The sequence below is a fragment of the Coregonus lavaretus genome, assembly GCF_964263955.1.
Source record: "Coregonus lavaretus genome assembly, chromosome: 18".
Classification (NCBI taxonomy): domain Eukaryota; kingdom Metazoa; phylum Chordata; class Actinopteri; order Salmoniformes; family Salmonidae; genus Coregonus; species Coregonus lavaretus.
In genome coordinates, this window is record NC_140005.1 from 11,418,256 (window position 1) to 11,490,344 (window position 72,089).

Sequence of the window (72,089 nt, forward strand, 5' to 3'; positions counted from 1 at the left end):
GTTTTGCAACGAAGACAAGATTCTCTATTGGACAAATTCAGGTAGGTCCCTTCCCGTTTCGTTCCATTTGCTCTGCTTGCTTCCGTTTGGTTCCTAGAGTAAATGGTTTCCGTTGCAAAATGTTTTGAATCCGACTAATGAATACACCCCAGACGTGGATGCTGTCAGTGACCCCCTCGCTTTCCCATCCAATTATCTCTGAGACCCCAGCTGCCCCTGGCTTTATCTGTGAAACTGTTTATGGAAGACCTATCACACACATTCTACGGTCCTGAGGAGGAAAAATGAAATCCTTTGAAAAGACCACCAGTGTGCAAACCCCTGTTAACTCAAGAGGATAATTTGGGAAAATCCTCAAGCTGAAGCTACTTGCTGCTTTGGGGATCTGGAAAACTCCACAAAAGGTAGGTTACATTTAGAACTGTTGATGTGACTCCAGACCCATATGATATGCTCTGTGTATGCCATGATGAAGCAAGCTTGGTTGGTTTGTCTTTGGATGTTTGTCTGTATGCGATCCGTCACAGCACATTGTCTTGTTTCATCTGGAATGTCCCAAGGCACTTTAAGGGAATTTAAGCCAGAGAAGAACATTTGGTCTTATGTCAGGAAACTTCTGGCCTAGGCTACTAAGTTTTAGTCAATCACATTGTTTTGTATTGAGTGATGTGATAGTTGATTTGAGGTCTAAAATCAGTTGTTCTGATGTACTGTATAAAAGCAAACTATCACATAGGACTGAAGAATCATTGCTCATATCTGCGTTAATTGTACAACGGTGCCAACCATGACATTGTATTTTCTCAATTGTCTGCCAATCAGTCTTACCTCAGCTCTCTTAGTGTATCTATTTGTGTGTGTGTGTATTTGCCATTCAGTGAATATCTAATTAAATGTCTTCCAGTCCATCAACCCGTCCATGTTGCAGGATGAGAGCAGAGGAGCTGATGCCTTGTGTACTTATCACTCTACTGGGGCTGACCCTGATGGAGTCAGCTCACGGACAGCACATCTCAGACGAACCCTGCTCTGTCCAGATCCTCGTCCCAGGACTCAAAGGCATATACACTGAGTGTACAAAACATTAGGAACACCTTCCTAATATTGAGTCGCACCCCCTTTTCCCCTCAGAACAGCCTCAATTCATCGGGGCATGGAATGTACAAGGTGTCAAAAGCATTCCATAGGGATGCTGGCCCATGTTGACTACAATGCTTTACACAGTTGTGTCAAGTTGGCTGGATGTCCTTTGGTTGGTGGACCATTCTTGATACACATGGGAAACTGTTGAGCATGAAAAACCCTGCAGTGTTGCAGTTCTTGACACACTCAAACCGGTGTGCCTGTCACCTACTACCATACCCTATTTAAAGGCACTTATCTAAATATTTTCTCTTGCCCATTCACCCTCTGAATGGCACACATACACAATCCATGTCTTAATTGTCTCAAGGCTTAGAAATCCTTATTTAACCTGTCTCCTCCCCTTCATCTACACTGATTGAAGTGGATTTAACAGGTGACATCAAAAAGGGATCCAGTTCCTAATGTTTTGTACACTCAGTGTAATTCACACACAATAGAGCCCCACAGTGGAGGTGTCATAATACCCATAAAACCTAGCGGTCAAACATTCCAATCGTTTATCCACCATTTTTCCCATAGGGAGTTTAGAAACACTTTAAATAAGGGCTGTGTTTTGTGTAGGCTTACCCTGGCGAGACGTTTTGATAACCATGTAAATCTCTCTCGGACAAGGTGACTTATCAATATATTGGGCTCTATTTACTCTGATTCGAAAATGCTATTTAGCGACAAAGTCTACATCATGCAAAACTACAAATCCCTGCAAGCTCCTGCACGTCATCTCTATCTGACACCTTTGCTAACAGGTATTGTGTCAATTTTAAAACTTGCACAAGACAATTCACAGAATTTGAGCCAATTTATGAATTACTACATTTAGCTAACATTAGATAGTTAATCCAGAGATTCTTACCTTTGTCTCGATTCGGCAGTCTCCTCCAGATCATCATGGCATTTGTAGTTCTTTATGATAGCCACATTAGCAGCTAATTAGCATTTCATTTTTGGGGGGTAAATATAGGCGAATATATCGTATATTGTCCTAGAGAGATTTGCACGGTTATGAAAATGTCACGCCAGGGTAAGACTACACAAAACACAGCCCTTATTTTAAGTCTTTCTAAAATCCCCTGTGGGAAAAATGAATGGTGCAAAAACGATTAGAAACATTTCCCTGTTTGACCGCTAGGTTTTATGGGTATTATGACTCATACTGTGGTACTCTATACACTCACGCCTTCATAAAAAATGAAGGAATATGAAAACATGCTCAGAAAACACATAGGGCTCATTTCATAGGGTTGCACTGTGCACTATTTATCAACAATAGTAACATAACATTCCAGAGTTGTGAGGTTGTTGATCCATTAAGCTTTTTTTGATTCGTGAAGCTTTCTCTCCATTTGACAGGAGAGCCAGGAGAAAAGGGAGAGAAAGGGACACCTGGGAGACCAGGAAGAGTGGGTCCACTAGGGGAGATAGGTAAGCCTCCATCTTTGAAAACAGAAACAAATACAATGTGCAGTATTCTCTCTGTACAGGTGCTATGCTTCATCCCTCACAATATCACAAAGTGTTGATGACTCCTCTATGGAGGCTTGGGAAACTTGAGAAATAGATTGATTGGTAATTTGGCAGTGGCTGTTTTTTCAGCTTCGGAGAATGTTGGGTGTAGTTATCTGCTTGAGAATTTGGTTGTCATGAAAAGCTGTTTAAACATCACTTCTGATTGAGCTTTGGAAAGGTATTTGGATAACCCTTTGGTCTCTCACTATGGTGTCTCACTACACTTGTGGACAAATGTATTTTACAAGAGACGAAAACCATACAGATTTTGTTCAGAATGGTTAAGAACATGATTCTAGAGTTTATTTAATTGGACTGTTATTGTCTATGAACTAGGGTAAAGATCACAGCATGCGTTGACAATAATTTCTCCAAGAGGATGTTGTGCTCTGGTTACATCGCTGCTAGGGAGTCCAGAGCAGCAGAATGTTTACTTTAGGTCAGAGGTCGTGTGAGAAACGCTACCCAGAATCCCCTGAATCACTGACCGGTGCTGACTGCAGCTGTTGATGATGGCTGGTGGAGGCTGACATCAAAGACAGATTAAATGCTCACATGGAGGCTTTGTTATTTACCCCAATTATTCATTTGATTCTGAAATCAATCACAGAACACCTCTAGTTACAGTGACACATGTTTCCCTGCAGGACATACTGGAGTTAAAGGACAGAAGGGTATTATGGGACATTATGGGAAAATGGGCCCCTGTGGAGTCAAAGGTAGGAAAAAACCCAGAAGAACATGCGTTTGCACTAGTGTTTTGGGATGCATTACCATATTTTCCACGTACTTTGACAATGTTTCCACGCACAGGTTTAAAAGGAGATATGGGGGATCCTGGGCCAATGGGCCCGAATGGTGATCCAGGTACAACATTTATTTGTTTGGAGTAACATTACAGGTCTAGTTAACAATACGTCCACAAAGAATTAGGAAAATATGTATTCCTTTTGTCTCATCAGGTGTTCCATGTGAATGCACGCCCCTGAGGAAGATGATTGGTGAGATGGACATCCTAGTGGCCCAGTTATCCAATGAGATGAAGTTCATCAAAACTGGTACGCTTTTAGGATGTCTGGTTTATAGTAAAGTATGAATGTTGAATTAGGAATTTCCAAAGAGTAACGCAAAGGTAAAGACATCAGTTTATTTTCAGTATCACTCTCATCTATGACCAATTTGCTTTATTTGCTTCCGTGCACAATGTGAATGCTGGGTATATATGTCAGTGTGATTATAGAAATACAAGTGCTCATTTTTCAGCACTGCCCTCCCCTGCAGCTGTCGCCGGCATCAAAGAGACCGACAGTAGGGTCTATCTGCTAGTCAAGGAGGAGAAGCGTTACACAGATGCTGAGGTCTATTGTCAGGGAAGGGGTGGACACCTGGCCATGCCCAAGGACGAGGGGGCCAACGCGGCCATCGCTGGGTACATCACTGAGGCGGGCCTGAGCCGGGTGTACATTGGCATCAACGACATAGACCGCGAGGGCCATTTCACCTACGTGGATCGCTCCCCCATGAGCACCTTCAGCAAGTGGAGGGAAGGGGAACCCAACAATGCCTACAGGGATGAGGACTGTGCTGAGATGGTGGCGGCGGGGGACTGGACAGATGTGGCCTGCCATCCCACCATGTACTTTGTGTGTGAGTTTGACAAGGACAGTGTCTGAGGGGCATTTTGTTGAGAGTGGTAGTGAGTTGGAAGGGAGGGCAAAGGACTTCATTGGAGCTGCATGACAGAGAGAGGCTTCAATTATAGAGAAGCCTTTTATAGAGTTATACAGATGTTGTTCAGTGTGTAGAATTATTTTGACACATCTGCATTTGTTTAATCACCCACCAGTGCTAAATATCATTGTACATTATAGAATACTGTGTATAGAATACTGTGTATTGACGTACATTTTTCCAGGATTCTTCTTTTTTGACTTGAAAGTTTGATTTGAATGGATGCTGTTTTTATAAACCTTTGCATTGAATGGCTATATCAACTTTCCCTTTGATCTCTTAATCTGATTGTTTTCAACAACAACAAGAAATATATAACTCATTCTTTTTTGGGGTCTGTTTCTTGTCATGTTTATGTGAGTTATGTTAGATGTTAGGTCAGATACTGTATCTTGAAGTATACTAATTATATGTATTACTTTAGTTTATTAGCCATTACTTTACTATCTTTTGTTAAAGTAATTAGTTAAAAACATTTGAAGTTATTTATTTAGTCTTTTTTTTATTTCTTTTTTAAAAATGTATTCACAGTACTGAATATTGGACGTGAAAAATACTATATTGCTTTAATATGGACCATGCAAACTCAACAAAGTAGTGAGTTACTGTAGATGCTAAATGTATTTACTATTACCTAATACATGTTGGAAAATACACAACCATGTCTTGTAGTATGTTCATATTGTTGGTCCGTTATCTTTTTATGAAAGTAGTTTCTTGGAATGCACACTTACAGGAAGTACAGACAAGCTAGCTAGGTAGGTTGGCATAGAGTAGTTGGGGATGGGCTTGAAAGTGCATGTGAGCTCTACATTTACATTTACGTCATTTAGCAGACGCTCTTATCCAGAGCGACTTACAAATTGGAGGTCTGTCAGATGTCTTGACTTCTGCCGTGTGCCTTGACTTCAATGATGGTGCAGAGGTTATGTAGCTGAAATTAGTCAGATAATTAATGGTTTCTGGTAAATTATGGGATATTCATCAGCAAAAACAGAAACAAATAAAATGTCTGTTTTACCAATAGGCTTTCAAGGACTGAATGAAGTATCTCTATTATAAAATATGGAACAGTGTCCTCAGGGATGCAGATGGTGAAATATTTGGTTTGGTATTGCTCATTTGCCTGTAATGTACAAAATAAACACTGATACTAATAGTAGTTTATTTATATTTTATGATTTTTTAATTTACAAGTTGGTAAACGCTATATAACTGTCCTACTGGTGTATTCTGTAGGCTACTGCCACCTAGTGGTCAATAGTGAAACACTCCTACCAATGTTCACTGTTGATCTCCTCACATAGAGCAATCGGGAATGTTTTTCCAATGTGTTACCAAATTAAAATGATGTTCACAATTTATAATGGAAAGATAAGAAAGACACAAACCAGATGTGGCTATTTCTAGGAAACCAAAATATACTGACAACACATCATTCAATTTCAACCGGCATACCTTGCATGTGAACCTATGAACTTATAGACTAATAGGTTTCTGACCCTTGCAGATCATCTACAATTTCATTAAAACAATTACAGTCCTTAAAATGACCTTTTCCTCTCATACCAATGTTTATAAAACAAGTCCCATGTTACTCTATAGGCATACCTCTAATCCGACCAGATACAGAAGCAAAAGGTCTGGATAACTGTCTGCTCACGATGTAACACTAACGTCTTTATTACATCTGGTGAAAACATTTGATGCCATGACCTTTGAAAGGTTAGACACAAAAATGACATGTGATCAGAAAATTGTAACAGTAATCTTTTGCAATGAAGACCATATCCCAAATCAATTATACTGTAGTTCCATCTAACAACAGATCACCTTATACTGATAGATTATGAGTGAGCAGCATACAGTGCCTTCGTAAAGTGTTCAGACCCATTGACTTTTTCCACATTTTGTTATGTTCTAAAATGGATTTAAAAAAATAATAATCCTTAGCAATCTACACACAATACCCAATAAGGACAAAGCGAAAACAGGTTTTTAGAAACTTTTACAAATGTATTAAAAATATAAAACAGAAATACCTTATTTACATAAGTATTCAGATCCTTTGCAATGAGACTCGAAATTGAGCTCCGGTGCATCCTGTTTCCATTGATCATCCTTGAGATATTTCTACAACTTGGTTGGAGTCCACCTGTGGTCAAGTCAATTGATTGGACATGATTTGGAAAGGCACACACCTGTCTATATAAGGTCCCACAGTTGACAGTGCATGTCAGAACAAAGCCCAAGCCATGAGGTCGAAGGAATTGTCCATAGAGCTCCGTGACAGGATTGTGTCTGGGAAAGGGTACCAAAATCTGGGAAAGGGTACCAAAAAATTTCTGCAGCATTGAAGGTCCCAAGAACATAGTGGCCTCCATCATTCATAAATGGAAGACGTTTGGAACCACCAAGTCTCTTCCTAGAGCTGGCCGCCCGGCCAAACTGAGCAATCGGGGGAGAAGGGCCTTGGTCAGGGAGGTGACCAAGAACCCCATGACAGAGCTCCAGAGTTCCTCTGTAGAGATGGGAGAACCTTCCAGAAGGACAACCATCTCTGCAGCACTCCACCAATCAGGCCTTTATGGTAGAGTGGCCAGACGGAAGCCACTCCTCAGTAAAAGGCACATGAAAGCCCGCTTGGAGTTTGCCAAAAGGCACCTAAAGGACTCTCAGACCATGAGAAACAAGATTCTCTGGTCTGATGAAACCAAGATTGAACTCTTTGGCCTGAATGCCAAGCATCACATATGGAGGAAAACTGGCACCATCCCTACGGTGAAGCATGGTGGTGGCAGCATCATGCTGTGGGGATGTTTTTCAGCGGCAGGGACTGGGAGACTAGTCAGGATCGAGGCAAAGATGAACAGAGCAAAGTACAAATAGATCCTTCATGAAAACCTGCTCCAGAGCGCTCAGGACCTCAGACTGGGGCAAAAGTTCACCTTCTAACAGGACAATGACCCTAAGCACACAGCCAAGACAATGCAGGAGTGGCTTCGGGACAAGTCTCTGAATGTCCTTGAGTGGCCCAGCCAGAGCCCGGACTTGAACCCGATCTAACATCTCTTGAGAGACCTGAAAATATTTGTGCAGCAACGCTTGTAGTGTCATACCCAAGAAGACTTGTTGCTGTAATCGCTGCCAAAGGTGCTTCAACAAAGTACTGAGTAAAGGGTCTGAATACTTATGTAAATGTGATATTTCAGTTTTTTATTTATTTATAAATTAGCAACAATTTCTTAAAACCTGTTTTTGCTTTGTCATTATGGGGTATTGTGTGTAGATTGATGAGGGGAAAAAGGAATGTAATACATTTTAGAATAAGGCTGTAATGTAACAAAATGTGGAAAAGGTCAAGGGGTCTGAATACTTAACGAAAGGCACTGTAGAGTCACTCCTCCTGTCAGGAGCTGACAGTCTTAATAGGGGAAAATTCATGTTGGCATGGAGCCCCTGACTAGAACTCCATATATGGGCATAGCTGCATCATCTAGAATGAATGTTGGAATGGGGTCCTTGCAGGAACTCCATATATGGGCCCAACAGGAAGTCCTTTTGTGGGCATAGTAATTCGTTTTGGTAAATGACTACACCTGAGCTCAATCTGAATCAAGAGTTTTCAGGCTAGCACAGGTTGGTTCTGATCAGGTCGTCAAGTGATGATGGATGATTTGTGCATGGCGCTGTAGCAAAGATATTGCTGCTGCAGATTGGTAGGATTCAATAGAGGGCACTTAGGCTGTGTAATAGTGCTTTTAAGACTGCACCTGTTGAGGCCTTACAAGGGTAACTGTCTCAACAGGGTTTTTTTGGCTTTGGATTGGAAAAATGGTAGCAGAGTAGGGTCTCAGGGATCTGGTAATAGGGCGGCACACAATTGGCACAGCGTCGTCCGGGTTTGGCCGGTGTAGGCCGTCATTGTAAATAAGAATTTGTTCTTAACTGACTTGCCTAGTTAAATAAAGGTAAAATAAAAAATAAAAATCTGTGGCACTGGGGAATGTTCCTCCATAGTTCTTTCCAAAGCCTTATGTGGATTTGAATCTGATTGAGGAAGAGGAGTGGTGTGACGTTGGTAATGTGAGTACACAAGTAGATTTTTGACAGTGTAACAGGGTTAGGAGTTCTGCCAATCCAGCACCTGTTAATTGTTAAGTTCCTGCCTGAGAAAAATAAAGGTGTGGTCATACCTGTGGTCCTGTGTCTCTGTGGTGGTAAACTTGGGGAAATGTTGCCAGAAGTTTCCGACCCTACTGTTATGCTTGTTTACGCTGAGCTGCACTGGAGTCGGAACGCAATCATGGTTACATTAAGGCACCTTAGAGCTGGAGCTAGATATGGGTTGGACAATGTACCTCAATGCAGGTATGTGATATGCCACTGTACTCCAAATGTTACCTTTATCCACACTGATACATTGAGATTGGAATACTGCTAGTTTTCCTGAAAACTGCCCTTTTCGTCCTCATGGTAGCTAGTCACCACAGCCATTTTGGAATGGCAGTGTCAGCCAATCAACTCCTTAGTAGTTCAACGCGACGTGCCATTCCATAATGGCTGCAGTGGCTACTGCTATATAGCATGAGGACGAAAAGGGCAGTTTTCTGGGAAAACTAGCAGTATTTCAATTTTGTCATTTTAGCAGATGCTCTTATCCAGAGCCATTTACAGTAGTGAGTGCGTACATTTTCACACTGCTCCCCCATGGAAACCAATCCCACAACCCTGCCGTTGCAAGCGCCATGCTCTAGCAACTGAGCCACACAGGACCACAGTGCGCCTGTATCAGTGAGGATAAAGGTAACATTTGGAATAAAGTGGCATATCCCATCCCTGCATTGAGCTTAGTTTTCCAAGCCACATCTTGCGCTGGCTCTGCTGCATCTTAATCAACAGTTGCTACATCTATTTTTGGACTTATAAATTGATGATATGAACCCATTGATTCTTGAAGAATATAATTTATAAATGCCTCATGAGCTTAGCTCAACTGTGGTACCCCATCAGAACCCAAAATATAGGCTTGTTTTACTCCAAGGTCTGTAAACTAAGTAAATGTAAACAAAAACTATATAGCCTCAAAACATGGTTAAAACTATACTTGTGATATCATGGATGGTCAGTCCTTGCATCCAAAGCTCAGCTGGTAGAGCACGGCACGGCGCTTGTAACGCCAAGGTAGTGGGTTCAATCCCTGGGACCACCCATACACAAAAAAATAAAAATGTATGCACGCATGACTGTAAGTCGCTTTGGATAAAAGCGTCTGCTAAATATTATATTACATGAATTTGAGAGTGGTTACATTTCTCCAGCCCCATCCCTCAGCTTTTTACCGAAACAAACGGGGAGTACGCATTATTGTTTCTACTGTTGATTGTTGCTTTAAGGTAAGGGTTGAGGTTAGGTTTAGTGTAGGGACATCCCAAGGATCCCGGATAGCAATACCCAGAAGGATCCTGACTGGAGGAAGGTTACTGGGTTATCACGGACGGTCCAGATTTCAGACTGACAGGTAGGCTCAATAGAGCTGAGTGCAGACTATATGTGATGGAACTGACTCCAGACAAGGTCACCAGATACAGCTTTGGAGTAATCCGCTCATATCTGGTTTCTATCTCTCCTTGAAGTCTTAAACGTTGATACTCATTTAACCTCTGGAATCCAGACAAAGGTTTATCATTATTTAATTTGAGATTGTCTCAACAACACTATTTTAAAGATTCAACAGGGCATCCAAAATTAAATCATACTGTAAACCAAACCCAAATTCAGATCAATTTTGTATACGCATGGCACGGTTCTTTTGATAAAGCACAGTATGAGTGGTCCCTTAAGTCATGAATAATGAACACAGAGATGATTAATTATGCATCCCATTGACCAGGAGAGTGTCTGGCAAAAACCAATTAGCTACTGTTGTAGTGGTGAAATCTCTGGTTACCTCTGCAGTAAACAATTTGGACAGCACTGACTGAGGGGAGGGAAACATTGGCAGGTTATTCGGGTGGAAAAATTCGTAACCATGTCCATGGGTGATGCTTTGTGGAAAAACTCCCACCTAATAATGTAATTAAGGATTCCATCCACATGCAAGTCTGGAAGAAGTATGTTTGTAATCTATAATGCAATTCAAACTGGTAGGCTATTTGTGATGTCAGGCAGATAGGTCTACTGCTACATCTGATTGGTGAAATGTAGTGTACAGTTAACACTTAGTTTGATCCGAAATACCAAAGTAATAGCAATGACCACATTTGACCACATTATGAACTGAACACTGTAATACAAAAGCTGAACGGTAGCCCTGTGTAGCTCAGTTGGTAGAGCATGGCGTTTGCAATGCCAGGGTTGTTGGTTCGATTCCCATGGGGGGCCAGTATGAAAAATGTATGCACTCACTAACTGTAAGTCGCTCTGGATAAGAGCGTCTGCTAAATGACTAAAATGTACATGTAAATGAACACACAAGTGTTTCAATTTCCTACGGAGGTTGGGGGCCCCAATGTGCCATCCTGGCATGGTTTATATTATTGAGAAATTATCTGTCACACATTTGTTGTTTCTTCTCACCTTTAAATGCCATTGAGCATTTTCAAGAATAACTTTAGAAATGCAACTTGCAAATTCAAGATTTACAAAATGAATGGATAGTATGAATACTGAAGCATAGCCTTGTTGTGCTTGGTGTGGTCACTTTCGCGGGATCCTATTTGATATACTGTATCATTGCATGTGGCCCGTTGGTCGCCAAGCATTTCTGGAGAACGCGCGCTTTCCCACCACAGGTTTCCTTGGAAACACATTCAACAACATAAATTAGATTGGTGGTAGCCACAAGGCTGGACAGTTTTTGAAAACAGAAACAACACGGGAACAACAGCAAGTTTGTTGACCAGAAACATCTGTAACGAAGGATAGGCTTCTTGATAAGATGCGCGCCCAAGTGGACGTCTGTCTCATCTTCAGATATCTATTTCTTTGCGAGAAAAATCGAATTCACTAGCTTACTTTAGCTGGCTAACTACTAGCTAACTTTTGCCATTTTGACCTCGGTTCTGGAACGTTGTCTGTCACCGTTGTGATCAAATGAACATGTCTGGGACTTCAGGTAGAGCGGTACTCCCGCAGCCTCCCACAAAAACTATTGTTGTCTACAGGAATGGGGATGCTTTCTTTCCTGGACGAAAGTTTGTTATAAATCAACGACAGATGTCAACGTTTGACAGCTTTTTGAGCTCTGTCACGCGTGGGGTAGAGGCTCCTTTTGGAGCGGTCCGAAATGTTTACACTCCAAGGGAAGGACACAAAATCCATGACCTCGTCAACTTGCAGCACGGGGAGAGATATGTTGCAGGCGGAGGAGAGCGTTTCAAAAAGCTTGAGTATGTACACTGTAATTAGCCGGGAATGATAAGGCTGATGTTATTGTTAGACTGCATTGTTGTTGTTGGGGGTGCAGCCAGACATAAATAATCCTCTTTAATCTATAAACAAAGTTGCAGGTGTACCTAAAATGACTAGCTAAACCAAGATGTATGGAATTTGTAATGTAATCTACTGTTTTTCATTCTAGTTATTACCATATAACAACGAAGAAACCACAGAAAAAGAAGAATGAACAGGTAAGGCCACTGACTATACCCTCATCTTAAAAAAAAATATTTTTTGCAAATTACTAATTAGCCTAATTGCTTTCGACTTTAACTGAACTGATATTTGATACCATACTGGCCACACCATGTCTTTGTCAGTAAAGGAATGCATGAGCACCTCTGAAAGATAGGCCTGTTACATTCACACAATCATCTTACAATATTGCAAGGTTCTTGGTAATAACCATGTAATACAATAACAATTTTTCTTTCTGTTGTTTTAAATCACAGATCCGACCTGTAGTTCACAGTAGAATAGTTGTTTCTGCTCGCTGGAGGAAAATTATAAACGAGTCATGCACTATCAAGTGAGTTTGGGTTTTCAAGTGTCCTACAATCATATTGTGCCGTTGCAAACATTAGGCCTCCTGTAGCTCAGTTGGTAGAGCATGGCGCTTGCAATGCCAGGGTTGTGTGTTCGATTCCCACGGGGGCCAGTATGAAAAATGTATGCACTCACTAACTGTAAGTCGCTCTGGATCAGAGCGTCTGCTAAATGACTAAAATGTGAAATTAGTGTTTGCAATGGGATATAGGCTATACAAAATATGCATTAACTCTTTTCACTTGTCATGTCATTCTATAAATGCCAAAACTATGTAGGGTTGAAATGTTTCTTGTGTCACGTAATACTTAAGGAGATGTTATTTATTCTACTTTATTAGATTCAATCGATTTATGTAGGCTTACAACATTTCTGATGTTGAAAATGTCAATGATCATAACCATGTTGAAACCACAAGCCCATAAAATGGTACTGAGTTTCATGTGTTTTTGTATTTTGTAGTGTTTTTACCAATGGAGATGTGTTGGTTCCTCCAGCTCGGATACTGATACCAAAGTATACTCTCACAAACTGGGAAAGGGTCTTGGCCATGGTGACCCAGAGGGTGAATCTGCGCACTGGTGCTGTGTACAGGTAGGAAATAACTAATAATAGCTCTTTATGTTATAGATCAATTGTTTTGAAATGAAATGAAAAGTCATCCAACTTGTAGCGTTGACCTCATTTATGATTTACATAATCACATAATCAGTGTTGCCTTTCATACCATTGAAATATGTAGCTCAGCTGGTAGAGCACGGCACTTGTAACGCCAAGGTAGTGGGTTCGATCCCCGGGACCACCCATACACAAAAATGTATGCACGCATGACTGTAAGTCGCTTTGGATAAAAGCGTCTGCTAAATGGCATATTATTATTATTATTAAATATCGAAAGGTTTTCACATGTTAAAAAATAATTTTTCTTTGATAACTAGACTGTGCACATTAGATGGGACTACTTTACTTGGGCCAGTGGAGCTAGAGAACAACCAGTATTATGTTGCTGTGGGAGCTGAGAAGTTCCGCTTCTCGCCATACTTCCAGTGGGTCCCCGGCAGAGGAATCATCCGGGACAACAGTCATCATGCGTAAGAAAAATGATTTATTCCTCTCCAGAAAAAGAAATCATTCAAGTTAATGGAATTGTATGTTCTGTTGGTTTCATTCAGATTATGGTGTTCTTCTTACTAATTACTAGATTTTCCTTAGAGTCAACAATGACAGTCTCCCAGTCCCAGTTCCCACAAGGAAAGGCAAACATGCAAAAGTAAGTAGGCCTACTGTGCGGCCAAAGTATATCAGTATACACCACATACAGTACATGCTTGTATTAACCTCCCCCCATGAAAGCATTATTCTCAGTCCAGGAGGGGCAAGAAATAAAGACCTCCACTAAAGCGTTCCATAAAAAAAATATCATTTTTTATCACCCTGAAGTAGGAAACAGCTGTGATCACAGTTTATCCTACAATCATTTTCTTTCAAGGAGATACTGTACAGTATCACTGTACATTATCTTCACACTTAGAACAGTGAACAGTGTAAAAGTATTCCGTTGCGTACAGCATTTCAATTGTCGTTCATGAGCCTTACCGTGTGTGATTCGTTACGAGACAGTCCTATCATCAATCACTGTCTGGGGGAGGCATTGAGTTACCATTGCCTTCCACTTTGATAGGTAACAGAATGAGCCTGGCCGCTTGATCAAGTAGCAGCGAGTCTCATAGACTGAACAGATTTACCAAGGGACCAAGCTAATTCCTCCAGAACCGGGACAATTTGTATGCTGACAGTGAAATGCATTGCAGTGATATGAGAATTGCACAGGGCCCAAGATGAGCGCCACTTACATACAAACAAGTGAAGAAGAAGAAGAAGAAGAAGAGAACATGCACACTCAGCGGTCTGTTAGAGATCAGGCTGTATGGGGAAAAATCTGACAACAGATTTTTCTAACCATGAACGATGACAGTCACAGCATGGCATGTGTCAATTTTTTCTGATATAGGAAAAGCTCTTCCTTTTTAAAGATGCTCTATGCAGAAATCGCTCCTGGCTGCTAAAATGTTAATAGTTTGCCTAATTTCCATTTATATGACAAAACAAGCAAGTATAGTATATTTATTTATTTAACCTTTATTTAACTAGGCAAGTCAGTTAAGAAGAAATTCTCATTTACAATGACGGCCTACCCCAGCCAAACCCGGACAACGCTGGGCCAATTGTGCACTGCCCTATGGGACTCCCAATCACAGCCGGATTGTGATACAGCCTGGAATCGAACCAGGGTCTGTAGTGACGCCCCTAGCACTGAGATGCAGTGCCTTAGATCATTGTACCATCTAAACCTCTGTGAAATATATTTTCTCTAACCAGAAATATTGTATTCTCAGCTGTTTGAAGCTGGTGTACAAAACCGACAGTAAAAGACTCAAAAACGAAACGTATAAATGGAAACATAGAAATAGCTCACATAGAACAGATTTACCGCTTCTTAGACTTGCTTTCAATGACAGATCTAGAAGTCACATTTCTATGTGAATTTTGTCAGGTCTCCCAAAAAGTTACATATTGCATGCATGATTGTGTCAATTTTTCAATTTTTACCCCTTTTTCTCCCCAATTGGAAGTTACAGTCTTGTTCCATCGCTGCAACTCCCGTACGGACTCGGGAGAGGCAAAGGTCAAGAGCCACGCGTCCTCCGAAACACGACCCTGCCAATCCACACTGCTTCTTTACACACTGCTCGCTTAACCCGGAAGCCAGCCGCACCAACGTGTCAGAGGAAACACCAGACAACTGGCGATCAAGGTCAGCGTGCATGCGCCCTGCCCGCCACAAGGAGTCGCTAGAGCACAATGGGACAAGGACATCCCGGCCGGCTAAACCCTCCCCTAACCCGGACGACACTGGGCCAATTGTGCGCTGCCTCATGGGTCTCCCGGTCGCAGCTGGCTGCGACACAGCCTGGGATCGAACCCAGGTCTGTAGTGATGCCTCAAGCATTGCGATGCAGTGCCTTAGACTGCTGCGCCACTCGGGAGGCCTTGTGTCAGTTTTTCAATGCAGGATGGAATCCACAAAGAGCAGTTTGCGCTGTTCATTCCACCAACCAGCGTAATACTGTTGTTATTATCTGCCACATTTCATTGACCTACACAGAGGGAGACTGTCATTTTATTATGCACCAGAAGGGGGAAGCAGAGACAGCGTTATGTCCTCTCTATCCCTCAGCCAGGGTTGTCTCCAGTTACCACAGCCACAAAGTCAGAATTGTCTATATATCGTAAAAATTCATGAAAACCAAAATGTGCTTTTTGGTCTTAATTTAAGGTTAAGGTTAGGCATAAGGTTGTCATTGTGTTTACGGTTAGGGTTATGTTTATAATCAGATTTTAAGAAGATACATTTTAGAAATAGGCAGGGTTTAACCATAATTATGACTTTGTGGATGTGGTAACTAGTGACGACCCTCAGCCAGCTCATCCATTATTACTCATTGACTGGAAACGCTACCATACTTTTAAGCTCCCTCCTCGCCTTACCCCTCATGAATTCGTAAATATAATTTGACCAGTTAATGAGGACGTTTCAGAAACAAGATTAATGGCAGGGAAATTGTCCACTGTAGTTAGATCTGTCAACTGTTTAGCTAACTGATAAACATACGTTTATAGGGTGGTGTCCCTCATTCATTTCGGTTTGACCTCACAAAGCGACACGCGACATGATTTGAAATGCCTGTAAAATCTCTGTAACATCTCGTTGTGGGCTGGTGTAAAATGTAACCTTTCTCGGGCTCTGCAACCTTGCTGTGTGAGCATGGAGCATGGTGTCTGTCTGCACCAGCAGAGCTTCTCCATCACTTAGTACTGTACAGGGGCAGCCGGAGCACTGAGTAGTCACTGAAGTCTGCACTGAAGGCTTTGCTTGCAGTATGTGGCATTGACAGTACAGTACGTCCCCGTTGGCAGCCTAGAGGCTGAGCTAGTTGTCTATGTGTGATGATGACCGGAAAACAGTATTTAATTTCCTGCGTTTGAGGTCCATTGAGCACAGTAACATAAGTGGCTCCAGTAGACGCAGTCACCTGGCCATATGAGAAGAACAGCGGACGACTTAGGGAGGGATGAGCTAGAGTGCTCCCCTGACATCATTGGGTGATATCATCACCCCTTTGCAACTCGACCATTCCCATCCCATGTGACCTGATTGAGAGGAAGTGGTGCTACAAAATCAAATCAAATCAAATCACCCTAGTCGCCTGCTGTCTATCTGTGTTTCCACCGAGGACCAGGCACTGGGAGTGACTCTGGCTCTGATACTGTACAGTGGTTGGAGGTTGGCTGCTGCTGGCTCTTTCTCATGCCGGCCCCTGCTATCATATCGCACTGTCCTCCCGTTGACTCCTCCACTCTGCTTCTTGAGAGGGCCAGAGATTACACGCCAGCCACCCTCTCGGGTCCTTCTCACTGATTCCACACGACTCCGGTCTCGGCGGGGTCCGATAGACACTGCCGCCCCACAGGACATTGCAGATACAGTTGAAGTCGGAAGTCTACATACACCTCAGCCAAATACATTTAAACTCAGTTTTTCACAATTCCTGACATTTAATCGTAATAAAAATGCCCTGTCTTAGGTCAGTTAGGATCACCACTTTATTTTAAGAATGTGAAATGTCAGAATAATAGTAGAGAGAATGATTTATTTCAGCTTTTATTTCTTTCATCACATTCCCAGTGGGTCAGAAGTTTACATGCACTCAATTAGTATTTGGTAGCATTGCCTTTAAATTGTTTAACTTGGGTAAAATGTTTCAGGTAGCTTTCCACAAGCTTCCCACAATAAGTTGGGTGAATTTTGGCCCATTCCTCCTGACAGAGCTGGTGTAACTGAGTCAGGTTTGTAGGCCTCCTTGCTCGCACACGCTTTTTCAGTTCTGCCCACAAATGTTCTATAGGATTGATTTCAGGGCTTTGTGGTGGCCACTCCAATACCTTGACTTTGTTGTCCTTAAGCCATTTTGCCACAACTTTGGAAGTATGCTTGGGGTCATTGTCCATTTGGAAGACCCATTTGTGACCAAGCTTTTACTTCCTGGCTGATGTCTTGAGATGTTGCTTCAATATATCCACATAATTTTCCTTCCTCATGATGCCATCTATTTTGTGAAGTGCACCAATCCCTCCTGCAGCAAAGCACCCCCACAGCATGATGCTGCCACCCCCGTCTGGCTTTTTTATAGCGGTTTTGGAGCAGTGGCTTCTTCCTTGCTGAGCGGCCTTTCAGGTTATGTCGATATAGGACTCGTTTTACTGTGGATATAGATACGTTTGTACCTGTTTCCTCCAGCATTTTCACAAGGTCCTTTTCTGTTCTGGGATTGATTTGCACTTTTCGCACCAAAGTACGTTAATCTCTAGGAGACAGAACGCGTCTCCTTCCTGAGTGGTATGACAGCTGCGTGGTCCCTTGGTGTTTATACTTGTGTCCTATTGTTTGTACAGATGAACGTGGTACCTTCAGGCATTTGTAAATTGCTCCCAAGGATGAACCAGACTTGTGGAGGTCTACAATTTCTTTTCTGAAGTCTTGGCTGATTTCTTTTGATTTTCCCATGATGTCAAGCAAAGAGGCACTGAGTTTGAAGGTAGGCCTTGAAATACATCCACCGGTACACCACCAATTGACTCAAATGATGTAAATTAGCCTATCAGAAGCTTCTAAAGCCATGACATCATTTTCTGGAATTATCCAAGCTGTTTAAAGGCACAGTCAACTTAGTATATGTAAACTTCTGACCCACTGGAATTGTGATACAGTGAATTATAAGTCAAATAATCTGTCTGTAAACAATTGTTGGAAAAATTACTTGTGTCATGCATAAAGTAGATGTCCTAACCAACTTGCCAAAACTATAGTTTGTTAACAAGACATTTGTGGAGTGGTTGAAAAACGAGTTTTAATGACTCCAACCTAAGTGTATGTAAACTTCCGACTTCAACTGTATGTAATGCCAGAGAAAAAAGAAGCAGCAGCAATGACTTCAGCAGCTTTTTACATTGCTGAATTTTGCAGTTGTACTTGACTGTCCTCCCAGAGCTCTTAACTGCACTGTTAGTGCTCCTCCTCTCTCTCTCTCCCTGAGAAGGGCACTTTTTGTGCTGATTTAAAGATTTAGAATTTTTTGCCACAAGGCTTAAAAGATAAAAGTGTTAATCTTTTTTTATATTTCAGATGGGTAGATTTGTTTGTGGTATTTTCAATATATCACTCTGAATTATGTGAAAAATTACCAACAAGGCATTGTAACAGTGTGTTCATAACTTTTATCTTTGATCCTGTGGTGCGGACATCACCATGTGAATTAGAGGAGGCTGGTGGGAGGAGCTATAGGAGGACGGGCTGATTGTAATGGCTGGAATGGTATTAATGGAAGGGTATCAAACACATCAAACGTATGGAAACCACATGTTTGACTCCGTTCCATTTATTCCAGTCCAGCCACTACAATGAGCCGTCCTCCTATAGCCTCCTCTTTGAACTTTCCCTAACTGAATATCCCAGGCAAACTTCAGTCTTTTCATGTTGTTTTATTTTTCTCTCCAGCCCACCAACGGCTGTATAAATTCAAAACAACATCAACGCAAACTCTGCCTTTGTATTAAAGAAAGCAAACAAGTAGAAGAAACACAGCCACGCTATTCCCCAAACACCATGTTAACGGGATGGCAAACACCATTGCCCGGAGTGTGTTCTTGTGTGGAAGCTTGAGGTCAGTACACTGGCCCTCCAACCAGCCTTGGGATCGAGGCTGAACTGAAAAAAAAAGTCTGAAATAATTAAGTCTGCTCTTCCCTTTCTTGTCAGAGGGAGACACAGCTCACCTTGCTACCTACAAAGAGGCTGAGCAACCTACTGTCTCAAGCATCACTCTGAACTCATCTTCCCACTCACTTCCTCCCCCCCCCCCCCCCCCCCCCCCCTCTCTCTCTCTCTCTCTCTCTCTCTCTCTCTCTCTCTCTTTCGCTCTCTCTCTCTCTCTCTCTCTCTGTCTCTCTCTCTTTCTCTCTCTCTCTGTCTCTCTCTCTCTCTCCCTCCCTCCCTACGTCCCTTCCTCTCCTCTCCCGCTCAGCTCCCCAGCCCTTTTTTTAATCAATAACCGTCTGCCGTCTTCTCTAAGAATAAGTTATTCCCTGCAACTCCCTTTCCCTTTAAGCTTATTGGGATTTTCATTGTTTGATCTGGCTTGATAAATAAGATGAATGCAGTTAGAAATTCATGGCTGCCCTGTTTCATCAATAAATTATTTGTTTGCTGTGCTCCCCAGTGATTGATAGGTTCTGCATGGGTTGTATTGGAACCAAATGAATTCAATACAGTGGGAGTCACTGGGGAGCCACAAAGCATATCAGCTCATGGAAAATTGAGGTCAATGGAAAATGTAAAAAACAAAGAAGGGAAGACAGGAAAGGGGGAACAGGTTTTGTACTAAAGCACATTAGACGTAATACGACATGTTTTAGTCTTTGAAAACAACAAGAAATAGATCAATCTCAGTGAAAAAAAAAACTTCTCTAGGCTTCGGTTCAGATTCGATCCATGGTCTTTGCTTTGTGTAGTTTGCTCACACAGGCTCTGGAGATGACCTTGAGCACACAGCCAGGGGCCATCCCAAGAACTCCACAGAGTCTTACTTCTACGCCAAGCCAGAGAAAGAGAGAGAGAAAGCCAAAAAACAGAAGCAGGTGTCCAGACTCCCACTTCTTTACACAACGGGCGGTAAGTAGAGCAATTCCTATAGAAATATCTTCCAATGTTTCATGTGTGTTTCACTGTTTTACGACGCCCCCCTCTCTGTTCCTCGCTCTCTGTGATATCAATTGAACCTGTTGTTTTTGTTGAAGGGAAGGTTTTCTTAGCACTCGGTGTGTGCATGTGTGTATACAGAGATAGCAGAGGCATGTGGAAGTCTGAAGAGCTTTCTTTGAATTCCCAACCTGCTCTCCAAAGTCAACTTCCATACATCAGGGGAACAGAACAGGTTTTCAGCCTTAGGAAGAATGTATAACTCTTTACGCTGTGAATATTAAACCGAACAAAACTTCAAACACCATCCGGTGCTCTAAATCATAGATTCATTCAATCAGGCCATTTGGTTAAAAAGGTATCCAGAAAAGCCTTGTTAACTGTGCTAGGAAAACAAAATGCTAAAATGTTCTCCTGATGGGGGAATCAAAACAATCATAAGTTATTGATCACAATAATATTGCGGAGAGATCATAAAGCTGACAAAATCCTCTGTTAGATTGATGGTATTTAGCATCGCGGCAATTTCACAGTTTGATCGTGATACATAACCTATACAATACACATTAATTACACCAGTGGCTTTAGATGCTCAACTATTCAATAGTTATTATGCCGGTGTCTCTTTACAGTGTCCGGACCAGAGATTTACCATGACATCATACAATGAGTAATTGCCACCGTTTGTGCATCCTGCCATAATTTCACATCACACATTACAGCTGAGCCAGCAGTATCCTATGTGATGGAGTTGAATTTCCTTTCCTCCACTCACATTGGGACAGCACATTAGCGCCTGACTGGCTGTCTACATCCCCTGCAGACCTGGTTATGAGAGAGCTCCTCTCACAAGTCTCTGACCACTTTTTGGACACTTGATCATCCCCTGGGGGCAAGAAGCCCCCTCCTCATTAACTCATTACTAATGGTTGAAGAGAAAAATAGGAAAAATCCATAGGCTTCCTCTTAACTACATCAATCTGGCCTCACACACAAAAGCATGCATGCAAACACACACACATCACTCTTACCGCACAGGGACAATCAGGGCCTATCAGGCACGCAGTGGCTCGGAGCACTGTTGGCAAGCATCCACTGTCTATCGCAGGAGAGGAGGCAAAGCTTTCGGCAGCAGATTTTCATCCCTGGCTTTTCTTCTGAACTTGATATGGAAGGATTGATCCGCGCTGCACTCTGTGAAATCGAACACCGTCACACCATGCAACATGCTTCAATTTGGTGACGTTGGTGGCAAAGTCCGAACTTTCGTTTCATTATTTGCTCACAAATTCACAGAGTGATTGTCTACGACGAACACACAGTTACTGAACAAAGTTCAAATGGCATATATGTTATTTTAAACACAGACACAATTCTATTTATTTACTACCAAAGGACAGTGTGGTGTGCATTACTCAAATGCATCAAGAGTAACCTGTCACTGTCAGAAACTACTGTAGGAACATATCCTCACGCAGGGTGGCCAAACATGTAGTGGAGAATTCATGGCTTACACTTGGCTTGCACTCTAAATAAATGAATTGTTTGACATGATCATTGATTACTTCTGATGTTAAGGAGGAACGAGAGAGAGAGAGAGAGAAGAGGGACAGTGGAGGTAATTGTGATCAATCACTTTTCTTAGAAGGCAGTGTGTTCCGTGCAAAAGACAAAAGAAGTGAAACGGTGGGAGCAGCTGAGATCCAGGAAGATGGCAGAGTGACAGTGGACCTGCCAATTGACCAGGTAAAAATCAACCTTCATGACCTGCAATACCTGTAGTATATGGTCATGAAACTTATGCAATGACTACCCAAAGTGGTTGTGCTGTAGCCTGGTCCCAGATCTGTTGGTGCTGTCTTGGTCAAAACAGACAGATCTGGGACCAGGCTAGTTGTAACTGACCATCAACAGACGACAAGACCAGTGATACAGATGTATTGGGCTACTATATGAGCGGTAATAAGCTAAGAGAGGGTCGTCAACCCCCCCAGGTTGAGGCCCAGGTAGTCGAGGAGGAAGAGCAGTATGTCCAGAGGTTTTCCAGGCCTGCCGGTGAGACCCAGAGTCCCTACAAAACCTTCCTCCAAGGCTCTGATGCGTCCAGGAAGGTCAGTGGACTGGACTGCCACGTGGACAGTGTAGGGCATTTTGGAATGAAGGGAATAAATGAATGAATTAATAAATGAATGGAATGGAATTAAATGATGAATATACTGTATTGATCCGTTAGAGGGGAAGCTGGGTTTGTAGTTTGAAGCCACCACCAGCAGACATAGATAGGGGTTTAACAAGAGTTTTCTGCCTGTGTGTATGTGTGTGTGTGTATGTGTGTATGTGTGTGTGTATGTGTGTGTGTGTGTATGTGTGTGTGTATGTGTGTGTGTATGTGGGTGTGGACGTGTGTATGTGTGTGTGTGTATGTGGGTGTGTATGTGGGTGTGTATGTGTGTGTGTGTGTGTATGTGTGTGTATGTATGTGTGTTACAGGTCTCGGCCCCCTCGTCAGGTCGTGGAGAGTCAGGTAGAGGCACTGGTCTGACCAGCTCCAGAGACGGAGGACTAAAGTCACCTCTGGAACCTGAGCCACAGGTACTCACACACACACACACACAAACACACACACACACACACACACACACAGGGGAAGCTGGGTTTGTAATTTGAAGCCACCACCAGCAGACATAGATAGGGGTTTAACAAGTGTTTTCTGCCTGTGTGTATGTGTGTGTGTGTGTGTGTGTGTGTGTGTGTGTGTGTGTGTGTGTGTGTGTGTGTGTGTGTGTGTGTGTGTGTGTGTGTGTGTGTGTATGTATGTATGTGTGTGTATGTGTGTGTGTATGTGTGTGTGTGTGTGTGTGTGTGTGTGTGTGTGTGTATGTGTATGTGTGTGTGTGTGTGTGTGTGTGTGTGTGTGTGTGTGTGTGTGTGTGTGTGTGTGTGTGTGCGTGCGTGTTCCAGGCCACTTTCATAATGTTTACATATCTTGCATTACCCATTTCATATGTATATACTGTATTCTATACTATCTTAATAATGTTTACATATCTTGCATTACCCATCTCATATGTATATACTGTATTCTATACTATCTATTGCATCTTAGCCTATGCCACTCTGATAATGTCATTGCTCATCCATATATTTATATATTCTTATTCCATTCCTTTACTTAGATTTGTGCTTATTAGGTTTTGATTGTGGAACTGTTAGATATTACTTGCTAGATATTGCTGCACTGTCGGAACTAGAAGCACAAGCATTTCACTACACTCGCAATAACATCTGCTAACCATGTGTATGTGACCAATACATTTGATTTGATTTGATTTGACTTGACACACACACACACACACAGAGCTTATCTCCAGCTAGCAGAATGAACAGAGTGATGCCTACTAGACTGGGGAAATGCAGCGTGGGCCCATCTTATTACTGTAGAATACCACCTCATTAACTTGTGTTAGATCCCTGTCCCTCCCTTATTCTAGTTATTATGTACATCATAAACAATGGTTAGAGCGCTGTGTATACAGATGTTTCTGCATGGATGTGTGGTTTAGTGTTGCATGGTATACCGGTACCATGGTAATATCACAGCACCAAAACATAATGATATACTTATGATACCAACATTTAAAAATACTGTAGTACCGTTTCATATGATACTACCGACTTATTCTGCCGTACCGATTTAAACAACCTGCTGGCGCCTGTTATAAAATGTTTATAAAGTCAGTTGAATTTAAGCATCAGCCGCTAGTCTCTTGTATGAGCAGGTCCAGTAATATCCACTTCACTTTCATGTGCACATCACATGGCAGCTGTAATCAACCAGCCACATCCCCTACCAGCCCTCACTCACCTGCTTCTCTCCGTCCGCTCTTCATGCGCGTCTATTCCTCCGTCAGTAAAAAAAAAGATATAATTTAGCCGTGATGGCGAGCGGGGATGCAGACCCAGACCCTGATGAGTCTTCTGTTTTTAGATTTGAACATTTGTTACATTGGAGCAGCGTGCAAAGCGAGTAATGTTGAAACATTGTATCATTTCATCGCTGTTATAACAGCCTGAGTAGACTTTGCAAGTTCACTGTCATGCAGCCTCAGAGAGGTGAAATGGAGGACTGCATCGTGACAGGCATGCTTGCAGCTTTACAGCAAAGTAAACGTCTTGTCTCTAGTCTGCACAGTTATAAAACATGACCCATTACCAGAGATGCCTTTTTTTATTTATATCGGGAGTCGCGCACATTTTATATAATTTCACAAATCATGTCGCTGGCCGTTTTAAACTAATCACTAATTCACTAATCACTAATTCACTAATTATTGGTTTGATAATGAACAATGTTGTTCAGTCATGTTACCTAGCTAGCTAACATTCTGGTAACTTGACAGTAGGTTTATGCTCATCTGATTGGCCCAGGAAGAAAGGAAAAGGGTATGCTTCTCATGAGATGTGCTTCAAAGGTAGGATTCATGTAGGCCTAATGGAAGACTAAACTATATCAAAAATACATTTCTTTCTGGTGCTCCTTAAATTCTGTTTGGTGCCTATCGTTTTAAAAGTTTGTGGGAGAGAGTGGTGTGTGTTTATGAGAGTGAGGGAGACAGTGTGTGTGTTTGTGGGAGAGAGAGAGTGGTGTGTGTTTATGAGAGTGAGGGAGACAGTGTGTGTGTTTGTGGGAGAGAGTGAGTGGTGTGTGTTTATGAGAGTGAGGGAGACAGTGTGTGTGTTTGTGTTTGTGGGAGAGAGAGAGTGGTGTGTGTTTATGAGAGTGAGGGAGACAGTGTGTGTGTTTGTGGGAGAGAGAGAGAGTGGTGTGTGTTTATGAGAGTGAGGGAGACAGTGTGTGTGTTTGTGGGAGAGAGTGAGTGGTGTGTATTTATGAGAGTGAGGGAGACAGTGTGTGTGTTTGCGGGAGAGAGAGAGGTGTGTGTTTATGAGAGTGAGGGAGACAGAGTGTGTTTGTTTGTGGGAGAGAGAGAGTGGTGTGTGTTTATGAGAGTGAGGGAGACAGTGTGTGTGTTTGTGGGAGAGAGAGAGTGGTGTGTGTTTATGAGAGTATGGGAGACAGTGTGTGTGTTTGTGGGAGAGAGAGAGTGGTGTGTGTTTATGAGAGTGAGGGAGACAGTGTGTGTGTTTGTGGGAGAGAGAGAGAGTGGTGTGTATTTATGAGAGTGAGGGAGACAGTGTGTGTGTTTGTGGGAGAGAGAGAGTGGTGTGTATTTATGAGAGTGAGGGAGACAGTGTGTGTGTTTGCGGGAGAGAGAGAGTGGTGTGTGTTTATGAGAGTGAGGGAGACAGTGTGTGTGTTTGCGTTTGTTGGAGAGAGAGAGTGGTGTGTGTTTATGAGAGTGAGGGAGACAGTGTGTGTGTTTGTGGGAGAGAGAGAGTGGTGTGTTTATGAGAGTGAGGGAGACAGTGTGTGTGTTTGTGTTTGTGGGAGAGAGAGAGAGAGAGAGATAGTGGTGTGTGTTTATGAGAGTGAGGGAGCCAGTGTGTGTGTTTGTGGGAGAGAGAGAGTGGTGTGTGTTTATGAGAGTGAGGGAGACAGTGTGTGTGTTTGTGTTTGTGGGAGAGAGAGAGAGAGAGAGAGATAGTGGTGTGTGTTTATGAGAGTGAGGGAGCCAGTGTGTGTGTTTGTGGGAGAGAGAGAGTGGTGTGTGTTTATGAGAGTGAGGGAGACAGTGTGTGTGTTTGTGTTTGTGGGAGAGAGAGAGAGAGAGAGAGATAGTGGTGTGTGTTTATGAGAGTGAGGGAGACAGTGTGTGTGTTTGTGGGAGAGAGAGAGTGGTGTGTGTTTATGAGAGTGAGGGAGACAGTGTGTGTGTTTGCGTTTGTGGGAGAGAGAGAGAGTGGTGTGTATTTATGAGAGTGAGGGAGACAGTGTGTGTGTTTGTGGGAGAGAGAGAGTGGTGTGTGTTTATGAGAGTGAGGGAGACAGTGTGTGTGTTTGTGGGAGAGAGAGAGTGGTGTGTGTTTATGAGAGTGAGGGAGACAGTGTGTGTGTTTGTGGGAGAGAGAGAGTGGTGTGTGTTTATGAGAGTGAGGGAGACAGTGTGTGTGTTTGTGGAAGAGAGAGAGTGGTGTGTGTTTATGAGAGTATGGGAGACAGTGTGTGTGTGTGTGGGGGAGAGAGAGTGGTGTGTGTTTATGAGAGTGAGGGAGACAGTGTGTGTTTGTGGGAGAGAGAGAGTGGTGTGTGTTTATGAGAGTGAGGGAGACAGTGTGTTTGTTTGTGGGAGAGAGAGAGTGGTGTGTGTTTATGAGAGTGAGGGAGCCAGTGTGTGTGTTTGTGTGTGTGGGAGAGAGAAAGTGGTGTGTGTTTATGAGAGTATGGGAGACAGTGTGTGTGTGTGTGGGGGAGAGAGAGTGGTGTGTGTTTACTGAAGAGTAAAACAGGTTTAATGCAGTGTTTTCTCCTTACTGACAATGATATGCAGATCATTATGCATGTATATTCCTTCCTCCCATTCCTCCAGCCAAATTTTCCTTAGGGTGCTTTTTAGTCGTTCATTTTCTATTGTTATTCTTTAGTTTTTTTATCCTCTTATGTTTGTTGTGTAGTAAATATTTGTTTTTATTCGTTTTTTTCCTCTGAAGAACATAGGCCTTTGCAAATATGAGCAAATCAGCCATTCTATGCAGTATTCTATTATACACTGAACAGTGTGAAGTTAAATTCAATGTGTTGTAATGAGTAGAAGTGTGAATTTCAGTGACACGTTTTTGGAGAGCGTTTAGAAAACGTGAACATGCGTCCGGGGGACATGGCGAACAGGATGCTAGGCCACAGATTTCTTTCCACCGTGGTATCGCGATACTACTCGGTATTGTGATACTTGGCCTGGTATCGTATCTTTGTAAAATGTTGGTGTGGCGTGACAACACTAATGTGGTTTCTAGAAATTGCACTCATTTAAAAACACTTAATCTGGTTTTATAATCCTCAACGGAATGAAAATGGGGAGCCTCATAACAGTGATGAACATACACAATAATTGGCCGATATTACTATTCCATGCAATTGCATTCAGCTTTGGAAATGAGAAGATATTGAGTCTTATTTAGGCAATCAATAACAGTAAACATTTTGTTTAATGAAAACAATCATTTCAGCCTATGGTAATCACACTTTAGAGAGATATTTTGGTGTGATGGTGATTCTTGCAGTGGTATGCACTTCTGTAATAAATATATTCTTATCAAAATCATTATTGACTTCGGGGGGCAGTTATGACCCTGTTAAGGAACCTGTTTAAGATCAATAGCTTTATTCATTACTTATCGCATTTACTCATGAATGAATATTGCTGAATCAGAATGGCTATAGATTCCGGGAATGACCATTAGATAATGGGGAATAATGATATCCGGACTCAGCTAATTTGTGGAATCATCTCACCACCACTGCACCAAACAACGTTTGACTTGACTTGCTGCGGCAATGAAGAAGTCAGTTTAATTGTAATTGGGGTATTTACACTTCTGTCCAAAATTCAATACATACTTCTACAGTGAGTGGTTTGAAATAGGGTTGGATGAAATTAACTATATCAGTAAAATATATACTTTATTTTATTAGTGTAGGAAGGAATTGCTGCTTTAAAAGACTTTGACTTCTTGAAGTTTATTGTCGTAATTAGAGAAAACCTGAAGCATATTAATGTCACCCCTGATGAATATATTTAATGCATTTTGTAGCTACATTTTATGGCCTGAGATTGTTATTGGAGATTACAATATCAATATTATTTATGGAAGCTTTGATAGCAGGTCAAACTCAAAGCTAATATTCTGGCTAAACAACATATTACTATTGCTCACTTCTCTCCCTTTCTCTCTCCCTGTCTCCTTATGAAGATAAGCAGTGTTTCAGTCTGTCCTGCTTCTTCATCATCTAGTGTGAATGACAATAAAACACTATGGCCATGACTCATAGTTGAGCTGAGTTTGAAATAGATTACATCCCAGTCTGGCCACGCTTGTGAAATACCAGATGTCATATATATTGATGACCATATTCAATTACATGATTGCATTCTCAGCCAAAACCACTTCCCCTCAGTTTAAATGATTCATTGCATTGGATTTAAATGGTGAATAGTTACAGTGGCGAGGTAGAGGTAATATTCGAAGGACCTCCGCTTGACAACATAAAGAGTTATTAGAATCAGCATGTTTGTCTGTCTGCCAAATGGTGACACACAATGTCTGGTGGGTATGACAACAGACTGCTGCAATAGACTGATGCAAAGGCGGCCAGAACAGGGCAACCATCTAAAGTAGAGCTCGAGCTGATCACAGACGGAGCCGACTGACTGATCTACAAATAATAACGAGTAGTTATTTAGAATCCAAGGTGATTTGTAGATCAGTCATTGTGCAGAGGCCGACTGCAATGAAGTCGATCTCAAACATGATAATTGCGTTGAATTGACATGAGTTGTTTCCTGATGGGTCTTTTGGAACACCTTCAGTTGAACATACTGTCGAATGTGTTCTGCTTATCAATATACTGTTTTCCTTTAGCCTAGAAACAATGTATAAATGGTTATGGTCCGATGAATGTTCGTGCATATTGAACAAAGGTAGAGTTGAATGAGGTTGTGTAATTGTCTGTTTTTAACAATAGTTTGTTTTGATTTAACGATATTGGCTGATTTATCAACCGGTCAGCTAAGCATTTTTTCTTAATTAATATTGTTAGAAATGCCAATAGGACTAGGCATGTTTTATCAATCGTCTTCCTCTTAAGAATTTTGTGATAAAAAATCAAATAGTTATCGATCTTGCCATCGACCTCCCCTATTCTTTGCCAATGCAATTCCTTTTCATTTATCTTGTCCTGTTTTCCTGGTTACTATTCCCCTAGCTTCTTAGGTTCGCTATTTGTAAAGCTTCTCCTCTCATGCAAGGTCAACTATAATCAACCCCAGACAATGTCACTGGCTTCTGCAGCAACCAGGGTATTCCTCTGGGGCTCTGAGGGCCCGCTGCATTCTACCATTCAATTACTGTTCATTAGACAGTGTACAGCCATTAATCAGACTGAGATGTTCTGCTATTCTTCAAAGGGCCATTGAACCAGGGAGGAAAAACACTGGCTGTTTATCCTTGTTTCCTGTCCTGAGATACTGTAGGAGTACAAAGAAGACACTCTGGGATTCCCACTCGATATGTCTGTTTTAAACTTCTCCTCCACACTGCAGTCTCGGAATGTTAGATTAATAAACAGAGCGTGCTAGAGATATACCGCAATAGTAGGAGTCAAATAGATCATTTGGAGGAGTAACTTGACAGATTTAGTGAATCGGGCCCATATGCATTGAATCTGACTGGATATGATATGAGAAACTGATTTATGTGCCTGTGTTCCAGGAGACTAAAGAGGAGGTGGAGGCGGTGGAGGCCTCAAATCTGTGCGGAATACGGTCACGGATGTCCAAGTTCTTCAAGGGTAGGTTCATCAAAGCATAGTGGCACCACACGCTATTCGCTCCACGTTTCCTCCTCAACACAATCAACCATAAGAAACCATAAAGAGACCACTAATACACTCGGCGTTACCCGGTTTCCCACTTGGCATGTCACCTGATCCCCCAACTGCAGCGTTGCACATCTGGGAGAGCTACCGTACTGTATGGTTACCTTATGGTCGATAGGTTGAAGTTGCGCTCCCCCATATCACATTAATTAATTTAATATTAAAGTTGCACAATGTAGAAATCACTCCGCATTTCCTGTTTGCTAAAACTCTAATAGTTTGCCTAATTTCAGTTTATGTGACAAAATAAGCTAGTATAGTGCAGAGAATCATTGTATCATCTAAACCGCTGTGAAATATATTTTCCATAACCAAAAATGTTGTTGTTTCAGCTGTTTGAAGCTGGTGTACAAAAACAAAAGTAAAAGACGCAAAAACAAAACTTAAGACCGGGAAGCATAGAAATAAGGCACATAGAACATACACTACATGAGCAAATGTATATGGACACCTGCTCTTTTGGACACCTACCACCACTTTTGTGCGACTGCTCGGTCATGGAAACCCATTTCATGAAGCTCCCGAAGAACAGTTCATGTGCTGACGTTGCTTCCAGAGGCAGTTTGGAATTCAGTAGTGAGTGTTGCAACCGAGGACAGAAAACGTACAAAGATAAAGTTACATATTGCCACTTTAAACGCACCTGCACTTCACAAGGTGCCCCATACAGTATGTCCTGTACTGTGGATTATTCACATACGTTTTATTTTTACCCATGTCCTCTGTAATCATGTCTCTCCTGACATATATTTTGATAGGTGGGAATATCAGACTGGTCTTAGTTTAGTATGACTTTATCTTCTCAATTATTGCATTTTGGGTACAGTATTTTAAAATGGGTAGAATAGAATCTATCTAGCAAAAATGTAAATGACTTTATTCTTGAATATGACTTCAAATCATGTGTATAAGAACACAACTTATGATTATAAAGATATACCATGACAGAATGAGACCTAACGGTACCATAATGGAACGAGACCTAACGGTACCATGACAGAACAAGACCTAACAGTACCATGACGGAACGAGACCTAACGGTACCATGACAGAACAAGACCTAACGGTACCATGACAGAACGAGACCTAACGGTACCATAATTGAACAAGACCTAACGGTACCATAATTGAACGAGACCTAACGGTAACATAATTGAACAAGACCTAACGGTACCATGACAGAACGAGACCTAACGGTACCATGATAGAACATGAAACTCTCCTATGTCGGAGGATGTGCCTCATTCCCAGTTCAAATCATTTTCTCTAATTGGCCACAAAACATAGGCTGTAGGAGCAAGGCCATTCAGTGGTCCAGAAGTGATCCAGCGTTTGCCATCGTCCCGTGAGAATTCCATAAGTGACTAAAGGGAGAGAGAGAGAAAGTCCGGGTCCTTCCATGTGGTTATTTTCTGTCCCTGATCTGAGGTAGTACAGTATGTCATGGGTACCAAGAATTTCACTACATCCTGTGTTGCCAACAGCAGGCGCCCATCTCGCTCACATGTAACCGTGCTGTCAACACACAAGGCAATTTACAGAAGCAATCTCATCTCCATTTATCCCAAATGTTTTCTTTATATTCACTTTTGTTTTATATTGACTGGACTGGAGGTCTGGCATGATAAGAGAGATGAGAATTTCAGCGAACTGATGGAAATGATGGCCTGTTAAGTTTGTCTCTCTGTTTGGAATGGAGATATTCCCATTAGGGGTCCTTGGAATCGTGACTTCTCATCATTGGCATTGTGAACTCTAGACTCGCCCTTATTATACATATGCACATTGCTGTTTATTGTTCTTATTTCTAAATGGGACGGAATGGCTCAGCAATAGGCTATAGGCTATGCCCAATATTCACAACATCAACAGATCTGTTCAGTAGCTCTATGCCTTAACCACCACAGAGCTGAAGTGCAGTGGAGGGTAATTTTTAAATACAGGAAATGCATGGGATCTACTGTAACAGTAAGGGAAATCCAACACTGCCTGGCTACTTTGTATCTGTGCAAATCTTTGTCCTCAATGGGAATTTTCCAGTTGGTAGAAATTGGTCGTTCTTCAATTGCGGTGGCATTTGGGCATGGCATTTTGGAAAAAAGATATGTATTTTTTCTCATTTTCTTTATTGAAATGTATTTGTGTACATCTTCCCATTCTACATCAACTACTATGGCAGCTTAATGACTTTAAATAATGTTTACTATTATGATAACATTGTGCCACCAGTAGGAGTAACACCAATGATGGCAACACCTGAGAAATGTTTGGTTATTGAGGTTTTTCTTAAATGATGCTTAAATCTAAGGTCATTAACCCTTTAAAAATGATTTACTAAATTTATATGATGAATAATTTTGCTCATAATGTAATTTCCGTTAATTTAAATTGACTAACACCAAGTGACACCAAATTGTCAATGGAATCCTCAAATGTATGACATACTAAAAGGGTGTAATTAGCTAATATATTTTTTTAAATATAGACTCCTCCCCCTATAACAGTTTGCCACTGGAGGGAATGCTTAAGGTCCTTGTATATCTTTGTAATGAGTGATTTTCAAGTCGGTAACACCAATGACAAAACTGGGGGACAGACATACTAGTAAAAAAATTGCCTTCTTTGTAAAGTGTTAAGTGTTGGTCCCATGTTTCATGAGCTGAAATAGTAGATCCCGGAAATGTTCCATATGCACAAAAACCTTATTTCTCTCAAATGTTATGCACACATTTGTTTACATCCCTGTTAGTGAGTATTTCTCTTTGCCAAGATAATCCATCCACCTGACAGGGACAATAAAAGGCCACTAAAATATGCAGTTTTGTCACACAACACAATGCCACAGTTTAAGTTTTGAGGGAGTGTGCAATTGGCATGCTGACTGCAGGAATGTCCACCAGAGCTGTTGCCAGAGAATTTAATGTTTATTTCTCTACCATAAGCCGCCTCCAACGTCGTTTTAGAGAATTTGGCAGTACGTACAACCGGCCTCCCAACCGCAGACCACGTGTAACTACGCCAGCCCAAGACCTCCACATCCGGCTTCTTCACCTGCGGGATCGTCTGAGACGAGCCACAAAACACAGCTGATGAAACTGTGGGTTTGCACAACCGAAGAATTTCTGCACAAACTGTCAGAACCGGCACTGGGAAGCTAATCTGCATGCTCATTGTCCTCACCAGGATCTTGTCCTGACTGCAGTTCGGCATCGTAACCGACTTCAGTGGGCAAATGCTCACCTTCGATGGCCACTGGTACGCAGGGACTGTGGTGTGTGTACTACTGCACACGTCTTCCAATAGTGTGCATTCCTTCTTGTGCGCATTGCTTGTGTGACACTTTTGATTTTCTGGATTTCCCCTGATTAACAGAACTGCGGGAAAACAGTGCCGGACAGGCGGGAGCAAAGCACACTGTCTACCGGTGTGCTAGCTATATTTAGCTAGCTAGCTACTTATCCCGCTTGCTGTGTACCAGAGTCCTAGGTAGCTAACTAGCTAGCGCCCAGTATGCTTCGCTAACGCCTGCTGAACACCTGCCCTCGCCGTCGTTTAACAGAACTGCGGAAACAGTGCCGGACAGGCGGGGCGAAGCACACTGTCTACCGTTGTCCTAGCTATCTTTAGCTAGCTAGCTACTTATCCCGCTTGCTGTGTACCAGAGTCCTAGGTAGCTAACTAGCTAGCTAGCACCCAGTGTCCTTTGCCAACGCCTGCTGAACACCTGCCCTCGCCGTCGTTAACAGAACTGTGGGAAAACAGTCCCCGACAGACGGGGGGGAAGGACACTGTCTACAGTTGTCCCTAGCTAGCTAGTTACCGGCGTTGTCGCTCCCGCCTTTTCTTCTGTGGGGTTTATCGGCAGTTGGCATACAACATTATGGTGCATTACCACCACCTACTGTACTGGAGTGCTCCCGCCTGAATAACGGATTCCTAGCTTAACAATGTACCAACAGAAGTATGAAGAGGGGTTCATGCAGATGCAGGAATGCCCAAATGCAGGAACACCCCGAATTGCGGGCCGCAATTGCAGACTTCTCCATCTTGCTACTACGGAGGAGAGAACGGTGGAGACGGGAGAGACCAACTCTCAAGGAATAAGTCTTTGCCCTCGTCCGTCCCTATGGTACATCCCAGAGACACATTGCTTAATGACAGGGTGGTGGATTGTGTTCCCTGAAATGCGTACTCCAGCTGATTGATGGATCGCCGGTCCCTCTCTATGCACTTATTTATCTTCTGAACCCACTGGAACATCCAGCTCCTCCGCTGCACAATATCAGACCGGGAAACATCCTCGCATCTGCTGCACCAATGCACCCCTTAGTATATCCCAGGTCATTTCCACCGAGGTGGATGACTAGAACACCGAGCAGTTTGTGCCACTTCATGCCTTGCTCTCCGAGCCACCTAATGTGACAGTCAATAATGTTTACATTTACATTTTAGTCATTTAACAGATGCTCTTATCCAGAGCGACTTACAGTTAGTGAGTGCATACATTATTATTATTATTTATTTATTTTTTATTTTTATTTTTTTCATACTGGCCCCCCATGGGAATCGAACCCACAACCCTGGCATTGCAAACACCATGCTCTACCAACTGAGCTACATCCCTGCCGGCCATTCCCTCCCCTACCCTGGACGACGCTGGGCCAATTGTGCGCCGCCCCATGGGTCTCCCGGTCGCGGCCGGCTACGACAGAGCCTGGATTCGAACCAGGATCTCTAGTGGCACAGCTAGCACTGCGATGCAGTGCCTTAGACCACTGTGTTGTGTTGTGTTCAGCACTCATAACCTCGACTACCTCAATTACCTTGACTAACCTGTGCCACCGCACATTGACTCTCTACCGGTAGCCCCTGTATATAGACTCCCTACTGTTATTTTATTTTACTGCTGCTCTTTAATTATTTGTTATTTTTATTTTTTACTTATCAATTTTTTACTTAACACTTATTTTTCTTAAAACTGCATTGTTGGTTAAGGGCTTGTAAGTAAGCATTTCACTGTACGGTCTACACCTGTTGTATTCGGCGCATGTGGAAAATAAAATGTGATTTAATTTGATTTAATTTTATTGTCTAATATAGTATCCATGATTCGTATCATCGACTGGACAGTCTATTTTTTATCGGAAATGACTAGGTGATTTGGTGGTTCTATTTTCGTTGTATTTTGAGATGGTACTCGTTGAGATAAACGTCAGCCTCAAAAGAGAACAAATGTTTGTTTGTGTTTTTTTACATAACAGTATGTAAATGGTTAATGGGTAGGCTACATGTTTATTATTTGCGTGTGTTTTCAGGAGCTTTCTCGGTTTTCTTGTTAAAAGAGATCAGGGATATGTATTCCAGTGTACTCCATATTGGCTTAAATGCAGGTTTTTCGCTTCCCTCTTGAAAATTAGCTGTTAATATTAAATAAATACTAGTAAATACTGTTGCCATTTGTCATTATTGTGTATTTTTACTTTACTTGTATTGCTGTGTTATGCTGTATTATAATGTTGTATAATAATGTTGCATAATCACCTTCTGGTGTAAATATCATGGAAATGAAAAACAAAAAACTACGTTTTAAGTGAGAAGTATGCCCATGCTCTACCAAGGTTTTCCAGCACACAGCTTTGACCTATTACAGTAGCTATGTTGGACTATTACTTCAAACAATGTGTGTGCAGGTTGCTTAGGATTCAAACCTTCTCGAACAGCCTAATTCATATGCATCAGTGGAATAATGGACTACAGTGTCCTGCTATTAAAATAATGTATATACTGTATATATCATTAAGCTGTATGTGTTTTTACATATAGGTCTATTGTAAATGTGTATTATTGTAGCCTCACCATCAATATTGCAAAAATAAATACAAATACACACAACTTTAAGCTACATATTCATTTGACAGAGTTAATAAACTGCCTATTGATCAGCACAGCAATTGATAAAACAGGACCATGTTTGCAGAACAAGTGTTTCTGAGCTTTCTTTTTCTTAATGACATGTATTGCTAAATCAAACAGTTTAAGGAAATAAAGGCAGGCACCCCATTACTACAAGACAAAAAAGCATGATGGTCTTGTAAGTATAAAGGTAAAGCTTGTTTTCATATAATAATAAAAAATATATTGAAAAAGGTAGTGGAATGGGATTAGTGTGGTGTGTGAAGAATATATGTGGTACAAATCACATTATTGAGGGAGCAATTCCTCTAAGAGTATGAATTTGGCTGTTTGAGAAGGTTTGAATCCTAAGCAACCTGCCTACACATTGTTTTAAGCAATAGACCAACATAGCTACTGTAGTAGGTCAAAGCTGTGTGCTGGAAAACCTTGGTAGAGCATGGGTGGAGTAGACATTGTGGTGTTCATGTGAATTTCCGTTCTTTTTCAGCTACAGACCAATGCCTACTTCTCACTTAAAACATAGTTTATTTTGTATTTTCTTCTTCTTCTTACATTATTTTGTTCACTTTCTAAGATTAAAAATAATATATAGATATCTCTAAATACCAAAAACATGTCTCTACAACTTTACACATCACTACAAGGACAAGCCAATTTGCTAACCCCAAGTACTTTAAACAATGCATAAACATACAATTTTGCAGTATAAAGGACTTGCATTATGTTTTATCAATATAAGCAAAAACATGTATGATGTGTAACTATTTGTCATTTTAAAGTGTTTTTCATGGTTGCAAAGTCAAGGGACACAAATGCCACCGCAATTCAAGAATGACCCAAATAGGAAACCTTATTCAGTTCAGCAAAGTGCTTTTTCTTCATATTTGCTTCCAGGTTGGATTAGGCAGATGGCCTCTATATAAGGGCATTCTGTCCGGGGTTTCCTTGTATAACAGTAAACACTACAGTGTTCATTTTACTGGAGATTCTCCTTCAAAAGTTATTGGCAACATGAACAATGGTCTGTCAATTGATGGTGACTGTTAGGGCTTCTGACAGAAGTTGTAAAGCATCGTGATTGATTGGCGATATGAGATGTGTGCAGTCATGGTATATTCTCTCACTGCATGCACACACTACATGCAGTTGTGTGTCACAGATAGGTTATTCCACACAACCAAATTAATGTGTAGTAAATCATTTGTCCGGACCCGTGATGAGTCTCGAATGACGACCTTTACGCCTATTTGACTTTTACTCTTATTTATGTAAATCACATCTGTATTCTTCTGATGTTCAGGGTGTCATATTAATCAAAGGTCATGATGGTACTGTTTATTTGAGTCAAAAACATTTCGTTTTTCATTTTACCGATAATTTTACAGTATTAAAACACGTTTTCTGTTCATGCTCCAATGATTGTAACTGAGTCCTTTTTCCGTTCTTTTTGTTTCTTCAGAAAAAAGAAAAAAGTGACCAGCTTCCAGACCAATATGCCATTTATTCAGTCAGAGGTAAGTTGTGTGCTTATGTTGGCATTTTATATTTTATGAATTCCAGTATGCATTGCATTTACTGACATATTGTTCGTGCCATTCATATGTAAAATATCAAGCAAATATATTAAATTGTTGTGAAGCCTTTCCACAAAAGAGTTCATGATATTTGTGACACACTTGTATGGATATTTGAACACACAGTCCATTTCACAATACGTTTTTTCATACTCATTCATCCAAGTTGAGTACTGGTTTATGCTCAGAGCAAGTAATATCCCTATGGTACTGAATACGAGTGAGAAAAAATACCCTTTAACTATGGCCGAAATGATTTTCTTCTCATTCATCATATACATGGCATGAAAGGCCCTTCAAAGCAGCTCCAATAGCAGTGCGTTTTTGACATGGAAAAATTCAAAGTCCCAAAGACCGTGTGTGGAGAATCTGCTATTGTGATGTGAGGAGGGCAGAGGGGATGTCTGCGTGTGATCTCAGCTGCCATTGTGATGACGGGTGCCTGTGAAGTGCACCACTGGCCAGTTACACATTAGCTTTGATTGCCAGTTTGCTCTGTTCGCGGTCCGCTTTGAACCGCATCTCGAGATGAAAGACAACGTTGTCCAGTGTGTCCATCCACTGTGTCTACGGTTACAGCTCTTTATTGGCTCCAGGCGCCATCAAGGGCCTTCAAGACTTTAGCTACCATGCTGCGATGAGCGTTATGTATAATTTATCATACAATGCATCTCCGACAGCAGCCCCATCTATGTTCCTTCATTTTCATTTAATGCCTTTTTTTTGTTTTTCTGTTGACAGACTGTATGGTAAACCTATTGTAACAACGTATGGCTTGGTTGTGTTGTTGGATGCACTTTGATATGGGTGGAACCTGTGGTTCTGAATGTATCAGCATCTCTGTTCTCTCTTGCCATATACAGAATTCTAAGAGCCAGAGTCAGAGAGTCCCGTAGTAGCAGGAGCGGTGGAGGACAGCGCACCCCTCTCCGTTGCGAGACCCCTACGTACGAGATGAAAAGTGTTATAAACCAAATAAAAATGTTTGCGTCTTGACAGCCCCACCGTGGATATATGACCTCTTATTCCAGGGACTATATTGCATAATTATGTATGGTCTATGAATATTGTATGGTGCCTCACACTGAGCGCATGGTAAGATGCATAATTGCAGAGTTTAATTATTAAGAAGCAAAGGTCCTTGGCGGGTTACACAGAAGCACTTTTGATCAATTATTTTTCTGATGAATTATTTTGGGGCTGGTGCCTCAGCAGGCCTAGTGGACAGTGTAACCGCTCTTGAGAGAGACTTATCCTCCCGTGGAGAGGAATTACTATGCTGATTAAAATCCGGTGGAATCAACTAAAAACATAATGATATTGGAGTGGTCGAGGGGATCAAACAAATTTCATTCCTCTCAGTCTATTAAAATATAGAGGCGCTGTGATGGGGAGAATAAGAGCTGCTGGTATTGACCCTCAGGGCACTGGTTTAATGTTTCCATGTAACACGAGGGAGAGATAGAAAACAATGGTGTTTGCCTGAGTGCAGAGTAACCTACACTGAGTGTACAACACATTAAGAGCACCTTCCTAATATTGAGTTGCACCCCCCTTTTGCCCTCAGAACAGTCTCAATTCGTCGGGGCATGGACTCTACAAGGTGTCAAAATCGTTCCACATGGATGCTGGCCCATGTTGACTCCAGTGCTTCCCACAGTTGTGTCAAGTTGGGTGGTGGACCATTCTTGATACACACGGGAAACTGTTGAGTGAAAAACCCAGCAGCGTTGCAGTTCTTGACAAACTGGTGCACCTGGCACCTACTACCATACCCCGTTCAAAGGCACTTAAAACTTTTGTCTTTGCCATTCACCCTCTGAATGGCACATATACATAATCCATGTCTCAGTTGTCTCAAGGATTAAAAATAATTTTTTTACCTGTCTCGTCCCCTTCATCTACACAGACTGAAGTAGGTTTAACAAGTGACATCAATAAGGGATCATAGCTTTCACCTGGTCAGTCTACGTCATGGAAAGAGCAGGTGTTCGTAATGTTTTGTACACTCAGTGTATGTTGTAAATATAATGTATTTCCTGACACAGTCCTGAGCGATACTTAGCAATCAAGGAGAGAGAAAGGAAACCACCTTAGAGCAGTTTTCCAACACTAATGTGGTAAAAGCTGTAGATTATATCTGCACATGAAATGAAGACTCCAGTGGAGGCTCTCTGATTGTTAAATTGACTCATTGCAAGTAATTTTGTACTGACTTACACTATTTCTCGCCCCAAATTACTGTGCAAGGGTTGTTCTATTCCTTATTTCCGTAGTGATTGGAGGTAAGGTATTACTTATTTTCAAGTCTTTTCACTTTTTGGTGAACCGGAAGAGGCCATCTAAAGTCCCTTTTTAACATCCATTTGCCTTTTCACTATGTCATAAAATAAAAAATAAATAGAAGCCACATTGAACTATAATGGAGGTCAAATTTCAGACAACATTTGTTTTGAGAGCCCCTTTTTTCACAGTTAGCTCATGTTGCAACTTTAAATGCTATCTCCGATGACTATAAAATAACAATCATGTTGACAGCTGACCCGTAATACTCAGTGCCACACAGTCTATCCACAACAATCTACTTCAAGCTACTGCACTGTGAACAGTAGCTTGGCTCGACAATAGCTTCAAACTCTGAGTAATGGATCAAAGAGCTCCTGCAAAATGCATTGCGGTCTCGCACTTATGAAATCCAGTCAAGCTGCTTTTTGCAAGACCAGCACAACTAGCTGAATAATTGATCAGGATAAATGGGAGGATTACTTTGAGTGAGTGTCAAGCAGTGTTTGGTGTGGCTAACTCTCCTATACCCTGTTTGTCAATGACGTGTCAGTCTTCTTATAGTCTACATGGTACCTAGACATGCAAGACATCACCTACTGTTGCTATCCACTTCCTTTGTGTTTTTGGACAACCAACTATTCTGTGATGGGCTCAAGGTCTTTTTTGAGTTGATCCAGTAAGTCAAGGAACTACTCCGTAGGGCACAGTTTGAAGACATACTGACAGAATGTTTGGTTGTTGTGGTTTTCAGGTTTGACCTCTTAACACTGCCTCCTTCTCACAAATGATCCCAAAAATATAAAAATTAAATAAAGTTGCTTCAACACAGTGGCGGGTCATTTTGACCCTAGGACAACGGGAGGGTTAAACAGATCACTGGGTGACTGATTCACTCTGTTTTCTCATCAATACATGGCCGCCCGCGGGAAGATGTTTTGGATTTGTGGTGCTGTCGTCAAGTTTTTTTCTCTGCTCATACAGGAGTAATAAAGGCCTAGTTCTCTCATTTTGTGGATTTCTTTGTATATATATTTTTGTATATACACTACCTGTCAAAAGTTTGGACACACCTACTCATTTTTAAAATTTTAAAATGTAACCTTTATTTAACCAGGTAAGCCAGTTGAGAACAAGTTCTCATTTACAACTGCGACCTGGCCAAGATAAAGCAAAGCAGTGCGATAAAAACAACAACACAGAGTTACATATGGGGTAAAACAAAACATAAAGCCCCAATATTTTTTTGGGGGGGGCTAAAGGGGTGGTCGGGGAGCGAGAGAGAAGAGCCCCGACCACTGCACCCGGTGGGTTTCCAGATTGATTCCCTACGACCATGGGAAGAAGAGTGGGAACTGTATTATATTGAGGAGTCGGAGGATGACGACGACGATGAGTTTCTGTTCCCTAATTCGTGGGGGTCCTCACTGGAGGAGGAGTGCCGAGAGAGAGAGAGGGATCGGATCCGCAGGGTAAGAGAGGAGGCCACCACATTACGGGGCCTTATAGCTAGAATAGAGCGGGAGATATCCATTCAAGAGGAGGCACTGCAGGAGGCTCGTAGGGAGAAGGAGGAAGTAGAGGTACGGAAAGAGGAGCTGGTTAGGCAATATAAGGAGCGGGGGTTAATAGAGGAACCCAGGAATGCGGAGAAACGCACTGTATAGCCAGTGCGCATGCACAGCCCAGTGCGTTCTGTGCCATTTTTGTATATACACTACCTGTCCAAAGTTTGGACACACCTACTCATTTAAAAAAAAATTTAATGTAACCTTTATTTAACCAAGTAAGCCAGTTGAGAACAAGTTCTCATTTACAACTGCGACCTGGCCAAGATAAAGCAAAGCAGTGCGATAAAAACAACAACACAGAGTTACATATGGGGTAAAACAAAACATAAAGTCAAAAATACAACAGAAAATATATATACAGTGTGTGCGAATGTAGTAAGTTATGGAGGTAAGGCAATAAATAGGCCATAGTGCAAAATAGTTACAATTTCGTATTAACACTGGAATGATAGTTGTGCAGAAGATGATGTGCAAATAGAGATACTGGGGTGCAAATTAGCAAAATAAATAACAATATGGGGATGAGGTAGTTGGGTGGGCTAATTTCAGAATGGCTGTGTACAGGTGCAGTGATCAGTAAGCTTCTCTGACAACTGATGCTTAAAGTTAGTGAGGGAGATAAGAGTCTTCAGCTTCAGAGATTTTTGCAGTTCGTTCCAGTCATTGGCAGCAGAGAACTGGAAGGAATGGCGGCCAAAGGAGGTATTGGCTTTGGGGATGACCAGTGAGATATACCTGCTGGAGCGCAGACTACGGGTGGGTGTTGCTATGGTGACCAGTGAGCTAAGATAAGACGGGGATTTAAAGGGTTTTTCTTTATTTTTACTATTTTTTACATTGTAGAATAATAGTGAAGACATCAAAACTATGAAATAACACATATGGAATCAAGTAGTATCCAAACAATTTTAAACAAATCAAAATATATTTTATATGTGTCACGCCCTGACTCAGGGGACTCTTATATGTTGAGTCAGGGTGTGGAGTTCTATGTTGTATTTTCTATGTTTCAGTCTAGGTGTTGTATATCTATGTTTGGCCGGGTGTGATTCCCAATCAGAGACAGCTGTCGCTCGCAGCCTATTGGCACTCGTTAGTTGTGGAATCTTGTTCCGTGTATAGGTTTGTTGTGTGTTCAACCTTAGGACTTCACGTTTTGATTGGTTTATTGTTTTGTCGTGTGTTTATCAGTTCATAAACATGTATACATTTCACGCTGCGCCTTGGTCTGACCCGTCCTTAAACGAACGTGACAGAAGATCCCACCAAACACGGACCAAGCAGCGTGCCCAGGAGGACCGAGCACCCTGGACACAGGTGGGGAAGATTTGGTCTTGGGAGGAGATATTTGCGGGGAAAGGACCATGGGCGAAGGTAGATGCCCAGGCAGGAGAGGAGCAACGGCAACACAGAAGCCGGCCGAGGAGGAAGCCCGAGAAGCAGCCCCAATATTTTTTTTTGGGGGGGGGCTAAAGGGGTGGTTGGGGAGCGAGAGAGAAGAGCCCCGACCACTGCACCCGGTGGGTTTCCAGATTGATTCCCTACGACCATGGGAAGAAGAGTGGGAACTGTATTATATTGAGGAGTCGGAGGATGACGACGACGATGAGTTTCTGTTCCCTAATTCGTGGGGGTCCTCACTGGAGGAGGAGTGCCGAGAGAGAGAGAGGGATCGGATCCGCAGGGTAAGAGAGGAGGCCACCACATTACGGGGCCTTATAGCTAGAATAGAGCGGGAGAGATCCATTCAAGAGGAGGCACTGCAGGAGGCTCGTAGGGAGAAGGAGGAAGTAGAGGTACGGAAAGAGGAGCTGGTTAGGCAATATAAGGAGCGGGGGTTAATAGAGGAACCCAGGAATGCGGAGAAACGCACTGTATCGCCAGTGCGCATGCACAGCCCAGTGCGTTCTGTGCCAGCGCCCCACAGGTGTCGTGCAAAAGTGGGCAGCCAGGACGGGTTGGGCCAGCTCTCCGCTCCAGACCTCCTGTCCGCCTTCACAGTCCGGTCCGGCCCGTTCCTGTTCCTCGCACCAAGCCAGTAGTGTGTGTCCCCAGTCCGGCCCGTTCCTGCTCCTCGCACCAAGCCAGTGGTGTGTGTCCCCAGTCCGGTCCGGCCCATTCCAGCTCCCCGCACCAAGCCAGTGGTGTGTGTCCCCAGTCCGGTCCGGCCCATTCCAGCTCCCCGCACCAAGCCAGTGGTACGTGTTCCCAGTCCGGCCGGCCCGTTCCTGCTCCCCTCACCAAGCCAGTGGTGCGTGTTCCCATTCCAGCCCGGCCCGTTCCTGCTCCTAGCACCAAGCCAGTGGTGCGTGTCGCCAGTCTGGCCCGGCCCGTTCCTGCTCCTCGCACCAAGCCAGTGGTGCGTGTTCCCAGTCCGGCCCGGCCCGTTCCTGCTCCTCGCACCAAGCCAGTGGTGCGTGTCGCCAGTCTGGCCCGGCCTGTTCCTGCTCCTCGCACCAAGCCAGTGGTGCGTGTCGCCAGTCCGGCCCGGCCTGGTCCTGCTCCTCGCACCAAACCAGTGGTGCGTGTCGCCAGTCCGGCCCGGCCCGTTCCTGCTCCTCCACCAAGCCAGTGGTGTGTGTTCCTAGTCCAGTCCGGCCCGTGCCTGCTCCTCGCACCAGACCAGTGGTGCGTGTGTCCAGTCCGGCCCGTACCCGTTCCACCGGTGCCCTATCCGGCACCGGTCAGCTGCTCCACTCCGGAGCCAGAGCAGTCCGCTCCACCGGTGCCCGATCCAGCTCCGGTCAGCTGCTCCACTTCGGAGCCAGAGCAGTCCGCTCCACCGGGGTCCGGTCCAGCTCCGGTCAGCGGATCCACTCCGGAGCCAGAGCAGTCCGCTCCACCGGTGCCTGATCCAGCTCCGGTCAGCTGCTCCGCTCCGGAGCCAGAGCAGTCCGCTCTACCGGGGTCCAGTCCGGCTCCGGTCAGTGGCTCCACTCCGGAGCCAGAGCGGTCCGCTCCACCGGTGCCCAGTCCAGCTCCGGTCAGCGGCTCCACTCCGGAGCCAGAGCAGTCCGCTCCACCGGTGCCCAGGCCAGCTCCGGTCAGCGGCTCCAGTCCGGAGCCTGAGTAGTCCGCTCCACCGGTGCCCGGTCCAGCTCCGGTAAGCGGCCCCAGTCCAGACCCAGACGTCAGCCCCTCTCCAGGTTCGGGGTCTCCCACACCAGGGTCCAGACAGGGCTTGGAGTATCGTGGGAGGAAGAAGAGGGGAAGCAGCGCACTGAAGTCCAGACCGGACCAGGGGCGCAACAGGGAGGCGGAGAGTATGTGGTCGTCACGCCCGGAGCCGGATCCGCCTCCGAGGCGGAATGTCCACCCGGCCCCTACCCTGTTATGTAAAGGTTGTGCGGTCGGAGTCCGCACCTTTGGGGGGGGTACTGTCACACCCTGACGTATGGGACTCTAGTATGTTGAGTCAGGGTGTGGAGTTCTATGTTGTATTTTCTATGTTTCAGTCTAGGTGTTGTATATCTATGTTTGGCCGGGTGTGATTCCCAATCAGAGACAGCTGTCGCTCGTTGTCTCTGATTGGGAATCATACTTAGGCAGCCTATTGGCACTCGTTAGTTGTGAGATCTTGTTCCGTGTATAGGTTTGTTGTGTGTTCAACCTTAGTACTTCACGTTTCGTTTGGTTTATTGTTTTGTCGTGTGTTTATCAGTTAATAAACATGTATGCATTTCACGCTGCGCCTTGGTCTGACCTGTCCTTAAACGAACGTGACAATATGTGAGAGTCTTCAAATAGCCACCCTTTGCCTTGATGACAGCTTTGCACACGCTTGGCATTCTCTCAACCAGCTTCATGAGATAGTCACCTGGAATGAATTTCAATTAACAGGTGTGCCTTCTTAAAAGTTAATTAGTGGAATTTCTTTCCTTCCTAATGCGTTTCAGCCAATCAATTGTGTTTATTTATTTTTTATTATCAGGGGGTGCGCACACTCCACTGGCTTCCAGTTGAAGCTCGCATCTACTACAAAACCATGGTGCTTGCCTACGGAGCTGTGAGGGGAACGGCACCTCCTTACCTTCAGGCTCTGATCAGACCCTACACCCAAACGAGGGCACTACGTTCATCCACCTCCGGCCTGCTAGCTCCCCTACCTCTACGGAAGCACAGTTCCCCCTCAGCCCAGTCAAAGCTATTCGCTGCTCTGGCACCCCAATGGTGGAACAAGCTCCCCCACGACGCCAGGACAGCAGAGTCACTGACCACCTTCCGGAGACACTTGAAACCTTGAATCCTTCTACCCCCCCCCCCCATAAAAAAAAAGAAGGAAAAAAAGGGTGGTTGTCCCACTGGCTATCCCAAGTTGAATGCACCAATTTGTAAGTCACTCTGGATAAGAGCATCTGCTAAATGACTTAAATGTAAAATGTAAATGTGCTGCAGCACCCTCAGCACCCCTATTTTCCGCTGCTATGCATCACTATCCTACTCTCTCTGGCTTCAGTGAATGCTTAGGTCCACTAACTAGCAGCGGTGACATTTTAGAAAGCAACAAAGGATAATTATGGATCAAGATATAGTTGTTGTACATGCATGCATGGTTGGGAAATAACTGCTTTACCAGCAGATTTACAGATACTTCTGAAATACTGGATGATTACTTATTGGATTACTTTTAAATTCAGAAAGGATCTTTTGAAAAAAATACGTTATCACACATTTCTGTTTTCTCAATGACATTCAAATCAGCATTGAAAAAAGGCACAAGTTTAAGTTTGTTCCACATGAGGGAGTCTTCTTCTAATGGCTTTTAAGGGGAAAGTAATCCAAAAGTAATCAGATAACATTATTGAGTTTGCGTAATCCAAAAATTACGTTACTGATTACAATTTTGGACAGGTAACTAGTGTAAGGGATTACATTTAGAAAGTAACCTACTCAACCCCGCATGTGTATCTGTGTGTGTGTGTGTGTATTTGTAAGAGAGAGTGTTTGAACCGGTGTGCTGCCTGTGTACCAGCAGCTAAAGTGGTCCTCCTAGCAGACGCTCCTACAGTCACGATTTTACAGTAGCTCTCTGAAGGGCCTAAAGTGGTCCTCCTAGCAGACCCTCTTACAGTCACGATTTTACAGTAGCTCTCTGAAGGGCCTAAAGTGGTCCTCCTAGCAGACCCTCTTACAGTCACGATTTTACAGTAGCTCTCTGAAGGGCCTAAAGTGGTCCTCCTAGCAGACCCTCTTATAGTCACGATTTTACAGTAGCTCTCTGAAGGGCCTAAAATGGTCCTCCTAGCAGGCGGTATTACGGTCTTACAGTCCCAGTCAACTGACATGATCCTGATCCACCAGGAGCTCTTCTTTTTTTCCATTGCTCTCTTTCGTCCGGCGAGCTACCGCTATTGGCTGGAGGCTCAGCTAAAAGCCCCCAGTGTGATAAGATGTGAGTCTGAGAGAGAGACAGAGACAGAAAGAGACAGTATCATTGGGCCACTGATTATTCTGTGATGAGGAAATGGTCTAAAAATAAAACCAAATGGAAAAAGGCTAGATGATATCATCCCCAGATTGCTGACTACAGCGACGGTAGAGTCCAGGGAGGGAGGTGTCTGGGGAGACGGCAACTTCTCTGCCTCCTCAAATAACTTGACCTTACAGAAGTAGAATATGGTAGAAGTAATAACTGGTGCTAGTACGGCTAGTTAGTAGCATTGGGAATCGTGGGAGGTAGTATTGTAATAAATATAATCAGATTCCACCTATCCATAGAAAGTGTTTTGACAGAGGTAGAGCAGAAGGTGACAAATATACATTACAATAAATACATGAGACAGTAACCTTCCCAAGTTTATGATAAACCTTTTGAAGTTCCACCTGTAGCAAGCCAGGGCCATGTTCAGAACGAAAACGGCCATCAAGTTCAAACAGGTGAGGTTCGAGAAACGTTTGCCTTTAGGGTTCTTAGATGGTAACTCTCCTGAGTGGCGCAGTGGTCTAAGGCACTGCATTGCAGTGCTAGCTGTGCCACTAGAGATCCTGGTTCGAATCCAGGCTCTGTCGTAGCCGGCCGCGACCGGGAGACCCATGGGGCGGCGCACAATTCGTCCAGGGTAGGGGAGGGAATGGCCGGCAGGGATGTAGCTCAGTTGGTAGAGCATGGCGTTTGCAACGCCAGGGTTGTGGGTTCGATTCCCACGGGGGGCCAGTATGAAAAAAATAATAATAATGTATGCACTAACTGTAAGTCGCTCTGGATAAGAGCGTCTGCTAAAATGTAAATGTACAAATGTGAATTTTGCCTGGAGAGTGGCGGTCTTGCAGGCGTAGATATTCACAAGCGTGCCCCCCCCCCCCCCCCCCCCCCCCCTAATGATGTCTGCAGAGGGAGCCACTGGTCCAAGCAAGGCAACAGTAAACATGTATTCCCCTACGAATGATGCAGCGCCCCCCTTGGGCCAATCAGTGTAATTTCGTAAATACTGGACGTATCATTGACCCAAGTTTAATCAAAATCGGGCCAGTGGTGTCTGAGATGTTGCGTGGATTAGCTAGACTCATATCCCTGACCATGTGTGCCACATTTCAGCACTCTGAGTCAAACAGATCAAGAGATATAAACATGTGCCACCATGGGTTAGCTGACAACGTCACGAAAACGATGCACACGCTTCAATGGGGCAGAAGTCTCTTAGTTGTTGTGATTTTGGATGGCCAGATAGCTACCAACAATGACAAGAAACTGCCATGTGGGGAATCATAAGTGACTTGTTTCAGCTACAGTGGCTTGTGAAAGTATTCACCCCCATTGGCATTTTTCCTTTTTTGTTGCCTTACAACCTGGAATTAAAATTGATTTTTGGGGGGTTTGTATCATTTGATTTACACAACATGCCTACCACTTTGAAGATGCAACATTTTTTTTTTTTGTGAAACAAACAAGAAATAAGACAGAAAAACAGACAACTTGAGCGTGCATAACTATTCACCACCCCAAAGTCAATACTTTGTAGAGCCACCTTTTGCATCAATTACAGCTGCAAGTCTCTTGGGGTATGTCCCTATAAGCTTGGCACATCTAGCCACTGGGATTTTTGCCCATTCTTCAAGGCAATACTGCTCCAGCTCCTTCAAGTTGGATGGGTTCTGCTGGTGTACAGCAATCTTTAAGTCATACCACAGATTCTCAATTGGATTGAGGTCTGGGCTTTGACTAGGCCATTTCAAGACATTTAAATGTTTCCCCTTAAACCACTCGAGTTTTGCTTTAGCAGTATGCTTAGGGTCATTGTCCTGCTGGAAGGTGAACCTCCGTCCCAGTCTCAAATCTCTGGAAGACTGAAACAGGTTTCCCTCAAGAATTTCCCTGTATTTAGCGCCATCCATCATTCCTTCAATTCTGACCAGTTTCCCAGTACCTGCCGATGAAAAACATCGATGGTGTTCTCGGGGTGATGAGAGGTGTTGGGTTTGCGCCAGACATAGTGTTTTCCTTGATGGCCAAAAAGCTCAATTTTAGTCTCATCTGACCAGAGTACCTTCTTCCATATGTTTGGGGAGTCTCCCACATGCCTTTTGGCGAACACCAAACGTGTTTGCTTCTTTTTTTCTTTAAGCAATGGCTTTTTTCTGGCCACTCTTCGGTAAAGCCCAGCTCTGTGGAGTGTACGGCTTAAAGTGGTCCTATGGACAGATACTCCAATCTCCGCTGTGGAGCTTTGCAGCTCCTTCAGGGTTATCTTTGGTATCTTTGTTGCCTCTCTGATTAATGCCCTCCTTGCCTGGTCCGTGAGTTTTGGTGGGTGGCCCTCTCTTGGCAGGTTTGTTGTGGTGCCATATTCTTTCAATTTTTTAAATAATGGATTTAATGGTGCTCCATGGGATGTTCAAAGTCTCAGATATTTTTTTATAGCCCAACCCTGATCTGTACTTCTCCACAACTTTGTCCCTGACCTGTTTGGAGAGCTCCTTGGTCTTCATGGTGCCGCTTGCTTGGTGGTGCCCCTTGCTTAGTGGTGTTGCAGACTCTGGGGCCTTTCAGAACAGGTGTATATATACTGAAATCATGTAACAGATCATGTGACACTTAAATTGCATACAGGTGGACTTTATTTAACTAATTATGTGACTTCTGAAGGTAATTGGTTGCACCAGATCGTATTTAGGGGCTTCATAGCAAAGGGGGTGAATACATATGTACACACCACTTTTCCGTTATTTATTTTTTTAGACTTTTTGTAAACAAGTTATTTTTTTCATTTCACTTCACCAATTTGGACTAATTTGTGTATGTCCATTACATGAAATCCAAATAAAAATCCATTTAAATTACAGGTTGTAATGCAACAAAATAGGAAAAACGCCAAGAGGGATGAATACTTTTGCAAGGCACTGTATATAGTTTAATCTTGTTCTTGGTACCATGTCTTGTTTTGAGGTGTTTTGACTGATTTCATGTAAATACTTATGTGGCTAAAATTCGCTAGCTTGCTAACCAACAACAGTAACAATGTATTTGAGAGACAACAAGTGCTCATTGTGCAAATGTATTTATGTTTTCAATAAACATTGGAGACGAAATGTAGTTTACATGTTGTCAACAATTTAAGCCAACCTCGTCTGCTTTGTCCCATAGTTGTGCACGCATCGGTTTTGTTGCTATACAACCAACCCGTCTATATGTTGAGTGTTGACATTTTGTTTATCAGTTCTGTCTGCGATATCGCATGACTAACGTACGAACAAACGTACAAACGAACGGACGGACGGATAGTCCCCTCCCCTATTTAATTGTGGGGGACAATTCAAGTCTGCAGAGGGAGCCACTGGTCCAAAAGACCTGTCTGTAAACAATTGTAGGAAAAATTACTTGTGTCATGCACAAAGTAGATGTCCTAACCGACTTGCCAAAACTATAGTTTGTTAACAAGAAATTTGTGGAGTGGTTGAAAAACGAGTTTTAATGACTCCAACCTAAGTGTATGTAAACTTCCGACTTCAACTGTATGTAATGCCAGAGAAAAAAGAAGCAGCAGCAATGACTTCAGCAGCTTTTTACATTGCTGAATTTTGCAGTTGTACTGTACTGTCCTCCCAGAGCTCTTAACTGCACTGATAGTGCTCCTCCTCTCTCTCTCTCCCTGAGAAGGGCACTTTTTGTGCTGATTTAAAGATTTAGAATTTTTTGCCACAAGGCTTAAAAGATAAAAGTGTTAATCTTTTTTATATTTCAGATGGGTAGATTTGTTTGTGGTATTTTCAATATATCACTCTGAATTATGTGAAAAATGACCAACAAGGCATTGTAACAGTGTGTTCATAACTTTTATCTTTGATCCTGTGGTGCGGACATCACCATGTGAACTAGAGGAGGCTGGTGGGAGGAGCTATAGGAGGACGGGCTCATTGTAATGGCTGGAATGGTATTAATGGAAGGGTATCAAACACATCAAACGTATGGAAACCACATGTTTGACTCCGTTCCATTTATTCCAGTCCAGCCACTTCAATGAGCCCGTCCTCCTATAGCCTCCTCTTTGAACTTTCCCTAACTGAATATCCCAGGCAAACTTCAGTCTTTTCATGTTGTTTTATTTTTCTCTCCAGCCCACCAACGGCTGTATAAATTCAAAACAACATCAACGCAAACTCTGCCTTTGCATTAAAGAAAGCAAACAAGTAGAAGAAACACAGCCACGCTATTCCCCAAACACCATGTTAACGGGATGGCAAACACCATTGCCTGGAGTGTGTTCTTGTGTGGAAGCTTGAGATCAGTACACTGGCCCTCCAACCAGCCTTGGGATCGAGGCTGAACTGAAAAAAAAAGTCTGAAATAATTAAGTCTGCTCTTCCTTTTCCTGTCAGAGTGAGACATAGCTCACCTTGCTACCTACAAAGAGGCTGAGCAACCTACTGTCTCAAGCATCACTCTGAACTCATCTTCCCACTCACTCCCTCCCTCCTCCCCTCTCTCTCTCTCCTCTTCTTCCTTTTCCTTCCTTTTTCTCAACTCAGGGCAGGGTATCTCAGAGTTACTGTCCTTAGTAAGATGCATTGATGCCGGTGTTCCAAGGGTAGATGGTTGTTACTGGTCCTCTGTGTATCATCCAGTACACATATAGACTATATTAACATCCAGCCTGCTTGTCAGAGCTGATTGACATTGCCTCATTGACAATGCCTCATAAATTCCAATTCAAATCTTGAATTTGAATTTAATTTGAATTGAAGTATTAAACATAATACAGAATTGCAATTCGAATTTGATAATACAGAATTGCAATTCGAATTTGAATAAAAGGAAATATAATTGAATTCAGTGAAATTCAATGAAATTCAAATGCCTCTTCCATGTTAGGTGTAGTGTATACAAATATACATATGGTACATAAAACATCAAATATTTCGTTGTATAGGCCTACATGCATATAACATATTGCTGTAACAATTGATTTTCAAGACAAACTATTAAAATGAATGATCATATATTAACATCCAGCCTGCTTGTCAGAGCTGATTGACATTGCTGGGCCTGGGGGAGGGCACAGTAGCCTTACTCTAGCACGTCATTGCATCTGTGCAGTGTTCATAACTAACTGCAAGAGTGGTCACTCCTTTTGTGTGGAGATAGTAGAGTTGGCTATAGTAGGTTACAGTATGGGACATGCAGTGCTCAGACACATGATAGTTCACTGATGGATTCTCTTACACATTCAAAATACATGTTTTTGTGCAAAAGGCAGGATGAGAGGTGGATTTAAAATGCTGAGACAAATCGATTTATTTAAGACCTCTAGTACTGAACTGTCCTTGTTATGATATAGAACACATTTTATATTCTATTTGGTGTTGACAACATGTAGAATGTTGCATGATGCCCTCTTAATTATGTGAGCATTTTGACTGATTTTCACCATAGGGGCTAGACTGTTGCCCTGCTCAGCATGCAGTTAACATTTTCACACCCTCCCAATAATCCCTCTGATTGGCAACCATTTTGCATAATGGCGACCCATGTGTTTTTGATAGATTCATTTCATTGAATCACTGTGATAAACTTTTATAACAGCTATCATTTACCTGCAGCAAATGTAGACCTCTTTTGGAGATGACCTAAGGCCTATAAATTATATCCAAAGTCCCCAGCTATATTTCCTTTGTGGGGTGTTTATGTAAATTCAGCCAGCCCCAAGCGGCTATATGATATGCTATGCTCTGTGAAATTGCCATCTTTGTCTAGAATGCCTACCCCCAACCACTACCACCATTACCTTCATTTCAATCTCAGCACGCAATCGGAATATTCTCCCTTAGCTATTCCTAACAGATCTAATGAATGTATTGCCCCAAAGGTGAATGCCATAATTGATAAAAAAAACACAATGTTTTCGCCTAGGCTGGGTGCTGGACGTGTGGAGACATCAAAGTCGTGCAGCACGCCACACCGCGGCTCTATTTCATCCTAGTTAATGAGCAAACGGCGAGAGTGCTTCTGGGTCACCGTGGGAACATGCCCGGCGAGGTCACTTCAAAGGCGTGATAATGAAGGATTAAGTGTAAATCACAGTGATGGTTTAGTCCCTGCGTTACATTTCCCACTGTCGCTGTGTATTTGATTAACAAATCATTGCAATATGATCTGGTAAAATGTGTCCGCTGTCATTTTCCTTGTCCATCTTACTCTACATAAATCCCTAATATCCAGATTACCGGATATACAAAGCGGGCAATGGACCTTTTATAAAGCCCTGATGATAGTGATGAAATATCCTTTAATTACAGCCCTATATCTCTTTGGTGTATTCATATTTTAATGTAATGCTGTGCTTGCTTTCTTAATTGCCTCTTAGGGGGGTGTTGTCAAATGATAGGGACAGGATAGAACAGAAGTGATTTCAAAATGGTGGCCTCCCGCTTTATCCATCCAGTCTGTTTTAGTGCTCCTCTATCCAAGAGGAGGAGTTGTCAGCAGGAGAATATGGATACATTACATATCTTACCCATGGTCCTCTCCTTCAGTGTGTAACCCTGACCATCTCTCACCTTGGCCCTTCCAAAGTCCTTCTCGTTAGGGGGTTGCCCATAAGTGCAGCTGAAGAGATTTATGCACCTGTAGGCCCTCCGAGTGCACTCCACCAGAGAGGCACTCTTGTCAGCACACACTCCAAATGATATGAGGAGGCTATACCCTTGAAGGGGTTTCTTTAAAAAATAGGTGCCTCTCGGGATAATTATTCAGTCAAGTGGTTGTTTATGACACACCTTGATAAAGTGTCCAAAATTATTATGGATTTAAGCATTGGTTATGACTAAGGTCAAAGACGGGGTCAAGGTTTTTCAGAGGGTTCTAAAGATGGTTCTAAAACATTACAGGCGATAATCTTTACATTTACGCCTATAAACCACAGCAACAGCAAATATAATCCAGGATACATACATTAATAAGATCAACAGCATTTCAGTATCCATACAGGCATATTTGATAGTTTTAGTTTCGCAGCGATTAGTGGAGGTTGTGACAGGCAGCTGAGATTGGGCAGTCTCGCTGGCCAGAGTGGGAAATCAGGCTCATTTAGCTGCAAGCTCCGAGGTGGCTCTCATTTCACCTGAGCTCTGTAATGTTTAATTGGCCTCATTATGTAATTAACTTAGCAAATGTAGCTCTTCCCCTCAAGAGCACAGCGTTAAACAGTAGCAGATCAAGAGGCGTCCCAAAGTCACTCCATCATACACACTACAGTGTCAGCATGTAGGCCTACAGATGTAGGATCTTAATTTGATCACTCTTGTTGCTGAGAATGTTCCTGCACAGCAGGAAATACAAACTTGGAGTGTATTCAATGTTTAAAAAGGCTTCTAAAGTTTGTAATTTCCACTTTAAAATGTCAGACTTGATTTGCCCTAACGAAAAAGCTATCAACTCCTAAAAAAATGTCTATTCATTATAATCAACATAATAATTCACATTTCCTGTTGCTGCAGGATTATTTCCCTGCTGTAACAAACTGGCTCAAATTAGGATCCTACATCTGTATATAAGAGCTGCTGCTGGACATTGGACCTGAAGTTTTAGGAACATTTCCAAGGTCTCAGCAATATTGTTTTGGACGTGTAGCTACAGCTCTTTGTTTTACTCTCTATTCCCAACAGCTTAACCCTGTGATAAATGTGTTATGTCAACCAAATAACCGATAACAAACCTAAGGAACTGCAGTACAAGTTGGTGCTTAGGCTAGTTCAATATACCTACTGTAGGAGAGTATGTTCTGTAATGTATTACAGATGTCTTCTGGCCGTATGGAGAGTGTAGTGTATTTGTGTGCGTTGGTTTAGGATGTTTGTTCTACAGTCATCGTAACAAGGACAAACACTACAGTAGTGTCAATGGCACACCATCTTGTCAAGGATCCTTGAAAGGCTGCAGTCTTGTCTGATAATGGTTGCATATCGTTTTTTTTCTCCTTTGGGGAATAAAACAAACGAATGGTAGATTAAAGAAAAAAGGCCACGATATGAATCTGTGTTGTCATCTTTGAATTATCTGTCCTCTGTGAATTCCCAGATGAAATTACAAAGTGCCAATTTAACCAGTTCACTTGTTATTCGCCAGCAAAGTTATTGGGGTGCTTCCTGTTTTAATGACCACTGGCACAGTTCTGTGAAAGCCCAGCGACGGGGGCTGGAGAAGAGCAGCTTTACAAATGGGATCCATCATTTTTCATGCACAGAGTGACATCCCCCCGTCAGCCAGTTTCGCCCCGATAGCTTCTCCCTGGGATCATTCATATCTGCATTAGAGACCTTTGTTAAAGGTCTCATCTAAATGCATTGAAAAATGCCTTGCTCTCCTGTGTACTTCCTGCTGAAAAAGCAATGGGTTGGTTGTGTGTGTTCATGTGTGTGTGTGTGTGTGTGTGTGTGCGTCTGTGTGTGTGTGTGTGCGTCTGTGTGTGTGTGTGTGCTCGCAGTGCTGAAATGTGCAGACTTTGCTCAAAGTTAGCACTGTGGCAAAGCAATATGGTGTCACTGAAGCCTGGCTCAAAACAACATATGGGCTTTTAGAGGACAGGGTTCTCACAGCAGTGCATACAGGTACAATTGAGCAATGTATTGTCAACAATGAATTTAAGGAAAAGGCCTAGACTATTATTTATTTTACAATTGCTCCAACTTTTGCATTTACAGCACAGCAAGTAATGTACCTAGAGTAAATCAAAGTATGAGGGGTAAATTTAGACAAAACATGATAGTATAATGAGGAAAAGTATTTAAAAAAAATAATTCACATGTGAAATAAGAATATGAATATGCTCAGTGTCTTAAATAATATTGGTTTGAGTAGCTACCAATTAACCAAAACACTACAGAAGCACTTCTTTCTATTTGACTAAACCCCATCTCAAAAGTATCTTCTTAAAGTAGCCTATACTTGACAATTACTCTGCCTTTCCCTCTGATCCTAATGAGATATTTTCTGTTACTGCCTTTCTATTTCCCGGAGTAGAATGAGACAGAAGTGATCAAGTGTTCATCTGCGTTTTAAGGTAATAATGTCACTGTCTAGCCACCATTTCCTCTCCTATGTAACAAGTCTATGGCTTAATTTCCCCTCTGATCAAAGCACCCTTGAGCTTCAAGGGGCCTCACTGATGCACTTGATTTGAAATTGCCCCAACCTCTCTGCCCACTAATTTCACAACACTTAGAAGTACCTGTAGCCACTGTAAAATACAGCATAAAACCCCAACCCTGTACTCAGACAATCCAATAAAACAGTTATATATAGGATACAAATGTATGTCGAACGTTTCATTAGGATGAACTAGGTAGTTAGGCTATATGTTCTGGCACACTTGGAAGATATATTAAGAATAGTAATTAACAAACCTGATAATTCAGAGTATCCTGAAATGGACTAATAATGTGGTGCTGGAGGACATCCCTGCATTAGGGTTACATAGGGACCCCATGAGGGACCTCTTCAATAAATCCTTAACATATAGTTGTGCCATTTGGCCATGTTATCCCTCTCACAACAATATTGAAATCCACTTTCAAATGACATTGGAGTTAGTATTTTATCTTGACCGTATTCATATTATCACAATGGTTACTCGTTACATGGATGGTAGTTTGTCCGCAAATGTTAACTACGTTTCCAATTTCACTTGAGCCATCTGTCATTGACAGTCACATCTTTGAAGGAAACTTGAGAATTCGACAAAAGCTGTTATCAGAGTTAGTGAAATGCTGTTGGTTTTTCTGTTATAAAAATGAAGAGATTAGCGTCAATGGTTACCAACAATAATCATCTGTTTTATAGACAATAAATGTAAGATTAAAAATATAAAAATAAATGCAAAACTTGAACATGCTTCAAAAGAAAGGATAAACTATGTTATTTTCTCCCCCCCTTTCTATTTTCAATATACTTATCAGCACTCTGCTACTTTATCATGTGAGGCGGAAATATATATATATATTATTTTGCCACAATTCCAACAGGGAACAGAGAACATCCAAACACCAAAACGTGGAGAGAGGTTGGATGAGAAATCAGTGCAAGGGTCACTGACAAAAGAAATTGGGTTTTATCCAGAGCGTGTGCCTCAATACACAACTCTCCCAACAGCTCTGTACTAAAGGTAAGGGGACAGGCTTACAGCCATGTCCAACCCCACATTATTCCTCATAAATCTCCAAACTAGCCCAGACCACTGCCTCTGACAGCATGACTGATGAGTTTTCCATCGTGAATGTCAAGAGAAATGGTCTCCCGCACCTCATCTCCCCCATTTCTCATTGTGTGTGAGACTTTGGGTTTTATGGAGAAATACAGCCGTTATGATGAGCATTACTCGGCGATAATGAAGGTTATGTTGATGTTGCTGTCAGGTTTTTACCAGCAGGCTGGGCCCTGTGTGGAGACGTTTTCCATTCAGGCATTTCCTCTGTCCATGTGTCTTTATCTGAGCCCATATAAGCATATTTATACATATTTCTATATTTACATTGTGTCGACATGGTGATTGCCTTATCTAGCACCGCCTTCACTCATGAATAGAAATGTCAAGAGTTAATCAAGTCAAATAGCACCTTTATCAATGCTATTCCTGTAGGAGAAATTGCGTATTCAAAGCATTTCACCCCTGTTTTCCTATGTTCTGGATCCTTGCAAGTTTTGCTCAAGTTTGCTTTGCATCAATCCTACATCTTCGTTGTCCATCATGTAGCTAGCTAGTCTGTGTAGATTATTATGCTGTTTTTCATTCATGTTTTTTAAGTACATTTAACCTGAGCTAAACAAGTGATGTACATTTGAGATGAAATAAGATTAACTGAGATGAACATCTCTTGATTAAAGATTTACCCAGCACAACACAGTAGCTTAACCCATGTTTTGAATATTCCACTGATTTCACGACAACATGATCAAAGGTAGTGCTCTCAGGAGGGCTGTAGTCTTCGGAGGCTAATGTACAGATTTGACTTATTCCCCAGCACCCTTTGCACACAACAGCCTGCCAGCGGAGCCTACGGATAATGAGAGCTGAGCCAGGTTTTAGCAATGGCTATTAGCCCCAGCAATTGCATATCTATGAAAGCTTTCGTCAGGTGGTTATATGCAAGGACTTGACAGCTTTCCTTTGAGATTAGTCTCAGATACCCTTGTAGATGGCAGTCTGCACAGATCAGTTTTTTCCTGCTGTGTCCCCTCCTCTCTGAAAGAATGTCCCCCTCAGCTCTTAGGTTCTTCTTCTGGGGCCCTGTTACACAACTGATAGGAATCAGGGTAAAAGCGTTTGTTTACTGTGAAAAGAGAGAGAGAGAGAAAGCGAGACAGAAAGAGATTGAAAGAGTGAGAGGGAGTGCAGCTCAGCGCTGTGGTAAATGTCAAGGATGATGAGGTCGGTCAGGCTGGCAGCGCTGTTGCTATTAAGGCAGCAGTTGTCTTCGCATGGCATCATCACAAACTCTGAGAACCGCAGTGAGACCCAGTAATGCATGCTTCAGAGACTTGCTCCTCTCCGAGTCCCGCTGTGTTTCACCTGGAAATTAGATTCACATGTTATCTTTGAGAACATCCTCCCTCATCACCCTGAAGCCAGCGTCGGAGTAGGTAAGGGTCAGGTGCCCCACTGTGCTGCTGTTAAAGCAATGAGCAATGGACTCAGGCATTAGAATGTTGTACAAAACGTTTTACTTTGTGGCTAGACAAGGGCTTTTGAAACGATGAACTCGACAAAACATTCAGAAAATACACTTTCTTTGTTTTTCATGTTCGTATGGCAGCTATGGCACTATCTTCTAAACAATGGGCCTAGAGTTGCCTACAATATTGTGCAACTTCAACATGATCTACATTTTGCGGTCAGTAAACATAAAACTACAAGTTACTTTCAAAGAAAGGATACAGAAAACTCTGAAGAAGAAGTGTTTATCCTCACTATGGCACATAAACATGCTGGCACCTTTTCATAAGGTAGATGCTAGAGCGAGGCTTTATCTGTTTACTGAGCCTACGTAGGATTCTTTCATGAGCTGTGTGCTGGCTGGCCTTTCGTATGTGTGCCTCTCATTGAACACTTAATCAATAGCTGTCATCTCCAAGTCATCCTTCAAAGTAGCCCCCGTTCTCAGCCTGCCCCATAATACGTCTCCATATAGAGCTATTTGAATTTGTATTACCCTTTAAGAGGTCCTTCTTTACAATCAGACGACTTAAAGGATTGTTTAAGGACCTTCAGTATGTAGTTTCGTAAGCACCAGACCTGCTTTATAAAAATCTATACACTGCCTGAGGTCCTGAGGCAGCCTGGTGACAGAGGAAAGAGGACGTGTGGAGAATCCTAGTCCTCCCACCCAAAGGCAATTTCAGTGTCTCGATTTTTCTGATTGTTTTGTAAAAGCGTTTTTTATTGGTGTTTTTCTCCAGCTCCTGTCTGTCGATTTGTTTTGGGTTTAAGGAGTCAACAATCATTTATGGCATTTTCCTCATGGAGGAGAGTGTTTATAAGGCGTTTATAAAGCTGACCTACTCCAGACTGCAGAGAAAGCAAGGAGTCCGGTGGTCGTTTTGGATTCTGAGTGAGTGCACTGCACTCCAACATCACTGGCAGTGGCTTGTGATTGTACTCTGTGAGTTTATCTGAAGTAAGCACTGATCATATTCTCAAGGCAAAGTCTGTAAAGGCATTCTTCCAAGTGATTGTTCTGTGTATTTTGTGAGTTTATCTGAAAGAGCACTGATAGCATTGGAGACGCTAACTGTTTTCGATAATAGATCGTTTAAATCTGAATGGAAGAGTAATTGGAGGTCATTGGAAACGAATGCTCCAATAGTCATTGGTGAGTTGCTCCGCCACCACCACAAAACCTAGACCACAGAACCCTAGACCATAGAACCCTAGACCACAGAACCTAGACAACAGAACCCTAGATGTCAGAACCCTAGACTACAGAACCCTAGACCACAGAACCCTAGACCACAGAACCCTAGACTACAGAACCCTAGACCACAGAACCCTAGACCACAGACCCTAGACCACAGAACCTAGACCACAGACCCTAGACCACAGACCCTAGACCACAGAACCTAGACCACAGAACCTAGACCACAGAACCCTAGACCACATAACCTAGACCACTGAACCCTAGACCACAGAACCCTAGACCACAGAACCTAGACCACAGACCCTACACCACAGAACCCTAGACCACATAACCTAGACCACAGAACCCTAGACCACAGAACCTAGACTACAGAACCCTAGACCAGATAACCTAGACCACAGAACCTAGACCACAGAACCTAGACCACAGAACCTAGACCACAGAGAGAGAGAGTAGAGGAACAGCTAGACTGTCTGTCAATCAACCAGCGTTTTGCCCGTGTCGTGCCTTCATTTAATCACTGTTTAATTACTGCCATCCCCGGAGGAGCTCTGCTGGGTTCGGTTTTGGAGCTTTTCCGTCTTCCCTCTCTTCCTCTCCTCCGTCTCTTGGCGCGTATTTAGCCCTCGGACACTCTCTGAAGCGGGCCACTCGGTCTCTAAAGCCTCAGCAGTATTTCAACCTTACCTCGGGGCCTCAGCACATCTGCTGATGATAATGTCAAGGGCAAGCAAATATGCATTTGTGTGATGAGAGTTGCCCGCGGGAGGGTAGGGGAACAACTTTAGCTAGCCCAGTGAGCGCATGCTAGAACAAACTTGGAAACATCTTGTATTAACTCCTCCACCTCCACATCTACCTCCTCCCCCTTCTCCACCTCTACCTCCTCCCCCTTCTCTACCTCCTGCTCCTCCCCCTACTCCCCCCTTCTCCACCGCCTCCTCCTCCCCCTTCTCCACCTCCTCCTCCTAGCCCTTCTCCACCTCCTCCTCCCCCTTCTCCACCTCCTCCTCCTGGCCCTTCTCCACCGCCTCCTCCTCCCCCTTCTCCACCTCCTCCTCCTCCCCCTTTCTCCACCTCCTCCTCCTAGCCCTTCTCCACCTCCTCCTCCCCCTTCTCCACCTACTCCACCTGGCCCTTCTCCACCTCCTCCTCCTCCCCCCTTCTCCACCTTCTCCTCCTCCCTCTTCTTCACCTCCTCCTCCTCTCCCCTTCTCCACCTCCTCCTCCTGGCCCTTCTCCACCTCCTCCTCCTCCCCCCTTCTCCACCTCCTCCTCCTCTCCCTTCTCCACCTCCTCCTCCTCCTCCTCCTCCTCCCCCCTTCTCCAACTCCTCCTCCCCCGCCTCCTCCTCCTCCTCCCCCTTCTCCACCTCCTCCCCCTTCTCCACTATGCTACTGTACTACCACTCATGTGTGAGGATGATGTACTATGGCAAATAATCCACTTACAATCACTGCTGGAAGGCCAAGGTGGGGGTTGGGTGAGGGGAACAGGTTCATACCGATACTGTATAATACACCCATATCTACGCCCATATCTATGCCCATATCTATGCCAAACACGTTGGACATGTGGCAGTTGGATTATCAGCTCTACCGCGGTATTGTGCATATACACGGCCACAGCGCCCAGGGAATAACTCACGTTTAGCTCTTAAGCTACAGCAATCAATATAAATGTAGCATGGTAATGATCATGTACTGGGGGTATAATTCTCCAGTGCTCTGCCTCTTCTCCCAGTACAAACTGCTGCGGTAGTAGACTACACACTCCCCACAGGCTCAGAGGCACTGACAACCTCATGGCAAAATATGTAGAATAGCAAGAAATTTGCTTTAAAAATGCAAAATTCTCTCAGCCTCATTGCAAAATATGTAGAATAGCACGAGATTAGCTATAAAACCGCAACATTTTCTATTTTTGTTGGGTAAAAGATACCATTCCTGTGTCTGGACACACACACACACACACACACACACACACACACACAGCTACATTCTTAGAAAAAGGGTTCAAAAAGGGTTCTTTGGCTGTCCCCATAGAACAACCCTTTTTAGTTCCAGGTAGAACCCTTCTGGGTTCCATGTAGAACCCTCTGTAGAAAAGGTTCTACATGGAACCCAAAAGGGTTCTTCAAAAGGGTTCTCCTATGGGAACAGCCGAAGAACCCTTTAAGGTTCTAGATAGCACCTTTTTTCAGAGTGTAGGGCTCTGTTCTGCTTCACTATGGGCCTCTACTGGGGATTACTACCGGGACACACACAGACAAACAAGGCTGTTAGAGACAGCATCATTTGTAAATGGAAGTGCCTGTGACTGTATTCCTCCTTAGACCTAGAGAAGGCAGCAGGGGGACATTAGCGTGTGTTAAGCATGTAAATGGGACAAACAAAGTCGACATTAAGGGGTGTGTGTGTGTGTGTGTGTGTGTGTGTGTGTGTCTGAGTGATGGATAGATGAGATGCGGTCTCTGAGGAGATGGACTGTGATGACTATCACTCAGTGTGTTTGTATGTATGTGTGTGTGTGTGTGTGTGTGAATGTGTGTGTGAGAGAGAGAGAGACAGCAGTGGCTCCTGGGTTCAGTCGCCGGTGTTGACAGGTTTATTATTGTGGGTTTCTTAGTATGGATGGATATGTCTTCCGAACATGTTTTTCCATATTTCATACATGATGGACACCAACACAACGCAAACATCTGCTGTTCTATTCTGTGAATCATTTAGCTAGTTTTCCTAGTGGATTCATTTCTTTCGATAACGACACAAGAAAATAAGTGAATTACGTTAGTAGTTAGCTAGATGCGTTACAACCCCTGCCTCATTCGAATCTACTTTATATACATTAACCATTAAGTAATTGTACATTTACAATGGCTAGGCACATTTACTGTATTAATGCCCCCAAGAACCCAAATTGGCTGCAGATTTGTGTCAAGACTAATCCCGTTAGACCAGTGAGCCAAAGGCCGAATGCCTAGCCAGGAAGCGAAGGCCCTTAAAACCTCTGGTCTAACAGGATTTTAACCTCTTAAAACATGTAAAGTCCCCTTGCGTGGTTCTGGTACAGGTTCCGACCAACATTTTTGCTTATAAATTGATCTGTAGACACCGTAGAAATGGCTTGCATTGAGTGGTAGCCCTGGTTCTCACGGACACAGGAGTACTGTATATCTCTTCCACCTGTCTGAAGTAGGATGTGAAATCTGACACCACTTGAAACTGGGATGTCCCTCCTGCCATTTCATTCGCCTTTCCGACTGTCCATCAACTCCTAGCTGAATCCTATGTCACAGCCCCTGACAAAGCACATGACTGGAATCCTTACATCGTAGTGCAGCATGAGAGAGTGGTTTCGTCACTCTAGCACATTCAGAGATCAATTTATTGCCAACTTTATCAAAGTAATCTAAAATAATTCATAGATTTTAAACAAAAAGCACTTTTTTTGTCATAAACTGGCAATATTAATGTGAGATGGAATGCGATTTCCTAACGAGTTCAGGAAGCCAAGCTAGAGCTCTGTGTGATGTTCACAGCGTTGGTGGCATACGTTTTAATCAAGAGACACTGTCATAGCAGACACCCCTGCAGCCCCCACGAGCTCTGGGGGCCCATGTGCTGTCATCTCACATGTAGCAAGCAAAGTATTTGTGTTGTCCAATCTACATGGTAGTAGGTGACATAGTGGTAGTAGGTGACATAGTGGTAGTAGGTGACTCAGACAGACGATATAGTTGTAATGCATCTAGTTAGTCTATTTCTCAGCGGCGCCAGCGATAGCTCACCTCGGCCTCCTCACCTAATTGGCAATCAATTTCAAAAATGTTGAATCAGCTGGGACTGGGATGGAGAGTGAGTGAGTTGTTCAAGATCGATAAACAACGGCCCCCAAAAAGTTTTATCTGATCAAGCGCATGCCAAATTACCGAAGATAACAACATCAGCAAAGCTACTATCTCGTCCTCGACTGATTAAACTGTTACAGGTGGGGGTCGCAGTTCCGGAGCGACCCACTAGGTGTCATCCTCCGACAACCTTAGGCACCTCCTCACTCACAGTCGGGACTAATCATCATCCTATTGGTGTCACCTGTGTCTATCGGTTCACCTGTGTATTTATGCCCTCACTTCCCTGTGTTCCCTTGCTCAGTTTTCTCTGCTAGGTTCTCTATGTCCAGCAGACCTACTCAGTGTCTGATCGGAGATCTATGTACAGGTACTTGAGAAGTGTTCTGTTTTGTTATTTGTTTCAGTCTTAGGTAGTATTTTGTATTTTTGCTGTCAGCCGGTTTTTGGAGACTTATTTGCTCCGCCTTTCTTTTATCGTGATAAGTCCGTTATTTTGTAATTTGGCTTCGGGACCACCAGTAAAGATCCTTGTTTCACCATCTCTGCCTACTGCCTACTGTATATCCTGCCCCGCACCTGGGTCACACCTCACCCCAACCCTTACATGAAACACAATGGCAGCTGGAAGCTAGTAGGCCTTATGCAGCAGCTAGCACTAGCAGCCTCCCAGTCCTGACAGATACCTCGCGGCCTGGCCCGGCTAGCAGCCTCCCAGTCCTGACAGAGACCTCCCGGCCCGGCCCGGTAATGACAGTGGCCTGGCTCCTCCTCTTCTTTCTCCTCTCCAGAACAGCGACAGTTCCTCTAGTGAGATTTCCGGCCCACCTTCTCCTCCCTCTCTTCTCCCAGAAAACCAAGCTGTCGACTGCCAGGGACCCAGCGGCGCTCATGAGAGCGACCCACCTTCTGTGAACACTGGTAAACCTAGAGAGATGAGACGGATAGCCCCGACAGCATGTAGTCCGTGTTTCAATGTGTAATATAATTTTCCAACATTGTTTACAGACAGATTATTTCACTTATAATTCACTGTATCACAATTCCAGTGGGTCAGAAGTTTACATACACTAAGTTGACTGTACCTTTAAACAGCTTGGACCATTCCAGAAAATGATGTCATGGCTTTGAAGCTTCTGATAGGCTAATTGACATAATTTGAGTCAATTGGAGGTGTACCTGTGGATGTATTTCAAGGCCTACCTTCAAACTCAGTGCGTCTTTGCTTGACATCATGGGAAAATCAAAAGAAATCAGCCAAGACCTCAGAAAAGAAATTGTAGACCTCCACAAGTCTGGTTCCTTGGGAGCAATTTCCAAATGCCTGAAGGTACCACGTTCATCTGTACAAACAATAGTACGCAAGTATAAACACCATGGGACCACGCAGCCGTCATACCGCTCAGGAAGGAGACGCGTTCTGTCTCCTAGAGATGAACGTACTTTGGTGCGAAAAGTGCAAATCAATCCCAGAACAACAGCAAAGGACCTTGTAAAGATGCTGGAGGAAACAGGTACAAAAGTATCTATATCCACAGTAAAACGAGTCCTATGTCGACATAACCTGAAAGGCCGCTCAGCAAGGAAGAAGCCACTGCTCCAAAACCACCATAAAAAAGCCAGACTACGGTTTGCAACTGCACATGGGGACAAAGATCGTACTTTTTGGAGAAATGTCCTCTGGTCTGATGAAACAAAAATAGAACTGTTTGGCCATAATGACCATCGTTATGTTTGGAGGAAAAAGGGGACGGCTTGCAAGCCGAAGAACACCATCCCAACCGTGAAGCACGGGGGTGGCAGCATCATGCTGTGGGGGTGCTTTGCTGCAGGAGGAACTAGTGCACTTCACAAAATAGTTGGCATCATGAGGAAGGAAAATTATGTGGATATATTGAAGCAACATCTCAAGACATCAGTCAGGAAGTTAAAGCTTGGTCGCAAATGGGTCTTCCAAATGGACAATGACCCCAAGCATACTTCCAAAGTTGTGGCAAAATGGCTTAAGGACAACATAGTCAAGGTATTGGAGTGGCCATCACAAAGCCCTGACCTCAATCCTATAGAAAATGTGTGGGCAGAATTGAAAAAGTGTGTGCGAGCAAGGAGGCCTACAAACCTGACTCAGTTACACCAGCTCTGTCAGGCGGAATGGGCCAAAATTTACCCAACTTATTGTGGGAAGCTTGTGGAAGGCTACCCGAAACGTTTGATCCAAGTTAAACAATTTAAAGGCAATGCTACCAAATACTAATTGAGTGTATGTAAACTTCTGACCCACTGGGAATGTGATGAAATAAATAAAAGCTTAAATAAATCATTCTCTCTACTATTATTCTGACATTTCACATTCTTAAAATAAAGTGGTGATCCTAACTGACCTAAGACAGGACATTTGTACTAGGATTAAATATCAGGAACTGTGGAAAACTGAGTTTAAAATGTATTTGGCTAAGGTGTATGTAAACTTCCAACTTCAACTGTATATAACAATAATCTATTGGTCTATTCATTTTACAACCTGCAATGTTTAAATTTCCCAGCGACACAGGAGAGGAGTACTTCTTTGGTGTGTAGTTAATCCATGAGGTGCTCTTTGATCTTGAGATGAAATACTATAGAACAAAAATATGTTGTTGATGGTAAGTGAACAATGTGGGAAACAAACTTCCAGAAGTAATCAAGGAACTCTCATGTAGTGGAAAAATGAAATAGCCTTTATTGTTTTACGGCTTCATGCATGGCAAGAATTTTAAAAAAGACAGAAGAGTTGCGGCTACAATAGCCTTCATCAGGGTGACAACACAGAATAGTGGACAAACAGGAAGTGACTCAAATCAACTCAACTCTCACAGGAAGTGACTCAAATCATTACCATATGTAATTGATAAAGGGAAAAAAACTCTGGGGGAAAAAAAAACAAAAAAACATTAAAGATACAAAGATAAACAGGATAAACGTGGCATAATGAAAACGCTAGATCATAAAAGGAAAATACAAACTGTGTACACATGAACTCATGTTACCAAACTTAAGTAAGAATGGAGAACAAAAAATGGAGAACAAAATAATCTCTTAAAGGACGAGATAATAATCAATGTCCTAATTTAGACCTGGCAATACAGTGGCACTTAGTTTAAAGATCCAGAACGTTTTGCGTCGTCAAATCAAATTTTCAAATCAAATCAAATTGTATTTGTCACATGCGCCGAACACAACAGGTGTAGACCTTACCGTGAAATGCTTACTTACAAGCCCTTAACCAACAATGCAGTTCAAGAAATGGAGTTTAAAAAATATTTACTAAATAAACTAAAGTAAAAAATAAAATAAAAAGTAACACTATAGAATAACAATAACAAGGCTAAATACAGGGGGTACCGGTACCGAGTCAATGTAACTAACTCTAAGTCGCTCTGGATAAGAGCGTCTGCTAAATGACTAAAATGTAAATGTAAATGTAATGTGCGGGGGTACAGGTTAGTCGAGGTAATTTGTACATGTAGGTAGGGGTAAAGTGACTATGCATAGATAATAAACAGCGAGTAGCAGCAGTGTAAACATGTAAATAGTCAAGGGTGGCCTTTTGATTAATTGTTCAGCAGTCTTATGGCTTGGTGGTAGAAGCTGTTAAGGAGCCTTTTGGACCTAGACTTAATGCTCCGATACCGCTTGCCGTGCGGTAGCAGAGAGAACAGTCTATGACTTGGGTGACTGGAGTCTTTGACAATTCTTGGGGCTTTCCTCTGACACCGCCTGGTATAGAGGAGGCGTTTGAGACGTTTGAGACGAAGAGGTAAATAAATGTGTTATTGCTGCCAGCCAGCGTTCTAAATATCAGCATTACAACACCATAGGCCTATAGCTTCGTGAAACAGAAATGTTAGCCTTCACATGAGAAAAATGACAACCAAATAAAACAAACAGATAAAACAGATCAAATACACCTCATGGAACAGCGAGGACTGTGAAGAGTCACACACACACATACAAACACACATACTGTAACATACAAACTATACACACACACCTGGATTGTGTGTTGTAGTAGAGTAGTAGCCTCAGTGCACACACTTAATGTATTGTGAAAACTGTTGTCAAATGCATTTTAATGTTTAAATGTTTTATTATAATGTATATTACTGCTTTCATTTTTGCTGGACCCCAGGAAGAGTAGCCACTACCTCGGCAGGAACTAATGGGGATCCCTAATAAATACAAATACAAACATTTATCCAATAAAGCAAAGATATAGGTTACTACAAGCTCTAGCACTACCTCATCTGATAGCCTATCGATAGGCAGCCGCGTAGACGTCGCAATTTCAGAACCATGGACAGCAATCGGTAGCCTATACTTTGTGAGTGGCTGACACGGGTGTCCAGAGAAACTGCACTATGCCAGTGTCAAGAGAGACCTTTAGCAAATATGCAAATGGTCTCTAACACTAAACATACAAATATGTTTTTTACAGTTAAATGGAAGGTGAAATGGTTTTATAATTTCATTATACTATATTTAGAAAGCATATATGTCATTTCAAGCCTTATTTATACAGTTTTGTTGAATAGGAAATACATCATAAAAAATATGTAATATTTTCATCATATTAGTACTGTGTACTTGAGCTTGTGTCCTCAAAAGTGACTACACCTCAGCAATTTATAACTATTTTTACCAGAAAGGTGTCACGTTCGTTCATGAACGGGTCAGACCAAGGCGCAGCGTGATATGCAAACATGTTTATTTGAACCGAATAAACACACGACAAAAACAATAAACTAAAGTCCTAAGGTAACACAACAAACCTTATACAGAACAAGATCCCACAACCCACTAGTGCCAATAGGCTGCCTAAGTATGGTTCCCAATCAGAGACAACGAGCGACAGCTGCCTCTGATTGGGAACCACACCGGCCAACATAGATCTAGACATACTAGATCTAAACATAGAAAATACAACATAGAAAATCACAACAAGGAATATACACACCCTGACTCAACATATAAGCGTCCTCTGAGTCAGGGCGTGACAAAAGGTGAGATTTGAACCTTTCTTGGAGTATGCAGAATTACTAGTTATTGTTCATGGCCCTCTCATGACAAATAATGACTTTTGGGGATTACGTAGATTACATTTTAGATTACATTTAGTTACATTTAACTGCTTGATGCAATTAACGCCCTGCTGTCCCTGACGTTAACAAAGATAGAACAGGAAATTAAACCCTTACTTTCCTATTGTAATGAGATCGTATCCATCAGGCCACTGTTTACCCCGCAATCAGATCAAACAATCAAATTGAAGCTCAATCAGGCTCGCCCTCCTCGCAATCTCTGCAGCCCGCCGGCATCACTCTTCTAAATGGATGGGAAATAGAATGGGATTTAAATAAAGACTCTATATGTTAATGGTGATGAGGGTTAGAGTTCCCTGGTGCTATACATTCTATGGAGAGAGGAAGACGAGAGACTGGTTAGTGGTCTGTGTGTCTCTTGTGAGAGTTGTAGAGCTAATGTAATATAAACGCTAAGACTTCATTTTTAATGCTTTACAAAGTGCCTGACCGACATTCAACATGTTGACCTAAGCAGAACATTTGGCTCACACACAGCATGGATTGGAGAAGTGACCACTAGAGGGGAGTAGCAACACAGAGGACGGGCCAAGGCCAGACAAAGCAGCCCACCAACGGGTTACAGAGGAAGAAATACATTATAATTCATTTCAGTTCTCTTTATGATTACAGAGTTTTTTGTGTGTCTCCTTGAAGTCTATCATGTCTAATATAGATGGGGGGAAAGCACTACAGATGGACAAAGGCAATGCAACACTGGATGGCCTGGGCTTTTATAGGTGATAAGGATCCTTATCAAAGGTTCACATTATTCAGGTGTAGCCTTTTTGCACTAACTCTTTTGACTCATCACATACGCTGCTGCTACTGTTTATTATCTATCCTGTTGCATAGTCACTTTATCCCTACCTATATGTACGTACACTACATGGCCAAAAGTGGACACCCATTCAAATGAGTGGATTCTACTATTTCAGCCACACCCGTTGCTGACAGGTGTATAAAATCGAGCACACAGCCATGCAATCTCCATAGAGGAGCACCATCTGGCAGTCCGACGGACAAATCTGGGTTTGGCGGATGCCAGGAGAACGCTACCTGCCTCAATACATAGTGCCAACTGTAAAGTTTGATGGAGGAGGAATAATGGTCTGGGGCTATTTTGTATGGTTCGGGCTAGGCCCCTTTGTTCCAGCGAATGGAAATCTTAACGCTACAGCATACAATGACATTATAGACGATTCTGTGCTTCCAACTTTGCGGCAACAGTTTGGGGAAGGCACTTTCCTGTTTCAGCATGAAAATGCCACAATGCACAAAGCCCCCATCCTAATCACCCAACATCAGTGCCCGACCTCACTAATGCGCTTGTGGCTGAATGGAAGCAAGCCCCCGTAGCAATGTTCCAACATCTAGTGGAAAGCCTTCCCAGAAGAGTGGAGGCTGTAGCAGCAAAGGGGGGACCAACTCCATATTAATGTCCATGATTTTGGAATGAGATGTTCGACGAGCAGGAGTCCACATACTTTTAGCCATATAGTGTATCTACCTCAATTACCTCGTACCCCAGCACATCGACACGGTACTGGTAGCCTGTATATAGAGCCAAGCTATCATTACTCATTGTGTATTTATTCCTCGTGTTATAATTGTTATATTATTTCTCTTTTTTTCTCTCTGCATTGTTTTTTCTTTTTTTTTAGGGGGTAGATCAGCTTAATATTGCAGATAGATTGTAACTTCCATCAATGTAATTGTCTGCATCACTTCCAATCCCCCATGTTTCTATATATATATATATATATATATATATATATATACAGTGGGGAAAAAAAGTATTTAGTCAGCCACCAATTGTGCAAGTTCTCCCACTTAAAAAGATGAGAGAGGCCTGTAATTTTCATCATAGGTACACGTCAACTATGACAGACAAAATGAGAAAAAAAATTCCAGAAAATCACATTGTAGGATTTTTTATGAATTTATTTGCAAATTATGGTGGAAAACAAGTATTTGGTCAATAACAAAAGTTACTCAATACTTTGTTATATACCCTTTGTTGGCAATGACACAGGTCAAACGTTTTCTGTAAGTCTTCACAAGGTTTTCACACACTGTTGCTGGTATTTTGGCCCATTCCTCCATGCAGATCTCCTCTAGAGCAGTGATGTTTTGGGGCTGTCGCTGGGCAACACGGACTTTCAACTCCCTCCAAAGATTTTCTATGGGGTTGAGATCTGGAGACTGGCTAGGCCACTCCAGGACCTTGAAATGCTTCTTACGAAGCCACTCCTTCGTTGCCCGGGCGGTGTGTTTGGGATCATTGTCATGCTGAAAGACCCAGCCACGTTTCATCTTCAATGCCCTTGCTGATGGAAGGAGGTTTTCACTCAAAATCTCACGATACATGGCCCCATTCATTCTTTCCTTTACACGGATCAGTCGTCCTGGTCCCTTTGCAGAAAAACAGCCCCAAAGTATGATGTTTCCACCCCATGCTTCACAGTAGGTATGGTGTTCTTTGGATGCAACTCAGCATTCTTTGTCCTCCAAACACGACGAGTTGAGTTTTTACCAAAAAGTTATATTTTGGTTTCATCTGACCATATGACATTCTCCCAATCCTCTTCTGGATCATCCAAATGCACTCTAGCAATCTTCAGACGGGCCTGGACATGTACTGGCTTAAGCAGGGGGACACGTCTGGCACTGCAGGATTTGAGTCTCTGGCGGCGTAGTGTGTTACTAATGGTAGGCTTTGTTACTTTGGTCCCAGCTCTCTGCAGGTCATTCACTAGGTCCCCCCGTGTGGTTCTGGGATTTTTGCTCACCGTTCTTGTGATCATTTTGACCCCACGGGGTGAGATCTTGCGTGGAGCCCCAGATCGAGGGAGATTATCAGTGGTCTTGTATGTCTTCCATTTCCTAATAATTGCTCCCACAGTTGATTTCTTCAAACAAAGCTGCTTACCTATTGCAGATTCAGTCTTCCCAGCCTGGTGCAGGTCTACAATTTTGTTTCTGGTGTCTTTTGACAGCTCTTTGGTCTTGGCCATAGTGGAGTTTGGAGTGTGACTGTTTGAGGTTGTGGACAGGTGTCTTTTATACTGATAACAAGTTCAAACATGTGCCATTAATACAAGTAACGAGTGGAGGACAGAGGAGCCTCTTAAAGAAGAAGTTACATGTCTGTGAGAGCCAGAAATCTTGCTTGTTTGTAGGTGACCAAATAATTATTTTCCACCATAATTTGCAAATAAATTTATTAAAAAATCCTACAATGTGATTTTCTGGAGAAAAAAATTCTCAATTTGTCTGTCATAGTTGACGTGTACCTATGAAGAAAATTACAGGCCTCTCTCATCTTTTTAAGTGGGAGAACTTGCACAATTGGTGGCTGACTAAATACTTTTTTCCCCCACTGTACATACATTTACATTTTACATTTTAGTCATTTAGCAGACACTCTTATCCAGAGCGACTTACAGGAGCAATTAGGGTTAAGTGCCTTGCTTAAGGGCACATCGACAGATTTTTCACCTAGTCGGCTCGGGGATTAGAACCAGCGACCTTTCGGTTACTGGCACAACGCTCTTACCCACTAAGCTACCTGCCGCCCTACATACATACATACATACATACATACATACACATCTACATACATACATACATACATACATACATACATACACATACATATCCTTTAAATATATATATATATATTCCCCTTTATTACT

The 72,089-nt window shown here is 42.8% G+C and overlaps 2 protein-coding genes across 3 annotated transcripts; both read left to right on the top strand.

Annotated features, from left to right (window-relative positions):
- The first annotated feature begins 237 nt into the window (after window positions 1–237).
- On the top strand, window positions 238–5,545 carry LOC311146073 (collectin-11-like). Of its 2 annotated transcripts, none has more exons than XM_084182539.1 (7): window positions 238–404; window positions 905–1,059; window positions 2,497–2,568; window positions 3,300–3,371; window positions 3,466–3,519; window positions 3,615–3,710; window positions 3,916–5,545. In XM_084182539.1, the coding sequence occupies exons 2-7, from the start codon at window positions 930–932 to the stop codon at window positions 4,323–4,325; spliced, it is 834 nt and encodes a 277-aa protein (XP_084038665.1). In that variant the 5' UTR covers window positions 238–404; window positions 905–929; the 3' UTR covers window positions 4,326–5,545. The 2 variants fall into 2 exon arrangements, with proteins under 2 accessions (XP_084038665.1, XP_084038666.1); XM_084182540.1 differs by having other exon boundaries at window positions 3,934–5,545.
- Window positions 5,546–11,484: 5,939 nt separating this feature from the next.
- On the top strand, window positions 11,485–38,128 carry LOC311145436 (doublecortin domain-containing protein 2C-like; the record flags this gene model as incomplete). The annotated part of the gene is made up of 13 exons (XM_084181673.1): window positions 11,485–11,774; window positions 11,966–12,014; window positions 12,276–12,352; window positions 12,832–12,963; window positions 13,308–13,460; window positions 13,582–13,639; window positions 19,999–20,158; window positions 21,831–21,931; window positions 22,180–22,296; window positions 22,676–22,777; window positions 29,573–29,651; window positions 37,114–37,168; window positions 38,092–38,128. The coding sequence occupies 12 exons, from the start codon at window positions 11,485–11,487 to the stop codon at window positions 37,128–37,130; spliced, it is 1,335 nt and encodes a 444-aa protein (XP_084037799.1). The 3' UTR covers window positions 37,131–37,168; window positions 38,092–38,128.
- Window positions 38,129–72,089: the final 33,961 nt, after the last annotated feature.

Coding starts and splice junctions, on each gene's coding strand:
- LOC311146073 (XM_084182539.1), top strand. CDS start 930: ATGAGAGCAGAGGAGCTGATGCCTTGTGTACTTATCACTCTACTGGGG. Junction 3,520..3,614: donor GGGCCCGAATGGTGATCCAG/GTACAACATTTA, acceptor TTGTCTCATCAG/GTGTTCCATGTGAATGCACG. Junction 3,711..3,915: donor GATGAAGTTCATCAAAACTG/GTACGCTTTTAG, acceptor CTCATTTTTCAG/CACTGCCCTCCCCTGCAGCT.